The sequence below is a fragment of the Pecten maximus genome, chromosome 2 (genome assembly GCF_902652985.1).
Source record: "Pecten maximus chromosome 2, xPecMax1.1, whole genome shotgun sequence".
Taxonomy (NCBI): Eukaryota; Metazoa; Mollusca; class Bivalvia; order Pectinida; family Pectinidae; genus Pecten; species Pecten maximus.
Window position 1 is genome coordinate 27,492,909 of NC_047016.1, and position 72,089 is coordinate 27,564,997.

The 72,089-nt window shown below is 34.3% G+C and overlaps 4 protein-coding genes and 1 long non-coding RNA gene across 9 annotated transcripts in view; 2 read left to right on the top strand and 3 right to left on the bottom strand.

The window, feature by feature from the left end:
• The window catches only part of LOC117321678 (acyl-CoA-binding domain-containing protein 5-like), an 18,690-nt gene extending 10,835 nt beyond the window's left edge, over nucleotides 1-7,855 (bottom strand). The window contains exons 1-4 of one of the 3 annotated variants that reach the window (XM_033876185.1): nucleotides 7,782-7,855; nucleotides 4,872-4,992; nucleotides 3,943-4,015; nucleotides 1,781-1,837 (exon numbers count right to left, since the gene is read on the bottom strand). In XM_033876185.1, coding sequence (XP_033732076.1) covers nucleotides 1,781-1,837; nucleotides 3,943-4,015; nucleotides 4,872-4,992; nucleotides 7,782-7,848 — 318 coding nt within the window. In that variant the 5' untranslated portion in view covers nucleotides 7,849-7,855. Of the gene's footprint in view, nucleotides 1-1,780; nucleotides 1,838-3,942; nucleotides 4,016-4,871; nucleotides 4,993-5,486; nucleotides 5,610-7,781 lie in introns of those variants that run through there. The other 2 variants (XM_033876187.1, XM_033876186.1) reach the window with 2 other exon arrangements.
• Nucleotides 7,856-12,367: 4,512 nt separating this feature from the next.
• On the top strand, nucleotides 12,368-34,955 carry LOC117321679 (cyclin-dependent kinase 6-like). The gene is given in 9 exon segments (XM_033876188.1): nucleotides 12,368-12,612; nucleotides 17,277-17,624; nucleotides 22,517-22,652; nucleotides 23,247-23,414; nucleotides 24,190-24,299; nucleotides 25,036-25,086; nucleotides 25,416-25,536; nucleotides 25,538-25,552; nucleotides 26,586-34,955. Coding segments are annotated over 8 exon segments (1,005 nt in total). The 5' UTR covers nucleotides 12,368-12,612; nucleotides 17,277-17,388; the 3' UTR covers nucleotides 26,754-34,955.
• A 1,861-nt stretch (nucleotides 34,956-36,816) lies between these two features.
• On the top strand, nucleotides 36,817-54,402 carry LOC117321680. 3 transcript variants are annotated; one of them, XM_033876191.1, is made up of 11 exons: nucleotides 36,817-37,064; nucleotides 45,473-45,556; nucleotides 46,947-47,156; nucleotides 47,569-47,666; nucleotides 48,133-48,265; nucleotides 49,004-49,162; nucleotides 50,567-50,749; nucleotides 51,097-51,219; nucleotides 51,461-51,727; nucleotides 52,215-52,284; nucleotides 52,707-54,402. In XM_033876191.1, the coding sequence occupies exons 2-11, from the start codon at nucleotides 45,499-45,501 to the stop codon at nucleotides 53,404-53,406; spliced, it is 2,001 nt and encodes a 666-aa protein (XP_033732082.1). In that variant the 5' UTR covers nucleotides 36,817-37,064; nucleotides 45,473-45,498; the 3' UTR covers nucleotides 53,407-54,402. The 3 variants fall into 3 exon arrangements, with proteins under 3 accessions (XP_033732082.1, XP_033732081.1, XP_033732080.1); XM_033876190.1 differs by having other exon boundaries at nucleotides 36,817-37,060; XM_033876189.1 differs by having other exon boundaries at nucleotides 36,817-37,056.
• Nucleotides 54,403-55,123: 721 nt separating this feature from the next.
• LOC117321682 lies at nucleotides 55,124-57,778 on the bottom strand. The gene is made up of 4 exons (XM_033876192.1): nucleotides 57,585-57,778; nucleotides 56,724-56,774; nucleotides 56,489-56,569; nucleotides 55,124-56,268 (listed from the first exon to the last, which is right to left on the bottom strand). Exons 1-4 carry the CDS (start codon nucleotides 57,648-57,650, stop codon nucleotides 56,107-56,109), a joined length of 360 nt encoding a protein of 119 aa, XP_033732083.1. The 5' UTR covers nucleotides 57,651-57,778; the 3' UTR covers nucleotides 55,124-56,106.
• Nucleotides 57,779-64,864: 7,086 nt separating this feature from the next.
• Nucleotides 64,865-66,552, bottom strand: LOC117344059. The gene is made up of 3 exons (XR_004536115.1): nucleotides 66,435-66,552; nucleotides 65,852-65,926; nucleotides 64,865-64,964 (listed from the first exon to the last, which is right to left on the bottom strand). It is a non-coding gene; the product is annotated as an uncharacterized LOC117344059 (long non-coding RNA).
• Nucleotides 66,553-72,089: the final 5,537 nt, after the last annotated feature.

The following is a 72,089-nucleotide window of genomic DNA, read 5'->3' on the forward strand; positions in this document are numbered from 1 at the left end:
AAACATGACATATGTGAAACTTTACCACCATGGATTAAACATGACATATGTGAAACTTTATCACCATGGATTAAACATGACATATGTGAAACTTTACCACCATGGATTAAACATGACATATGTGAAACTTTACCACCATGGATTAAACATGATATATGTGAAACTTTACCACCATGGATTAAACATGACATATGTGAAACTTTATCACCATGGATTAAACATGACATATGTGAAACTTTACCACCATGGATTAAACATGACATATGTGAAACTTTATCACCATGGATTAAACATGACATATGTGTAATTTTACCACCATGGACTAAACATGACATATGTGTAATTTTACCATCATGGACTAAACATGACATGTGTAATTTTACCATCATGGGCTAAACATGACATATGTGTAACTTTACCACCATGGGCTAAACATGACATATGTGTTGTTTTACCACCATTGGCTAAACATGACATATGTAACTTTACCACCAAGGGCTAAACATGACATGTGTAATTTTACCATCATGGGCTAAACATGACATATGTGTAAGTCTGCCATCATGGATTAAACATGATATATGTGAAACTTTACCACCATGGATTAAACATGACATATGTGTAATTTTACCACCATGGACTAAACATGACATATGTGTAATTTTACCACCATGGACTAAACATGACATATGTGTAATTTTACCATCATGGACTAAACATGACATGTGTAATTTTACCATCATGGGCTAAACATGAAATATGTGTAACTTTATCACCATGGGCTAAACATGACATATGAGTTGTTTTACCACCATTGGCTAAACATGACATATGTCATGTGTAACTTTACCACCAAGGGCTAAACATGACATATGTGTTGTTTTACCACCATTGGCTAAACATGACATATGTAACTTTACCACCAAGGGCTAAACATGACATGTGTAATTTTACCATCATGGGCTAAACATGACATATGTGTAAGTCTGCCATCATGGACTAAACATGACATGTGTGAAACTTTATAACCATGGATTAAACATGACATATGTAAAACTTTACCACCATGGATTAAACATGACATATGTGTAATTTTACCACCATGGGCTAAACATGACATATGTGTAACTTTACCACCATGGGCTAAACATGACATACCAATTTATCACTACAGCATTTCTTTTGGTTAAAATCATAAGATTGTAATAGCAGTTAGGGAATGGGTTCTATTTAAAGTGAAATGAGCAATTTGACATTTTTTCCTGTGCTCCAGAGATTTTCATTCCATGTTTTTTAGTAATATTTTGTTATTATGTTACCCTGGTATTCCCTGACCTAAAAATTCTACTTCTTAAGTTAGATTAAACTCTGCTCAGCACACATGATTTGGGAGGAGCTGTTGTTAAAAGGAAAATTGAGACGGCAGACAAAGGCTGAAGCATCAGCATTTAACCCACCACTGTCCAGGGCACAAAATTATACCAGGAAAGCCATAGGTAACGTTTAGATTTTTAGTAAAATTATCAACTTGTTTTCTACAAATGAAAATATTGAGGATATGCAGAAGATTATAGTAAGACCTTGATAAGTGCATTCTTTCATTTGTAATATACAGGTACCCCTGGTACTACATTATTAGCAATACAAAACCTCTAGGCTCTGTATTGTGCTGAAAGACTGCTGGGGAAGTAGTGGCAGCATGACAAGGTTTTATAGAATATGCAGAGGAAAAGCTGTGTAAATGTATTCTACTGTCAGAAAATAAGGAAGATGTCCCTACCCCTTTATCGCCATTCTCATTCATTTGACGCAATTTTTCTGTGCATATTTTGATACTCTGAAAGGTAACGTTAAAGATTTTATTAGGTGAGATGTAACACTTAAAATATCGGTGTTAAATATCTAGCAAGTGATATATGTGCATACATCTGTTCATGTATATATGTTTAATCTGTTTGATAAAAATATTTTTTCCACATAATTTCATAATTCTCATGTTTGTGTTTGAAAAAAACAGTTTTGATAACAATACATTTATATTTAGAATCTTCCAAACAGCATTTATTTGAGTAAAAATGTTTTCGTTGGGGTTTAACCAAAATACATTTAAGGCTGGTTGCATTGTGGAATGAAGCATATTTCTAGTTTTCGTCGAAATAGTAATATTTCTGTCAGTAATGTACATAAGAGATGCAGAGAGCAAGCGTTAACACAAGGGGGAGATAACACCAAAGCAAGTGATATTAACAAAACCTACATTACATTGATAATGTAACAGAAAACAGTTTTAAGAAAATGTGATTATTAAAAAAAAGTTAGAATTACATACATGACATTAACTGGACTTTATTGCACTATAGAACATGCATCCATTTAAAAAAAAAAATTTACAACCCTCGTAACTACAGACTCATATGATCAGCAAAGTGACCGATTCAAAATATCATAAACTGACCAATTACAAGCCTGGTAAACAAAGCACATGTTACTGTGAAAAAATTATTATAAGCCTGGTAAACAAAGCACATGTTACTGTGAAAAAATTATTATAAGTGTCATGGATACTTACACTCAAACAAACACAATATATAAAGCTTGCACATAGCAAATAAACTGTGTCAGGTAAAATCAAAATCAGTAATATGCTTAAAATATAAAAACTTGCAAGAAATCTACACTGTATTGTAATAAAGAATTAAAAATCTATGGGAAAAGAAAATCAAAAAGTAATCTATATAAGGTTATCCATCATCTGGGGTTACAGTGTTCTTGGGGGAATCTGCAGTATAAAAGCTGATTGATTTCACGACAATGAAAAAGCCAAGTAAACAACAGCAGATGATCAGCAAATACACTGGACACGTTTGTCCAGTTCAATGCATGTGATTAGCATTCACAAATGAAATGAACACATTTCTATCATCTGGATCTCTTACATTTGTTAAGTAATAGAGTTTTCTTGTTATTTATTTATTCATTTATCCATCTATTTATTTACTTATTTATTTAACAATAATTCCAAAGAAGAGGATTTGTCATCTGTTGTATCAAAAATACATGTACTGTATCAATGACTTTCAGACTTCGGAAGCATGCATTTTCTCATTAACTACTGTATGAAGAGAGTAAAAAAGGGAAGTCTTGGGGATTTGAATTGTGCTAACACAATTTCCAATTTAGAGTAAAGTGACCAAAAACTTAAGACTTGAATACAATCAAGAGCAAAAACTTCCAAATAAGGAGTTTTATGAGTTGAGTTGCATTACTTTCATAAAAAGGACACACAAATATCGGAGTCGTAGTAATGTAGTAATGTACACAATCGGGTCAAGTACAGGGGGAAAATCGTCTAATAATAGAAGTTGTCAGTAGTACACAAGGTTTAACATATTAATTTATTTTTATATGTTTTTTTTTGCGTTTTTTTCCATTGAAAGGTGTTCATTAGTAAACAAACTACAACTACATAGATTAAGTGATTCACCCAACTGTCTACTACATTTGTTAAAACCATAAGGATGTATGGTTTTTTTTACATACTGTGCAAGTAACAAGAGAGTTACCTCCCTTCGATTGTGTATCATTTGTTTACATTTTTGTACATTCCTGTTTACTGTTCTCAAATTCCTTGTGCCAAAAATGACAATCGAAAGTAGGTACTGTCATACTTCTCATAAATGCAAGCCGTTATAATCCATGATTTCACATTTGGGTGAATTGATTATTTTTTTACACATGTTTTCCAAAAGAAGGGAATTATTATTTGTTTTGTTTTCTGCGGTTTTTTTTTCTATACAAGATGAAATAAATTCCAACAATGTAATATATATTAATGTTAGGAATATAGCAGCAAGATAGCATATTCCCTTAAGTCAATGCCGTCAGCACACGTAAAAAGCCAGTCTGCACATTATGATAACAAAGACAAGAGCAATAACATACCTTCTTGAGCTCCTCTACATAGCTGGTCATGGCCTGTTCACGATCCATGTCACCTAGCTTGGTCCAAGAATCCCTGGAAAAATTAACAAAGAAATCGAAATCAAGATCGTATATCGATACTTTACCAACTTTTTTCCAAGTTAGCTTGAATCTTTTTTTTAATGTATATATTGTAATATAGTATTACAGGTAGTGCAGCAACAGTAATTTGTGGGAAATATATCACGGTGCATTGGCATGGTTAGGTTCACTGTATTTTTTCTCACATCATGGTATATGCCCATGGCTTTTCCGGATAAGGCTATTTCTGGTTTCTGCACCGTAGTAATTAGTATTGTCCAAAAAAAGCATGGCGGCGGAAGCGATTTCTTAAGGTGACTGTTTAGAATTGAAAGAGCTGCCTGCTTCATTTCAGTCACATATTCAGAAACATTTGAATTCATTTAAAATCATTTAAGAATCAAAATTGTCTGAGGAAAATATGAGTTTATTTATGTCGAGGTAAAGTCTTTCCGAAGCATATCGCTGCAGCACTAAATGATCTGAAATGAAAACTAATTAAGATCCTATATCTATACTGGTGTGTATACATCAAAGATTGTTTTGAGGGTCCTATTTTCCCACTTTATAAGAAGTACAAATAACTGTTAAGTAACAAAATAGAACGATACCTAGAATATAAAATCAACATCGAAAAGTTAGGATTTTTCACAATTTCCAAAAATACAACATTTTTGCTTCAAAGATGAAACCATTTCAAGTTGAACCATTAAAAACTCCATATAATTAAGTCTGATGTGTGAAAATGAAACCCTTTTGACAAAGAAAGAGAAATGTACCTTTAAAAAATAAGTAATTATAAATCCGGGATTTAATATCTTAGTCATTTAATTGTGAAAAAAAAACCGATTGAAATAAATAGTTTGAACCATTTTTTCTTGGCGACGACATCCCATGCCCAAGGTTTAGGTTTTGTGCATGGCCCTTCTGTTGCTTGTTTGTAGTATCCGTAGAAATTCAGCATCATCTCATAGGAAGGCTGGAAAGGTCCTGGAAATAATGATGTTTCAGTTAAAGACTATTTCAACAATGTTAGAGGATTACACAGCGAGAAATTTATGATGGGCACCATGTAACCTCTAATTTACCAAGGTTGATATGATGGGCACCATGTAACCTCTAATTTGCAAGGTTGATATGATGGGCACCATGTAACCTCTAATTTGCCAAGGTTGATATGATGGGCACCATGTAACCTCTAATTTACCAAGGTTGATATGATGGGCACCATGTAACCTCTAATTTGCCAAGGTTGATATGATGGGCACCATGTAACCTCTAATTTACCCAGGTTGATGTTAACACTGTTCCCAAATTGTCAAATTTTTTAAGCTAGGATTATATTTTGATTATATTAAACAGCTAAACTACATAAGATCACTTACGATGTCACATGTATGTTATTACCTGGTAAATCTTTCTCATGAATCCATCATCAAATCCACAAAAATAGCAATAAAAGAGACACAATCAAGATTATTTACATTTCCAGACTTCATTCCAGTAACAAATGGCAGTCCGGTAGCCCGAGTTTTCCCTGGCTCTGTCACCATGTCTGGTGTAGCCCGAGTTTTCCCTGGCCCTGTCACCATGTCTGGTGTAGCCCGAGTTTTCCCTGGCCCTGTCACCATGTCTGGTGTAGCCCGAGTTTTCCCTGGCCCTGTCACCATGTCTGGTGTAGCCCGAGTTTTCCCTGGCCCTGTCACCATGTCTGGTGTAGCCCGAGTTTTCCCTGGCCCTGTCACCATGTCTGGTGTAGCCCGAGTTTTCCCTGGCCCTGTCACCATGTCTGGTGTAGCCCGAGTTTTCCTTGGTCCTGTCACCATGTCTGGTGTAGCCCGAGTTTTCCCTGGCCCTGTCACCATGTCTGGTGTAGCCCGAGTTTTCCATGGCCCTGTCACCATGTCTGGTGTAGCCCGAGTTTTCCCTGGCCCTGTCACCATGTCTGGTGTAGCCCGAGTTTTCCCTGGCCCTGTCACCATGTCTGGTGTAGCCCGAGTTTTCCCTGGCCCTGTCAACATGTCTGGTGTAGCCCGAGTTTTCTCTGGCCCTGTCACCATGTCTGGTGTAGCCCGAGTTTTCCCTGGCCCTGACACCATGTCTGGTGTAGGGCCAGAGCGCACTACTATATGAAAACGTGGAATTATCCGACACCGACACCGTTTGGTGTCGCTAAGAATTTGGTACATATACAATAAAATCGGGTGTGACATAACACCTACCTTACATATATGGATAAATGAGATATGTATCTACCCCAGAACACCCATTTGGTCCCATCTAGGTGTTTAATTCCGTCGGTATAGACCCCCGCTTTACGCTAGTCAAAATTTCGTACTGTTGACCCGCCATTTTGTATATACGTGACAGTACGACTAACCACCCGAATCGGAACGCAATGGACCGAAAAGACCACATATGATTTATTGTGTTTTTTCTTCTTGCATAGTTTAAATTAAGAAAACTAAGCTTATTATTTCCCAAAACCTGTTATATTAAATTCAAAAAATCATTATTTATAAATTATAAGGGGTAAAATATTTAAAAATAAATTGTATTTTTTTCCTTTTCGCCCCATCACGAGTTGATTAGGGTAATTAGGCCGTCCGCAACCTACATAGTTTGCAATATGGCGACGAGTTAAGTATGAAATTTTGACTAGGGTAAAGCAAGGGTCTATACGGACAGAATAAAACACCTAGATGGGACTAAATGGGTGTTCTGGGGTAGATACATATCTCATTTATCCATATATGTAAGGTAGGTGTTATGTCATATCCGATTTTATTGTATTTGCACCAAATTCTTAGCGACACCAAACGGTGTCAGATAATTCCACGTTTTCATATAGTAGTGTGCTCTGGCCCTACACCAGACATGGTGACAGGGCCAGAGGAAACTCGGGCTAGCAGTCCGGTAAATACTTAAATGGAATAAAAAGCAAAAACAAACGAAAAGCTATTTGCTTCATACTTTGTATTTATTCTGCTTTGTACACACATTCCGTATTTTTATCAACCAATGCAGCCATGTTCGAAATAGATTATTTGAAGTAGTGGAATGATGTACATGTAGCAAAGTATTCTGTGGCAAATATTTATTAATTAGGCGTAAATTATACTTCTATAACATAAGAGGTTGCTGGTCGGCTCTTTTTCTATCGGATATGATTTTGCCGACTGCACACGGCGCCTGTCAAAAGTATCTCACCGTGTAAAACCTCTAACATTGTTGGAGTAGCGTAAATTAGTGATCCAATTCAGGGCTTTTTCTGGGGGCTTTAATGGGCCCCATTCCCAATTGAAATTATTTCATATTTAAGCCAAATTCCCAAAATTTGCAGTTTACTACTATGGAATGACATTAACATGCAGAAAATTAAAGAAGTGCCATGCTTTACGTTCAATCGGGTATAGGTAGCTAGTCTTATATATATATATACAGAAAATAAAACTGGATCCCCACCAAATTCCTCCTGATTCGGTTCGTGATGACTGCTTTGGCATCTGATAGCATCACATCCTCACAACATTAACCTACACTACAGCTATGGGATTATGGCTGGTAGATTGGACTACTACCGCATTTGTATATTCCTACCAGATAGGACAATATTAATTTGAAGATACCGGATTGAACTTTGTAGTTTGTCAACAACAGAGTCTGAAAAAACCTAATTGAATAATTTGAGCTAAAAGTACGGATGCACTCGTTGAAAAAAATAGCGAAAGTCGCGTCTTGAATTTGTTCGTATATATTTGCATAAGGAACATACGAACCATTTTTTGGCAAACCATGGATAACTTTCACCGCAGCATCGAAACGCTCCTTTGGCGACGTCGCCATTTTGGACTGTCACGTGATGTTAGTAAGTTCTAAATTATTAACCGGACATTTAATCCGGAATTATCAGTACTCAGAAGGCCGTGGAGGACACCCTTTTAGAATTCGGGCCTCTATATCAATGTTTCCCTTTCAATATATATATATATATATATATATATATATACACCAGAGACAATATCTTGACGCGTACCTTATAATAATAAAATTTCAAAATAGATAAATAAGAAATCAAGTCGTTTGGTGGTTTTACCCATTCGATTCCGATATCTTTACAGAGATGTCTCCATTTATCATTGACATATATATTATAGTATGTCCCTGCTTTTATTATATATATAACTTAGCAACACAAATGACGAAGAAAGAAAACTTTTTGACTCGGGCCCTGACCGGGCCTCGAACTCACGATCTACGGCACCCAATCGCCTAGCCAGAAATACCCGCAGCTTATACCGCTGCGCCACATCGGCGTTCTTAAAAAGAACGTTTCAATACACATATCTATATTCTACATACATATTATATATTTTTGATGATTAAATTGATGGAGGCATCTGAATTAAAAATTGAGATATCTGTATTTCAATAGCTGTTTGTATGACGTCATTCGGGAACCTTAAATTGTTGATATACATGTACGCTATGTCAACGCACCGTCGCCACATAGCCTATAAAACGGATTATAGGTTTGAACAAATCATTTTGAAATCTCTTCTAGTAAAGTGACAAAATTTTATTTTTACAATTTTGATAAACACTCCATTTACGTATAAACCAGATTGCTTTAAGTTCATATTAATGACTAAATAGTACACACAATCTAACGCAATGGATTTTGATGTGTATTCTCGTACTCTTTCTCGCGAGCCTGTGTCTATGTAAATATTCTATATGTTTATTATGCCTATCAATGTTTTCATGTAATGTACAAACAATAACTTGTGACTAACCCTTTGTCTCTATTTTGGCAATAGAATATGTTTAAAGTTAGTAGGTAATGTGAGGACGAGTGTTGAATGGTTTTTCAAAATATTTCAGAAACGTTCGTACCTGTATATCATGTATAATTTTTAATGACATATCCTCATAGCCACGGAGAAAAACAAACTTTTGTTTTGTGTTGTTTTTTTCTTTAATGCATTCATTTATTCATTTATTCATTTATTTATTCAATTATTCATTTATTTTTCGACTGAATTTTCCGTTTCCTTTTCTTATAAAATGATATACAGCCAATTCTGTTAGACGTTCAGGAACATTAGATAGTAACAGATCAATTTCATTAATTGCAGAGACAGGGACATACATAGAATGGACAAGTTTGTCAGAGGCAACTAATTTGTGCAACCCATAGCATTTTCTCATGCTCTCTATATCAGAACATGGAAGCCATCAAATCTTATCTGATGCGCACATTGCGACATTTGGAACCTTGGCGGTTTTTTCTCTTCTATAGGACAGATGGAACTGTCTTCTATAGGCTATACCGCCTTCTATAGGCTAAACGGAACTGTCTTCTATAGGACAGACGGAACTGTCTTCTATAGGACAGACGGAACTGTCTTCTATAGGACAGACGGAACTGTCTTCTATAGGCTATACCGCCTTCTATAGGACAGACGGAACTGTCTTCTATAGGCTATACCGCCTTCTATAGGCTAAACGGAACTGTCTTCTATAGGACAGACGGAACTGTCTTCTATAGGCTATACCGCCTTCTATAGGACAGACGGAACTGTCTTCTATAGGCTATACCGCCTTCTATAGGCTAAACGGAACTGTCTTCTATAGGACAGACGGAACTGTCTTCTATAGGACAGACGGAACTGTCTTCTATAGGCTATACCGCCTTCTATAGGACAGACGGAACTGTCTTCTATAGGCTATACCGCCTTCTATAGGACAGACGGAACTGTCTTCTATAGGCTATACCGCCTTCTATAGGACAGACGGAACTGTCTTCTATAGGCTATACCGCCTTCTATGGGCTAAACGGAACTGTCTTCTATAGGACAGACGGAACTGTCTTCTATAGGACAGACAGAACTGTCTTCTATAGGCTATACCGCCTTCTATAGGCTATACCGCCTTCTATAGCCTATACCGCCTTCTATAGGCTATACGGAACTGCCTTCTATAGGACAGACGGAACTGTCTTCTATAGGACAGACAGAACTGTCTTCTATAGGCTATACCGCCTTCTATAGGCTATACCGCCTTCTATAGGCTACACGGAACTGTCTTCTATAGGACAGACGGAACTGTCTTCTATAGGACAGACGGAACTGTCTTCTATAGGACAGATGGAGCCGTCTTATACGGTCAGATGGAACCGTCTTCTATAGGATAGACGGAACTGTCTTCTATAGGACAGACGGAACTGTCTTCTATAGACTATACGAATTGTCTTCTATCGGGCAGACGGATCTGTCTTCTATAGGACAGACGGAACTGTCTTCTATACTATAAGCTATACGGAACTGTCTTCTATAGGACAGACGGAACTGTCTTCTATAGACTATACGAATTGTCTTCTATAGGACAGACGGATCTGTCTTCTATAGGACAGACGGAACTGTCTTCTATACTATAAGCTATACGGAACTGTCTTCTATAGGACAGACGGAACTGTCTTCTATAGGACAGACGGAACTGCCTTATATAGACTATACGGAATTGTCTTCTACATGATAGACTGTTCCATTACAGAGGATACCCCGAACGTCTACAGAACACTGAATATAGTCGGTGAGACGAAACCTAGCAATGGGCGGATCGTATGAGGTAACAAACTAATTAACTGGCTGACTGACTTACTTATTATCCTACATTATATCAATAATGATATACACACAGGGACAAATAAGTGGTTAATAGAATCAAACACACAGTAGGGAAATTATACAAGGAATTGATGATCATGTACCAATAACAAAAGTAATGATGTATCTGGTGTAAAAAAAACATATACATGACAACAAACCATGTTTCGTTTATACATCGAAAAAAAGGTGTTAGAATAGCTGTTGGAGAAATTTAAGAAACGCTCATGCTAAATAGAAATTCTCTTCAAACAATACGTCTTTCTTTTATTAGATTTTACGCATTTGGGAATATTCTGATATTACCTAAAAATACTAAAAATGCGTCCTGCTAGACGATATGCGAATAGTTACAAGTGAAGATTTATTGTATAAAGATGTGAGATAGGAAAACATTATCTAAATGTAAAAATAATGAAATTTTACATTTTCAAAATTCATAATAAGGAAACGAATAAAAACGAGGAAATATTTTTTTACAGTCGAAAATATTACATCAAACGATTGTTCAAAATATGAAAATCATCGCGTGTATTCGTACAATTATGTTTGTACTTTATACTATAAGGTACAGGCTAAACATCTAATGCCTAATATCAATTATATTCTCAACTTGTTCATGTTTAATCGTTTAACTTTATCATTATTCATTCCATTGTGAAATTAGACATTTTAAGATCCGAAGATTCATTTGTCTTTGCTTCCGATGTAATAGGGAAAGGAATTAGTAAAGCATCTAATTAAAGCTTGTTTCCCCTTCCACGTTGTATTAAGGTTCTGACAAAATCTTCCAATGTCATATTTTCTGGACGTTGAGCTAGTACATGGCATTGCTATGTCAATTGATGTCTCGCTAAAACTAACAGATGAATTAACTGTAAGATTAATCAAATATGTGTGAAGAAATAACACGCATTATATTGATGAATGTTAGGCATATGGTATCTTATATAATGTAAATTCGCTCTGTAGAGCGAGAGCTAAAATGGCGAATCGAGCGTCACAATTCGATCCCTGGTGAAAAACACAGCTACTCGCTTTCCTGTTACAATATTATACCGACTTTTGATATCACCTGAAGTACCCTGGTAACCACTATGGAAGACTAAATAGAATGGATAACGATAAGGGGAAAAGTATTTGACAAAATAACTGATAACTTTCTATTTTGTTTGGTTAGATTTTACAAATAAAAATATTAATACATAGATTACCATAACTAATACATTTTAGACAAAAAAAAACCTGTTGAATTAATCCTTTTCCTTTGATCAAGAATCAAGAGTTTTCACGTCATTCATTCTTCTGGGAGGTTAGGTACATTGTAGCTTATAACAATATGTTAAAATTAAAGAAAGGTTACTTGAAAACATATACTTAAATTTATATTGAAACGGATATATATATATATATGATACATGTATGCTCAGAAAATGGTGTTGACAATGAAATTCGAGTACACCTTGCGTGACCTTTGACCTTTGACATTTACTCTGGTATGCATACAATTAAAGTTGGTTGTCGAAAGAGCCAATCAGCGACGGTGCCCATGACAGGAAGCGAGCCACGAGAATTTACACCGGCACACCACCAAAGGGGACTCGGAAAGAAAAATAAGAAAAAATGGTAAACCTTTTAAAATGTTTTCAGTTTCTATTCAAATCAATACTTGAAAGTTTCATTGATCGAATGATACCAGTATGATCGAGATCGGTTCTGTTGTTATATTACAATTTGGCTGTTGGATCTCGACATTCCGATCTCGTGTCAACAAAGACTCGTAGCGCGTAACACCATTCATTCATTCATGGAGAAACTTTGCATACAACTGTTCATTCCAGGGAGCAGCTGTTTGTCAGTGGTTGTTATTTAAAACCGATCATATTTCATGCAGGTATAAGACGTTTTATCACCAGAAGACAATGGATTGTTCTTTAGACAGGTTGGTTTTAAGATCGCACCTGCCAATGATCATATTTTCGCGTTAATCTGTGTGACCTAATTTCGTACTTGACCACTTGATTGGGTTGTACCACGGTCAGTATGGCTGGCTATGTGTATACACTGATGGCTGGAACGATTCGACCTCGTGCTTAGTGTGATAACGGGAATATCGTATAACAGATTTGTAATGGAATTGGAGTGAGAGAACCCGTACATAGACAGCAGTTTGGTGGTCATTCTGGTACGGAAGTGACCACACACAGTCTACGTTATTTGGTTTACAGCTAGTCTAGATATGATATTTATGAAAGGACGATCATGTTTACGCGAAGTACAGACATATGTCTTTATTTCATTCTGAAGAAAACCACGTGTTCTTTGAATGGTGATTTAATTAACTCTTTGTTGGTGAGCATATTTCATATGATATCAAATGACTTATGATTAGACCACCATGCGTAGTTTGTGGCACTGCATGTTTTTCAATTACACAAATCAATACTAAGACAAAGAAGACCTCTTAAATATGATTCTATGCATTCTTAAAAAAATATATATCTGGAGTAGCATTATTGTTTTAGAATAACATATTACAATTGTTCTTCATACATATATAAAGATTGTCTACTTTTGGTAAAATTGTATTTTATTGAACTTGTACACCAAGAAAATAGCCATGTAATCACAGTTTTTTTGCTGAGGATTTCAGAATACTTTCCCTTTCTTCATTACCTGATTGCGATTTGATGTTAGCTGCAAAATTTTAATATGGACTTGTCTGAAGTATATATATATTGAAGCACATTGTGGGGAATGGGATATATTTCAAGCTGAAAAAGTGCAATAACCTAACTAACAATTAAAGTTTATCATCACCATCATCAGCAAAATGTGTAACTTGGAAACCTAATGCTAACTAGGACAAAAGTGTGAAGGAAACCTGCTGGGGCTGATCTTGTAGGGGGCATGCAGGAAACGTCTGCTGTAGTATACTAGTATTATAATGACCATACAGGAAACAACTCCGACAAATTTAGAGGGGGCGTTTGGTTTGGTTTATTTTGTTTAACGTCCGGCTATCAACAGCTAAGGTCTTAAAGGACGGCCTCCCTTGCGTGTGACATGCATGCGTGTGGTGAGTGCGTATGTGTGTTTTGGGAGGCTGCAGTATGTTCGTATTAAGTCTCCTTGTGATAGGCCGATTTATAATGCTACCTCACTGAAGCATACTGCCGAAGACACCCAGCAGGACACCCCACCCGATCACGTTATACTGACGACGGGCGAACCAGTCGTCCCACTCCTAATATGCTGAGCGCTAAGCAGGAGTAGCGACTACCATTGTTAATGACTCTGGTATGTCTCGGCCAGGGGACAGAACCCAAAGCCTTCCTCACAGGGGCGAACGCTCAACTGAAGAACAAAAGTGAGGCATTATCAAGGGATAAAGTCCTACCAAGTCTTTGTTCAAATGGATGACCTTGACCTTCATTCAAGATCACATAGGTCAAATAGGCTGAAATCTTCAAACAACTTCTCCTCAATAACCAGGAGGCCCAGGGACTTGATAATAGGTCTGTAGCATGCTGGGGCAAAGGGCTACCAAGGTTGTTCAAATGGATGACCTTGACCTACTTTCAATGTCATGGGGGTCAAATAGGCTAAAATCTTCAAACAACTTCCCCCCAATAATCTAGAGGCCCAAGGATTTGATATTAGGCCTGTAGCCTGCTGGGGTGAAGGGCTAATAAGTTTGTACAAATGAATGACCTTGACCTGTATTCAAGGTAACAAGGGTCAAATAGGCTAAATTTTTTAAACAACTTCTCAATAACCAAGAGGCCCAGGGACTTCATATTAGGCCTGTAGCATGCTGGGGTGAAGGGCTTCCAAGTTTTTTTTTAGAATGAATAGCCTTCACCTACATTCAAGGTCACAGGGATGGAATAGGCTGAAATGTTTAAATGACTTCTTCTAAATAACTAAGAGAGTCAGGTAGTTGACATTGGGTTTGTAGCATGCTGGGGTGAAGGGCTACCAAGTTTATTCAAATGGATGACCTTGACTTACTTTCAAGGTCACAGGGGTCAAATAGGCTGAAATCTTCAAACAAGTTCTTCTCAATAACCAATAGGCCCACAGACTTGATATCAGACCTGTTAACGCCCACGGGCCTCTTGTCATATATATACATTTAGTTGCAACTCTGCTGTCCTTTCAAATTTCTGAAATTGGTCACCAGAGGAAATAGAAAGATCCAGCAAGTTACCTGTGTGTCCATGCAGTATTTAAGTTTGTAAACTCTATTTATTTTACAACAATTGGGAAACAAGTTATATCAACTTATATTAATCACGCTTGAGTACCCAGGGGGAAAACCCAGGTGGTCTGGCAGGTGACCCAATACCTTTTCAGGTCTGATCAGGGAAATGAATCCTGGTCGCCTACCTAGGTGAAAGGCATGTGCCACCAGACCATCATGTCAAGGGAGACAATATGGACTCTTAATCTTTCTGATAGCTGGAAACCTTTTACTTCAAATCAAAGTTTGGTTTTCCTGTCAACATCCTGGAGGGTAAACAACAGATGAACACATGGAGTGACGGTATACGGACAAGTGACATTTCCGTTGAGACATTTCTTTGTGAGAAACATGTAGAGCCTAAATGCCACCATGTGCTCTAGCTTGACAAAATGACATTTAGATTTTTGTGGCCATTCATGGTAATTCAGATCAGGTACTCTCTCTTGTAAATATTTGTGTATTTCTGTTACCTGTATATTGTACCCTGTATGTACTGGTAATTCATGGATGTACATGTTATTGGTGTCTGTTTTTAACATGGATTGCCTGAGATCATAGTGTCTTCCATGTCCTCTGGTAGTAATTCAGGGCATCCAGTTGACCCTTGACTTTTAGTAATTTCAGAAGTCAAATCACTGTTTTTTTTCAGAAATCTGAAGGGTCAGAAAATCATATATGCCAAATAGATATGTTGCTTCAATCCCAAGAGTCAAATCTGATTTGGGGGAGTTAAAAACATACTCTACGGGTCGGGAACGCCAGTGGTATTTCATTGTCGTTGGCCATGGCCTTTTTATGGAGGTTCAGGTGTCTGTTAAAGGGTGCACATCATTGATACCATCGATCTGTATTGCAAGGTTATGTCACTTATGTGTACAAAGGTGAAACTGGTTATCATTATAAAATGCTGTCACAACAGTCTTCTACTTCTGACAATGTTTTGAAATAGTATTTTAACTTTTGTTCCAGTGTATGAGTATATAATTCAGGAATCAGAATTCACGAATTATGCAAAAATGATGTAAATAGACTTAACAGATTGGTTGTATTCTGTTGTTGATATTAGGTATAATAAAAACAGAATGTAGGTATACACATACATTTTTTTCATCCAACAACACCATAATGTAGGTAATTTTTAATTGAGAATAAAATGTTTTTAGTTGAAGCTTTAAAATAGTAAGTTGATACCATTGGAATGTCCACTGAGTGGGCGCGTGTGGTTACAATCCAGTCGATGTAGAGAGTCACAGCTTATATTATTCTGAATTACCCCACCCCCTCAGATTCTGATCTTTAACTGTACATATCAAACTCCGGCATAACTAGTACTCTGCACTAAAAAACAAACTGATTTGGCACACCTGTAAACTAGTGTGTAAATTAGCGACGTAAGGCTGTCAGTGGAACTCTGAAAGTTGTAAAACCACAAAGGTAACTGTCCGAAAGGTTAAGTTCATACTAGGCTCAGTTTTTGTTTATGTATTGCACTGTAATTAAGACTTTAATTCTGCTTGTTTATCAATGTCGTACACCACATATATCTGGTACACATACACCAACTGCACACAGTGTGCCCTGAAATCTATTGTGTATGATATGTGATCACTAGATCACTACACTGAGCTGTCAAGTGTGAAGACTGAAACTGATTTGGGATTTCATAGGCCATCACAGGAATATTTCATTGTAATACAGTATGGTAACTCACTATTAGTTCTATTACAGGGGAGTCATGTCACTGTTACCTGCATATATTTCAACTTACATATGATTTATATTCCTTAACCAAAGATTCTGCATTTTATAATGAACATATTTCAAAATGTATTCTGAGCAATGCTTATGTATATATATACCATCACTGCGCCATTGAAACGTTCTTTATAAGAACGCCGATGTGGCGCAGGAGTATAAGCTGCGGATATTTCTGGCTAGGCGATTGTATTGGGTGCCGTAGATCGTGAGTTCAAGGCCCGGTCAGGGCACGAGTCATAAAGTTGTCTTCCTTCGTCATTTGTGTTTCTAAGTTATATATATATATATATATACCATAGAATGAAAGCTTTATTTATTAATTTATACACAGTAATGTGAAACAAGTTATATAAACTTATATTAACCATGCTTGTTGGCTCAGATGGAAGCACGAGGGTTCTAACCATTTTTCAACAGTGACTGCATAGAAGCCTGATTGTGAGGTTCTCAATATTAAAGATCCCTCCCTATAAAGACTTTGGATCACATTTTGTCTTGTTGGAAGGTTGTTTTAGACAGGTAACTTGTACTCTATCATATATAAACATTTTGTTGCAGTGTTTGATACTATGCTTTAACTACATGTATATATTTTTCAGATCCATCTAAGCTGTCAAATGATGCTGTGACCCCTACACATCCCACAACATGGGATTCAGATAGAGTTATCTCCTCTTGTTACCATGGTAATTTGGCAAGAAGGAGGCAACAATGTCGGGAAGAGGTGCTCAGAATGGTTCCGATCAGAACTACGAGGAGATATCTATGATAGGCAATGGAGCATATGGAACAGTTTACAAGGCTCGCGACTTAAAAAATGACGGGCAAATTGTGGCCATGAAACGTATTCGCATCCAGAACACGGAAGAAGGGATGCCTATGAGTGCAATACGGGAGATAGCTCTTCTTAAACAACTGGAAAACTATGAGCATCCCAATATTGTCAGGTATGTATATCTTGGAACAGTAATTATATAAGTAATGGGTATGAATAATGTCATACATCCCACGTCATGGACATGTCATCATAATGATATTGACAGGGTATTCATGCTTATTTATAAGATCATGAAATTATGTTTTCACTTATATGCCACCAAAAATAAGGTCGGATGGAAAATCATTTTATTTTTAAACCACATTTACTAACCGATTCTATAGGGAAGAAATCCAGATGTTGATGGTCCTTGTTTTTCAAAACGGCCAAAATGTAGCGAAAACATTGGTACATTTTCTGTATAAGGTTGAAAAGATCATGATACAGTTTAAAGAGAATATATATGTAGATTTCATATTCATTGAACGGTAATATTAAAAATGGATTAAGCTATAGCCAAACACAAGCCTGTATCGTAAAAATTCTGTAGATATATATATTTAAGGGCGTTAAAACAATTTTTTTTTTTTTGATGTTGATAAAAATGCTACACAGGACAGCTTGATGGAGTCACGTGAATGTGACTGACAAGGCCATATAGCCTTATGTTTACGAGCAGTAACATTTACATTATGGTTGATGATATTTTCAAGCATTAATTTCTACAGTTATAGTCACTAAAATAATTCTGTCAGACAATTAACAAAAGATGATATTAGAATTAGTAAAGTTTTTGGGGTTAAACACTACCAATAGGTGGGTACTGTATGAACGCTTGACATCCACTGCTGATCGGATGGTGTTAATACACCCACACAACATAGTTTACTTAACCACAACACAATATAGACACATCACATTACAATATAGACACATCACATTACAATATAGCCACACCACATTACATTATAGCCACACCACATGCCTCTTATGTCCTTACATCTGTACACAGAATTTTATAAAACCTCAAAGTGTTCCCTTCTCAAGGATGTTATTATTGTGGCGGTTTGTTGAATCATTTTGTTTCAATGGACCAGTTGTCTTAAACCACAAAGTAAGGATATTTTGGAGTCTGTTTTGGTGAAGCTTAATCTAAAATGGTTCAGTTGTTTTGGTGAAGCTCAATCTAAAATGGTTCGTTGCAAGTCAGTAGTATAGAATGATAATAAGTCAGTCTGCTGTGTTATTTGGGAATTATAATTTCAATTAGATGGTGGAACTTTTGCCTGGTTAGGAAATAAACAGCATGTTAGATAAAAGAAAGATATGTACATTACTTTATTGAGAGGATTCTTTTAGAATGCATTACATTTTTTTTTTGTATATTAAAAAAAAGACTATATTATTTATTTCAAAATTTGGAAGAATTATATAGATATAGTCAAAGAATTGTGTTGAATAGGTGTGCATATAGATTTGACTAATATGAAACTGATCATGTTTTTGCCATTGGACCTCTTATGCATTAAGGTAACCTGCAGCAAGATAGGAAAACAAAATCAATACATTGTCAATGAATTACTGTGTTGGGCCCATGCAGACTATCTCGGAATTAAGCGGGCATCATTTTGTTAAAACATCCTTGGCTTTAATTGCAGCTATTGCACCTGCAGTTAAATAATTTCTTAGAGACTGCATGTATATAGATATACATGTAGCACTTATAGACAAAACGGAATCATAGTGACATTTCAGTTGTTAATACATGGTAATGTGCCAGGAAAATGCAATGACTGAAGCACCTTGTGTCCAAAGTTCTGCTTTACTATAAACAGACAGATCATGTGATCGTCACATGGACAGATGTTCCTATGAGTGCTGTTCATGTTTGCTTGCACAATATATATTGACATTTTTAGGAGGATTGTTGGGTTGAGAAGGGATTGTGCATGGAATGAAGATTCCTCTTGTCATTTAATGAGGGACATCCACCAACCATTAAAAAAAATATTTGAGACCAAATTCTTTTGGCAACCTGGCAATAATATTCACATAATAAACAACCCTCAGACCAGAAAGAACATAAATGTGACAAGTTCGACAGTCTGCTATAAGAGGAAGGTCAAACCTTTAAGAGAAATATTTACACATGTCTATAACACATATAGGGTGCTGCGTTGCAGACTTCCACATTATCAACAAGGATACCAGTTAAACAAGATAATCAATATAAATTTTAATGGAAACAGGATTTGCAGTCAAATTGCATTTGCAACATATATATATATGCAAAATCAATATGAATTAAATGTACAATGTGATTACAATTGAAAATTAGAAAGAACAATGCATTCAATTTTTCCAGTGACCCATTCCACAAACAAATACCTGTACTATTGTAAATTATAGAACATGTATTGTAATGAGCCATTTTAAGTATTTACAATGATCATACACCTGAAACATGATCAAGTTTTAACAAAACCAGTATCAAGTGCCATTGAAGGACATGTACAATCCTTGATGGAAATAAAGATATTTCAAGTGTTTTAAAGGTTGTTGAACGTTTTATCCAGTTCCAGACATTGTGGTGTAGACAAAATCTTTTAGGAGTGTTTAAAAATTCAAAACCACCTGTGACTTTTTAATAGCTTTTGTAAACATTAACACCAGATTGAAGGCTATAAAGACCTTGTGTATAATTGTTATGAATTTACATAACAATGTACAAAGTATATATTAGCATATAGTCAATGGTAGTTGGTGTTCTGTACGTGTGTATCGTTGTAATTATAAGACTGGTCTAATCGTTAATCCTTCATCTGGTCTATTAGGTCCTTATATACAATGCTAATAACAGGACTTAATATGATTTCTCTTCATTCACAAGTTTAAAATTTTAATTGGTAGGCTAAAGGCTGTGGCAGGCTTATAGTATACTATGATTGCAATACACATTCAAAAGGTCACATGATAATCCGTTAGCAACCGGTTTGTTGACATGTTGCTAAGTTGACATGTTGGTAGATTCTGTAGTACTATATTGATTACAACTGATCAACACAGGTGGGGTCCTAAGACAGGGTATTCCAATATATCTAACTCCATTGACTATAGAATTAATGGTTTGTATGATCAGTTAAGTAAAAAATAAGTTTTGTAATATATTTTAAAATTTCACCAGTAAGAAATAAAAAAGGGAAAAAAATATGAAAAAATATATGGTTTCAGTTGACCTTTTTGTGACTTATATTTTTAAATAACCCCAGTAAATGATTGTAATCTATTGGTATACAATCAATTGATTGATTTCACTTGATATACAAGGCCAAAAGGTCAATGTCTGCGTCACTGTCATTGTCAAACTTTGCTTGTTGGCTTGGCAGAAGAATGTGAGATATGTGATATTTGTACAGTGTCTCGTACATTCTGATAATGTATTCTGAATATATATCTACCTGTGTATATGTATACAAGAAAATGGTATGAATAAAATTCCAATTTACATGTACCAAAGGACTTTGTTAGATATATATATCTACACATTTAAATGTCTACCAAGACGGCTATTTATATCATACATGGTGCACTGTTACTGGGTGGATTTAAATGCCTCAAGTTTATCAATATAAAATTGAATGAGATGTTTGAACATTCTATATATATATAAACTATACTAAACTGGTATGTTTGATTTATAGTATAACAAAATGTACCACGACACAACATACTATATATATAACGACATACAGAAATTGTTTTTTTTTTATTAATACATCATCAGTTCTATCAAATTTTGAGCAAGTAGCCCGGGTGCCACCACATGTACACCAAGAATATTTATCTCTAACAAAAAGTCTTGGTGCTATTGAAACTTTCAGGCTATATGTATATACTGTACACTGTATCAGTAAATAATGTCAACAGAATTAGAGTGAAGAATTTTATTTTATTGTTTGTATATGTACCATAGCCAAATCTATATAATTATAGCAAAATACTAGTGTATGTATATTATATATAAAAGAAAAAAATAATTTTCAAAACCAATTTGTTGATATCCCGAGTGCTTTTACAGATGTTCAAATGCAGCTCATCAGTGTAATATTAACAAAGAAATCTTGGTGTTTATGTGGTAGTATTTATTTTCCACTCATATTTTCACTATTTATGCTCAGGTATCACGTATATGAACAGATAGTCAAAGAAAACATACTAGCAGATATTTGCGAGTAGACAAAGTTTAAACTAGCATTTCCTGCTGACTGGCATTTTGTTACTTATATGTATACCCAAGGTATACGCCAGTGACCTGATGTATACAGTATACATTTTACTTATCCTTTAATCAATCCAATATAGGATATACAGAACACAAACACATGAATGTATTTCACAGCGACAGAGGTACCGCACGATTTAATCCGATCAAATAACATTTGTCAAACATTAGGACAATTTTATTAATACAATCAGTGACATTAAGCTATCAAAAAGCCACTAGATTCCAACAAACTAAATGTACTCTAATGATCATTTGATGAGATATACGCTTAAACCATCGACAGCAAATTAAACCAATCATTATCAAAAATGAAAATAAATGTGTACCACGTGCACGCTACCTGTGTCGCCTGAATGACGAGTCTAAGTACTAAACCACATTCTTTAGTCAACATATGCAAAACATGTGAGAATAATTAATGTGCCACTTAATATTGTAATTGCATGCTCACAGACAGTTTAATATAGACAGATTTCCCATATCATTTCCAACACCAGCCATATGTCCATCAAAAAAATGTCCATTAGGCCTAGGGGCCAGAGACAACTTGGGTTAAATCTGTCCTGCAAGCGCATACATTTATCAATATATTCAACTTTTATGGTTCTAAAATCTTTTGTTCACGCTATTTTGCATATGATTTGCCTATAGGTAAAACAGTCATCATTAATGCATCATTTTGGATTATGTGACAGATTACAGCCATCATTAATGCATCATTTTGGATTTTGTGACAGATTACTTGATGTTCGCCATTCCCAGGCAACAGCAAATGAAATCCGACTCATGCTGGTGTTTGAATACATTGACCAGGATCTATCATCATACTTAGAGGGTTGCCCATCTCCTGGACTTGGACCAGACAGGATCAAGGTTAGAAAGCTCTTGTTATGACATCATTTCATGTTCCCTGGCACGATAAAGTATGATTGGAAGTATTCCCTTAAATGCTCTGTTTCTAGGACGTTACATGTTGTAATCATAAAATGAGTGGTATTTCAAATTGTATGCCCTTGCTTAAATTGATGAATAAAAGCAAGATGTGCTGTAGTCGTTATTGATAACCATTAAAGCAGTACATACAAATATTACATTAGTGAAAAAGATATTGTTTAATTTCAATGTTTCACTTCAAGTGACTTGTATTGTTGAATTTGTCATTGCTTTATATAAATCATCAATATTACAAAACAAATCTCTTGACTTTTCATATGAATCCAGCAGAAATGCCATCCTGAAAGGGGAGATAATTCATGTACAGATCTAGAGTCGATTGGAATGATGTGGCACATACAAACCAGTCAGATCTGTTGCTAATAATATATCATCAATGGTGTCAGTGATTGAAAGTACATGTGTGACATTTAAGATTGTTGGCAGAGGTTTACGTGTACTGTTAAGGAAGTTTAGGTGTATTGAATTATTTGATTATTGTTTTATTGATGAGATAATTGTTGTATTAAACAGGACCTGATGTACCAGCTACTGAATGGTGTAGACTTTCTACATGCCCACAGAATTGTACACCGTGACCTAAAACCGCAGAACATCCTGGTCACTGGGCAGGGTCAGCTCAAACTGGCAGATTTTGGACTCGCCAGGGTGTATGGCTTCCAGATGGCTCTAACTTCAGTGGTAATTTCTCAGTAAAATATGTGCCTTATTATTGATGTTATGCTAAGTCTACTGTCCAGACGTGTAAAGGAACGATAAGGTTCTCTAACATTCAACATGCGTCTTTATTTTATGTTACATGCAGATCCAGTTCTCTAGCTACATGTATAGGCATGCACATTATACTAATTAATAAAGGGAGGTTACTCCTAGATTAAGATAAAAGGTAGTATGCAATCATTATATGCATTGACTTATATACGTGTAGTATATTGATGTACATATCATTACAAATGGGGGTTGGGGGAGCATATAGTGTTGCCCATGTCTGTTCACCCAATCGTGTCGCTACCTATCCCTTATTTGAGTAAATGGAAAAAGGATTTAAGTTACTTTTGTGTGTTTCATACATGCAAGATATTTTTGTCTTTTGTTCACAAACATTTTTCATAGGTGCTGTCCAGGTTTTTGATAGTGCTGACTATTTTCATATGTTATTTATTTAAATTCATGGTTTGTTGTGAGCTATGTGTCATAGAAAATTACGAATAAATGTACAGAATATTGCAAATATAGACAGTGTAGTAGGCAATCCACAAAAAGTTAGGGGGTAGTGGCTGTCCAGGTAGTACTTGGTCAACTTAACAGAGATTGAAATAGATTGTTGTTGTTGAGGACACTTGTTCCAAAATTGGCTTTAAATTAACAGAATATAAAAAAGTCTGCTTTGTTGCAACATCTTCATGTCTATTATTTGGAATTAGTCTAAAGATAAATTGATGTTTATTTGTTATAGGTGGTGACGCTATGGTACAGGGCACCTGAGGTTATACTCCAGGCAGCGTATGCCACTCCTGTTGATATCTGGAGCTGTGGCTGTATATTTGTGGAACTCTTCAATAGAAGGTAAAATATGTCAACATGATATTTGACAAAGCTCTTGCGCGCGAAGCGGTTTATGAAAAGAGTACACCCCAGTTTTTTGTGTTATTGCTCAATAACGTAAAAAAGATATTACAGTTAACCCTTATAATTTAATTAACAACGATAAGGAACATTTTCATTCAGTTTAACATGTTTATTTTGCTCCAGATATTTAAAAACACATCGATGAATACAAAATCCAGTGAACAACGATTACTCCGCTACTCCCGGTATAACTGAAAGTAGTTCCTTTTATTTTTTTTATGTTATGAGATGATAACATAATTTTTTGAGCCAATGAAAATGCTTGTTACAAGCACAATTAAACTATTAATATATCACTAATTTTGGTGCTGTTTCCAGATACATCTGTTAGATAGCGCTAAACAAATTGATTTCTTTTTATTGATTGACAATTAAAGTGTACCCCAAAATTGTGAATTATATGGTCCCCATGCTTCAGTTTGAATTCTTACCAACCATGAGTACATAAATAAGGGCCTAGCTACAAATTGGTCTGCTTTGTTCCGCCTTGCTGATCTACCAGAGTTAATTCCCTTGGTTTCACTCTCTCATCGTATACCTATAAGTCTGACAGATGATAGGGGCCTGGAATGTCTTGAGATACACATACTTTGAGAAACTTTTTAATTTGTGTGATCCTGTAATGATTTCTAATTGTACATGGATATTTAATTCATGCTGTATTTATTTTCAGACCTTTGTTTTGTGGAGATTCCGATATCAATCAACTGTCAAAAATATTTGAGTAAGTAAATTCTGTTTAGACTGTCCGACTTAACAAACAACGTTCAGGGTATTGGTATAGAAGAATGCTGTATTATGCATACAGTCATTTCTAAAGATGTCTTAGCCAGAAGTAAATCGGGTCAGAATATGGGAAAGAACGCAAATCTCATATGATACATTTTTTTATACTTTTTGTAACAGTGTCGAAATTCTGTAAATTGCCCTGTCATAATCAAATTTATAAAAGTCTTTTTAGCTATAATCTTAATTTAGTAATAAACAGTTCATACTTATAACTAAAATTCATATTTCAAACAGAAGATAATGTTGTTTGCTATTCCTGTTTAGGGTGCTTGGTCTGCCCTCGAAGGAGGATTGGCCAGAAAGTGTGACGTTGCCATGGAACTCCTTCAAACCGCTAGCACCTAAATCTCTGGAACAGCTTATCCCAGAGATTGATCCAGATGGAAAAGGACCTTCTGGAGGTGAGTTGCATCATGACATTGTGGAATTAGGGTTTTTGAAACAACATTTTTGTGAATAGTTCTATATGCTTAATAGTTTTTACATGATAATTTCTCTTTCTTCAACCCTCTCACCAATAAAACCAATATCTTCTTATATCCTTCCACCATCACCAATAAAACCAATATCTTCTTACATCCTTCATCTTTCACCAATAAAACCAATATCATATACCCTTCATCCACTCACCAATAAAACCAATATCTTATTACATCCTTCATCCATCACCAATAAAACCAATATCTTATTACATCCTTCATCCATCACCAATAAAACCAATATCTTCTTACATCCTTCATCTTTCACCAATAAAACCAATATCATGTACCCTTCATCCACTCACCAATAAAACCAATTTCTTCTTATATCCTTCATCTTTCACCAATAAAACCAATATCATATACCCTTCATCCACTCACCAATAAAACCAATATCATATACCCTTCATCCACTCACCAATAAAACCAATATCATATACCCTTCATCCACTCACCAATAAAACCAATATATTATTATATCCTTCATCCCTCTCACCAATAAAACAAATATCTTCTGATATCTTTCATCTGCTCAACACTATAACAAATATCTATTTATACTTTCATCACCGTTCTAGCTTTAGCACTTACTCTTTCTGTGTATTATAAACATATTTGATAGCAGGGATGGCCTAGATAAAGGTATCCTATACTGACTGGTTCAGGACATACAGTATTCTGCTCTTAAATATATATATAATTATAGCATATAAGAAAAAGAAATCTGTCCTTGCGAAGGTGAATGTATAAAAAAAATAACAAAAAAAAAAGACTTTGCCGCAAGGCCTTTCTGCCATCTCAGGCTTCTTCAGACGGGGTGAAATGTGTATATAATTATATATATATATATGCCATTAAAGTGATGCGTGAAACATCAGTTTTAAAAAAAATAAATCATAAGGATTTATTCTTTATTATTAAATCTGAACATGTGACATCTTACTTTTCTTTGCAGAAATTAATTCAGTTTAATCCACATAGTCGATTAAGTGCCCGGACGGCGTTACAACACAGCTATTTTCGGGATGATCTGGATAGCCTACGGACTTCAAGTTCACTCTCTGTATCAGAGAGTGACTCCTGTGACAATGATGGAAGGTCAGACACTCCTGTCAGTAAGTAGTGGTCATAAATATGGAGTCATGTGATCACTAATACGGAGTCATGTGGTGATAAATATGGAGTCATGTGATCACTAATACAGAGTCATGATGTGATCACTAATGAGGAGTTAGGTGGTCATGAATATGAAGTCATGTGATCACTAATGAGGAATCATGTGGTTATGAATATGAAGTCATGTGATCACTAATATGGAGTCATGATGTGATCACTAATGAGGAATCATGTGATCATGAATAAGGAGTCAAGTGATCACAAATAGTCATGTGAACAGTGAACAATCATGTGATCATCAGAAACAAATCATGTGATCAAGACTTAAATGATTCTCATTATTAGTAAAATGAAATGGGATCAGTAAATGTTCAACTTCGACTATAGATTTCAAGTTCAACCCAGACTGGAATTGGAATAGAATTTTATGGATGTGATGAGATTCCGAAAGAAGAATAGATTTTACTTTAACGGAACTCATTCATAGATAATAAAGAAGTTTGAGATAGTGCCTGACATCGGTATAACTAATTGTGGTACAGTAATTGCTATGATATACCATTTCGTTGTAGAGAAGTATATAGGCTTAATGTCTGTTAACCTATTGATTTAGAAAAAAATGTATCCCCTCCAGAGTCATGACAACATGTGGTTGTCATACCCACCCACTATTTAACATCAGAGTTTGTGTTGGCCCGCTGACCTTATTGAAGGTATACAGGACTCATGAGGGGATTTGTATCCTTGGTGATGTCTTAATGATTAATTCAAGTTTGTCATCAGTAGGTTCAAATTATTTAACAGTGGTTTTTGGAATACTGCCCCAGTAGAGTTGCACATCCTCTAACACTACTGTTTTAGTACCTCCATACTTACGATGAAACATAATCAATAAGGGAAGGCAAAAAATTGTCAAACCATTTTTGCATAGATCTTCTCAAAGATTAGAAATTCAAATGTGTATGAAACATGTATTTTAAAAGATATATTCAAATTTATTTGGGAAAACACCTTCCTTTATGCAGTTTATGGGAAGGACAGAAACTAATGTCAAGATACAATTACTGCCTTACACCATCATACCGTCCAAAATCAATTATGCAACAAACATGTCAGTCTTGGCTTCCTGATGTACCTCATTCTTAATAAGAAAAAAGGAAACCATGTTTATCTGTAGGGCAGCGTTTCTGTCATCTTAATGATTATGTAGATCAAATTTTGTTGATTTAAAGTATGAAAAGAATATTTTTAACATTATTTTCAGTCATCATCTACGTTTTAATGGGGGATGAGCTGTTTCATCCTCTTGGTGCCATATGTTTGCCTATTTTAACTGCCGGGTGTATACAAGAGATCTCAGCTAAGTTTTGTATATTTGAATAGTTAACAGCAAAGGTAATTAGTAGTCACTGAATCACAATAGCTAAATCACAACTAATGATTTTTTTTACACCAATCATAATTGCAACATGGATATTTATTTTCATACTGGTTAATTAAAGTATTCAAAATACTATAACTGATAAGAAACTAACATTTAAATCAACACTTTATCTACCTTAAGCACATTTTTGTTTGTTGTTAATTTTTAGGTGTGGTTAATGTTTGCATAATATTAGTATTTTACAAAAAAATCTGTATCATTTCACGAATTTGTGCTCAAAAAGATGTCTCAAAATATTAATTTTGTATTCATGAGCGTAGTAAGAATATGTAGTTTTCATTGATTGAGATATCATTTTTCATCAATATCAATAATATAGATATCAAAATTATCATTTTACACCATCTATGAAATGTTACTCAAATTGAGGAACATGAACAAGGGGAGGTAATTCCTGTCAGCTATGGTTGTTTCTCAGCGTACACAAAAAGTATTAGAACAATTTTCTTTGATATACTTACTAAAATGTTAGAATATTATTTTTAACACAGAAAAACACACTTTTCCACAGAAGTTTTACACTATGAAAATAATCAAACCAAGATATAGTTTGTTTTAAAAGTGCTATTCTTAACATTAACATTTACCACACATTACATGTTGATAAAATGACAAGTTTTCATGATTTTCTTTCAAAATGGAGATATGGATATTTCTTGTCATATACATGTATAAATTATTGCTAAAATGAGCAGTAGATGTAAATTTCGGATGTTAAACTTGATTTTTAAATAAAAAAATAAACAGCAGATTTTTTCTACATTTCTATTCCACAGATTTTGTATCATGTGAGAAGAATTATGGGATAATTATAAACAGAAATATCACGGTGAAAAGATACATGTAGAAAGCCATAGACTATTCTGATGTCATTCTTATCATGTCAAAGTTCACATTAAAGTCAAGGGTCATTGAATTAACCAATGGAATTGCTTCAAACTCTTCTTCATGGTCATATGTGGGGATCATGTAAATGTTTTGGTACAAATTATCAAAATTGATTTGTACAATTAAAAAAAATTAATTAATCTTGTCTGCTCTGTCAATTAATTGCCATGTATGTATATTTGTGAATAATGTTCCACTTTGTCATTCACTAATGCATGAGTTGAATGAAGGAACTTTTAGTATCCCTTTTGTTGTTTGTATCACGCTGTGAATAAGTTGAGTTTTTGTTTCTGATTTTCTCATTGTTGTTTTTAATGTTTTTTTTCTTTGTACATAATATAGACTGTTACTTCCTTTCTAATTTACACTAGGTACCATGTAACAATGACTGGGTGACCACACTTTCACGATCAAATAACTCTAGTGTGTTTTCTAAGTATTGGAGCTGTCGACTAACTGTCACAGAAAGAGCCGAGAGCAACTTGGCATAGAAATGCCATGAATTGAAACAATGCTTTTTTTTAATAACATTATATGCATTCATTATGACAATATTCTGAGAAGTTTTGTACAAGAAAAAATATTCCCCAATTCAAACAGAATTTATTATCAATTTGTAAAAGCTAAAAAAAGGTTGTCAATTAAGTTTTACAGATTTACAATTTGACATTAAAAAATAAGTTGTGATTTGTTAAAATGGATACAGTGAATTGTTAAAATTCACTTTAAGTTGAATTATACAATTTTCATGTCTTTGGTTTCCCTTTTTTTTAGGATTTTGATGGCATTTTTAGGATTTTTGTGACATTTTTAAGACCTACATGATTTATTCAGAGGACATTGACATTGGGGCATTGATGACATTTTCAGGATTTAAGCTAGATGGTACAATTGGATAAAAACTTTTTCTGTTTGGAACTTCTTGGCTCTTTATTGATGTAGGTTTTAATAATTAGATGGTTAGCAGTAATCACTGTTGTGATGCTGTTTTAATGAGAATATGGAAATATTGTTTTACAGATTTGACTGTTATGTAAATGAATCTATATACTTTTATTTTCCTTTATATGTACACTATATATACAAGGAAGACTTTTATACCTGTTTTTATATTCATTTTGAACATGTTGCTGTATATGATTGCAAATTCCAATATTATTTGTGCCGTGTAAGTCTTTTTCTTGTAGATCTTATGTTGGTATAAACCCCAGGAGAAATAGCATCTCAAATGTCGGTTTGACATGTCGGAACCAATATTGATCTTTTAAGAAATATCAGATCTAGATAAATTTATTATTGTACAAATGTACCTTAAAGTCTATATCAGAAAATTGTTCTGATATTGGTACATCAACACGAACTTCTTTCCTGTATATGTTAATTAATTCAACTTTAAAATTTCAAATTTCATTGAATGGTTTGTATTTATTTTACAAAGCAAAATATTTTTCTTAATTTTTTATGAACATTTAGAACGTTTTCAGGAAATGTTGTGAACAAAATGTTTTGTTTACAAAGTAAATATAAGAATTAGATCACATGTTGTTTAAGACAAACAGTGATTTTATAGGATTGTTTTTCATAAAAAAAGGTCAGATTTAGGGATTTTCTTTCTGTATTCATGTGAAGATTCATATCATGCATAAACCATCTTGATCAGAATCATAACTGATACTTTTTGTATTACATTTGTAGTAAGGAAATACTTCACTTTAGGTCAGAATCATGTTAATAAAAGCTGTTAAGTTTACAGAAATGGCCATGTTGGCCTAAATGTATTTTTTTTTAACCATGAAATGCAAACATTCCGTCAAAAATACTTGGACCAACTTGTTACAACATTCTGTTAATAATTATTGTTGGATTTTACATATCTAAGTTAAGTAGCTGATTTATTAGGTCATGCATATGAGATTGGTGGATTTGAAATTCCTTTAAGTGTTTTTAAAACTTGAAACCTGACTAGGGAAAGATTGTATTAGATTGGAAAGATGTGTGAAAAGTTTTTTTTATGTTTGAGATATGTCTGCACAAATTGTTAGCTAATTAACAAATCAGAAAAAAACCTGTTTATAAAAAAAAGAATCTCTGTGATAAGATGTTAATGGTAGTTATATGACAATGCACTAGAAATTACCAGACAATGTTATTTTTTTAAATAAAGAAAAAGCAGCGCAATTATTCAATATCAAAACTGTTTGATAGACCACATAATATTGTTACTGAAGACGTCATTTTTGGAAGTTGTAAGAGAAGAAAGATGGCCTAGCCTGTTATAATACATATGTGTTTTATAGATAATTTGTCAATTGTAAACATGTTCAAACATTACAGGAGTAACATTGTTTTATGTTGCATTTTTATTGAAATCTTAAATATTATTACCACATGTACAGATTGATCATGAACATAGCAATAACTGTATATAAAACATATACCACCATGGTTCCATCTGTACTCAGTCTGACCGTCCCAGAAATGGTGTTGCTTATTATACAATTTGTGTTTTTCAGCTGGTTTGGTTAATTGTTAAAGTTTTGATAATTAATTACATGTTTTAGAACAGAGACAACTGCACCATTGAACAGTGCTACTTTGATCTGATATGCCAAACATTCCAACAATTTCACCGAGACATTCAAACCTACTTGTAAATGAATTCTGTGTATTTGTGTGTACATCATCTGATTAACGAGGAGAAGTCATGATCGTAACCCAAATGGTTAATGAAGGGGGTATTTCAGATTGTTTTGAAATTTAATGTAACATTTTGTACACAGTTTATCTTCTAGATGGAGGACGATAACTACACATACATGTATAAAATTGTCATTGACATTTATATTTGATATTGTCTTGGTGTTGCATACTGTAAAATTTTCAACTCCCCTTTAAGAGAGCTTTGTTTGTTAACAGAACACCATACCTTTTTCACAGATATCATTTTGGACATATTATCTGACGTAAAATCAAATTTATCCCAAGTTTCATGCTTTTTGCCTTATTGCCTTTGTGATATACATTGAAGTTTTAAATTTTGTGTATAAATGTACCTTACGTTGAACCTGTGATTGGCCAAGGTGATATTACTGTTAAACATGCTGTTGTATGATCATTAGGGGGGATTTTTACAGTGCGGCTCGTCACAGGTATGTAATGTAATTTGAACTGTTTGATAAATGTATGTTTAATTTGGTACAAGACACCATTGATATTTGCTTTGTTGTTGTAATCAAATGCTTTTTTTTGGAAAGTTTATTACATTCGGCATTCCAAACCAAACTCGAGTTCTCTCATCTGGTTAAATTAGACCAAGTCTTTAAAATATCAATATCTGCTTACCATTCCTGAAAAGTGCAAGTTATGGAACACAAAATATATTTTTACTAATCATGATTTGTGCCAGAGTTAAATATTTGTTGACAAATACATTAAGTAGGCACAAACATTTCTCTGATAACTTAACCAGTCAATTTATTGTTATTAGATAAAAAACATTGATCAAGGGAGATCACTCTAGCATAAATATCTAGTGTACTACAGTAAAGGTAAAAAAATATGTATTGAGAAATATATCTGTTACAATATCGGGGTATTATACTAACTGTCTCCATCTCTGGAATTATTTTTATACATTGATGATGAACTTTTTATATGGATTCCAAATTATAGATGTATGTTATAATGATTTATGAATTAAACCAGAGCTAAACAGATGTTTTACTAACTCATTTTCCCATTCTCCTGAAGCAATGCTTTAACACAATATTATAATGAATATGCTACATTTCACTGCCAGCAAATTGTATTTGTCTCAGAAATGTACCTCATCAGTTTTAGGTCCATATACTGAAATAAGTTATATTATCCAGCTCCAGCAAGCCTTTGGACATTGATTACTTTTGTAACAATGGAAAGCTTTTACAAATGTCCTCAAAATAATACAGTTCTTTTGTCATACAAGTATTTGATTACTGCTATGGACATAGTTATTATACACATTTCCAGTCACAAGTTCCACTAGTTGTCATGTCAACAGTATCCCATAATACCATGTAGTTACATCAGTCATTTTAGACACAATAATTTTTTTGTTTTTTTTAGATTCATTGAAAGAACTAAACCTGAAAATTGATTGTGATTGATTAGAAAAATGTCTGAATCAGTTATCTCTCCCATTTTTATACCAAACCATTCTAGATTTAGTACCAATACACTCTTTGTTTTGATGTCATATAGTAGGAAAAGAAGGGTTATTGATTCAGAGGAAGGTCTATTAAACCGGTAAACCCTTGGATTAAGGTATGATTTTGATGTTTGTGATATAGAGGAACATGGTGTATGGGATATATATGAGCCCCATGAGCTGCTATTGTCATTGTTTGGTATTATTTGGAATACCCTTGCCACAAATCAAATACACACACGTGATAATTAACTAAATCATGATACAGTTATGTGTTCTAAATTGTGTTAAAGTTCGTTGAAGATTTTTGCTCATTTTCTGCAGTCTTGTACAAACCATGTGTGAATTCCAGTTCATCTTTTCTGTGATATGAATTGTAGATGAACAATTAATGAACATTTTATTTTAATAGTAATCAATTTAATTATCATAACGTAATAGTATTGATTACGATCCTCAGAACAATGCTCCTACATGGGAATTGAACAATAAACTTTATGAAAAGAGGAACAGTTATAAGAACATAATTTTAATAGCATTTGATATACTAAAGTGATGTAGATATATCTTATTTGATATTAAATTTTCGTAGACATGTTATACTTTAGCCTTGGTTTTGACCTGTGTCAAAGTACATTTTACCTGCCGAAAATCGTATCTCTCTGCACGTGATGTAGCGTGTAACATCCGGATTATAATAGGACGTACCAAAATCGTTAGTGTTTCAAGCTTTTCGTCTTATGTCTATTATGTTAAAATATCACGTGTTTACGTATACCACGTGTTAACACGGCCTAATTAAAATCCCACCCCCGATTTCAGTACTCTTATATAACTGACTGGTTGAACACTTTCATGTAAATAATTTTGTAATTTAAGGAATGTGCATGCTTGATTTTATATTGAACTGATTTTTTTACATTCTATATTTCCGGATGTGGTGTTTTATAGTCAAGTCAGCTGATTATTTTGTGGGCTAAAATATCTGTTTTGTTTTTATGTCAAACCAGAGATTGTTTTTGGCCTGTTTAATTGTCATAGATTCTTTGATTTGACTGAAAGATTTTGTAAAAAGAAATAAGATTGATCGGATTTGCAGTCATAGTAAACGATATGATCTATATCAACTTTCATAATCCTGCATATAGTCACATCAATGTTGATTTTTATCAATGTTCAGCTATCAGACTTGACGCTATTGTCCCTGTATGTTAAACTGCCATTAATTGTGCCTTACCTGAAATAACCCCCACCCCTCCCCCCTTCCGATGTATGTAAACATTTTGAACGCCCAGACTCGAGAAACATCTCGGGTGGTCGATAGCGAAACTTCAGTGTATTTCATTGCCTACCAGTGTAGGAAATGATGTTGAATTCGTTAAAGAGGTTTGTTCTATATAGGGTACGTTAAGTATCACTATCAAGTTTTATATAGAATTGTTTTAACATTCTATAATACGAGTTGTTTACAATATGATATCAGTGTCAATCTGATGTCACATTGGCTATATGATCAAACGTGGTTTCAGTGTTGGGTTTTATGATATATATAGGTAATTAACTGTTGTACATTACACGGTGATCACGTCAACACATTCTGTTTGTGAGCAGTTTATTGTTCTTTATATATACGGGACCACTGTATACATAATGGTATCACTTCCTGCCAATAAACGCCTCCGAAATTTTAATAAGTTTTTGTGTTATTTGTTTCTTTAATACCGAAATGATCTGATTTGCTTTATTTTTTTATATCTTCTGTGTCATTATACTTAAATATTTAATAATACCTACCATTAATCTGTGTCATTATATTTAATAATACCTACCATTAATCTGTGTCATTATATTTAATAATACCTACCAGGAATCTGTGTCATTATATTTAATAATACCTACTAGGAATCTGTGTCATTATATTTAATAATACCTACTAGGAATCTGTGTCATTATATTTAATAATACCTACCAGGAATCTGTGTCATTATATTTAATAATACCTACTAGGAATCTGTGTCATTACTGACGAAAAGATTCATTTGTGTTGATTTATGACATGGAAGTAAGAAAAGGAGAAACGAGAAAACAACAGAAGTATACAGTGTATTGCTGTGACGACAACCCGGGTTGTGAACGGCACTTAATCGAGTTCTGTAATTAACGTCCAAATGTGTGTTTCAGGACATCATCGATACCAGTTAATCAGTATGTCTCGAATATACCTAAGTATCATTAACTGAGAATTTACCGCAGGGAAACACAATTTCAATAATGCGAAAATTTAAAGAATTTCCATTGTTAAGAAACGTTGATGAAATCGGGTCCAGCTACTGGTATTAAATAAGTCAATGGATCATGAAATGTAAGCCAATTTCAGCACGGTAACATGCGTTCAGTAGGGCATCCCTTATTGCATCATAAATCATGTTTATTCATTTGAATAGGTCACCAACAACTTCAGAAATGTCATATATGAAAGTAGAAGGAATGTACACCCCCGCCCCAAAAAACAACCCAGTAATAACCTTATAATATTTTGATACCAGTCCCTTTGTGATTACCCAGACTTACTAACAAGTCCTAGAAGGGCGAAACAGTTGAATGATGTCCCTAACATCACAAACGAGTCCTAGAAGGACGAAACAGCTGTATAATGTGTAAGAGGAAGTTTACTTTACTATTCTGCATTTTTTATATCTAAATACTAAGATGAGTTTTCTTATTGTCTATCTCTCGTATTTATGTCATTGTACAATCATTTTCACCACCATTGGCCATGGTCTGTTGTATGGATATAGCCACGGACCGTGCTAAGTTAATTACTATGTAGCCACATATAACAGGGGTTTCAAGGAGGCTTTTTAGCTCGCCGGGACGAAGCCCAAGGAACGGAGCTATTGCGATACCCCCGGCGTCGACGTCGTCCTTAGACAGCTAGGTTAAAATTTCACAAAAGCTGACATGCGTGCTCTTTGTTGCAAGACCTTGACAATTGAAATGGTACTACATTTGTGGACCTGCTTACCTTGACCGTGGCCTTTGACCTATACTTTTAAAAATCCAATTCCAAATTTGAGTCCACTCGGCGAGATTTGTTGTCTTCCGACATCTCTTGTACATAAACAATATCTAGTACGACTTCAGACACAACACGAAGGAAGTTCATATGATCAGAATTTTGAGGTCATAGTCAGTTTATGTTTTCAATTCAATGTAATTATGTCAACAGAACGTCTTTGGTAATAAGCTCTTAATATTTTCAAACAATTGACTTACTCTTGATAAGATAATTTTACCTGTTACATGTTCCAAACAAAAATGCTAGTTAGACAAAAATAAATACATCGGAGATTGGTAAATCCTCTCGGTCTGCTCCTAACATGCATACAGCTCATTGTATGTACAAAGCCAGTTTAAAATGCACCCTGCTATATAGTGAATTCCGCTCTTTGTGTGTTACATATCCTTTATTATCTGTTTTTGTTAATTTTCTCGTCGAACAGGTATATTAAGTTTCCTGCTACATGAATATTGTATGGACAGACGGTGCACAGTTGGTGTATGGTGGAGAGAGAGCGCGTACCTGTCTGTAGGATCCCTCAATTACTACGTATACCCAGGTGTACTCTACAGCATCCAGGCGTGTCCTTACCTGGGTACAATCTGTGTGTATTTACTTCATCAAGACGGGAGGCAGTGACTGATGAGAGTGTCAACTGAGATACAAGTCATGCAGATCTATTTTTGATTGAGGAAGTAGTATACAATGTCTGAAGTGTAGGAACCTGAAAGGTAGGTAGGTAGGTTTGATACTTACCTTTGTTTAACGATGCTAATCTCATATTATTTCATGCAGTTATGAACGTGATACAACTGTAGTATAAATGACGAGAGTGACATTAATTTAGGTTCTAATATGTTTGTAGTTGCTAAATATGGAAGCTCAATCATGGTCTGTTTTCATTCAGGAAGTGAAATTGTCACTAAATACTACTTTTACTGGGCTTCCACGTCTACATAACCATAATAAAACATACGATTATGTACAAAGTAAATGATGTTCTGATAGATATTTCCTGTCTGAATATATATTATTTGCTGTTTTACAGGTTTATGGAATTGTTCATATTAAAACTCACTTGATTTTCAGAAGCATTGCCATTCAGGATGTAGAGCTGTAGTGTTAACGAATGCATTGCGATCTGTTGATCAAATTTTAGCATATCGCTGATTAAGAAATGCGTAGCAATGTAGTGTTGAGCGTGTGTTTTGCTTTATTTACCCAGTGTAATTATTTACTTGTGGTGTTTATAAACTATACACACTACTGATATATCCTTTTGTATTGTAGAATGGCAATATATACAATATATAATAACAATGTCATTGGTATAACACAATGTACTGAACTTTAGTATACAAACTAGTGTGTCATACCCGGTGTAAGTTATTCCCTTCTATATATAAATACATTCTGAGTCAGTTTGTCTGAGTCATGGCTATGGAAACCTTCGTTTTGAGAATAGAGAAATTATACATTATCGCTTCAATTATCTCAGGATTTATTGACCCTCTTTAAAAAAAATCCCAAGAGAACTGAGAAACGTTTCGATATTTATACATTCCTTATTTCATTCTTTAAATACCTATCCGCATTATTAAGTGCGGGTCAGATCGATCGTAAGTAATACAAATGAAATGAACATTTTCGATAATATCTTCTGCTATATAAGGTATTGTAAGCCAGCTGTGTAATCTATTCTGTAATCTGGTGGTAAAATGTATAGTCATCAGTATATTTAACGTCATTATTCGAAAAAGCGACCTACAGTTGTAATAAGCCTCTCAAAATACGTACATTTGGGTGTAATTTTCTAGTAATCGTTTCGATGAACCGTCTACATTTATTTATACTATCACACGATAAAATACATACATTGACTTCAGGAAAATACGATACCACTGATCAATTTCTTTAACAACAATATTTGAGACTTAGTACAATGAATAAATTGGACCTTCATGATGTTGTGATCCTATATCATTTTGTTTTATTTTGATTGGTCAAAATATCTACAAATGGGTTATCTTTCAGATTTTCTTGATCTTGACCTCTAGACTACGTCGACAGTAAACTGCGACGTTTATGTTTTTCTTAACTACATTTTTTTATAATTCATAAAATATCTTCAATTATCAGAACCAGCCACTCAAGACAGTGACAGAATGTTAATATCGATGATGAATATCCAGTCACAATCGTGTGTATTTTCACTGACTTAAACTAAATCCTGATATGTTCTTCTTTTTACCTTTTTCATGAAAACAAGACATACTTGATATCATATGCAAATCTTTATTACAAACAAATTGTAAATGTATTATGTAATACTCTCATGGTTACACGAACTAAACTTGTATGGCGACACCGCTATACTAAAAATAGTACAACGAGAACTGACAAATTGAAAGTGGAGATGGCTTAGTGTACATAAAAAATTGTATTCAAATTGTCATTAAAAGTTACATAAGGAGTATATAGGTTTACAATAAAACACAATATATCGTATCAACATCTAATTTTGTTGACCCGAATGTTAACGGAGTTAGTTACATGTGTACTCTGTCATGTGATATACAGATGTGAGTTTCCTGTCGTAAGTGTACTCTATGTGATATACAGATGTGAGTTTACTGTCGTAAGTGTACTCTGTCTATATGATATACAGATGTGAGTTTCCTATCGTAAGTGTACTCTGTCTATATGATATACAGATGTGAGTTTCCTGTCGTAAGTGTACTCTGTCTATGTGATATACAGATGTGAGTTTCCTGTCGTAAGTGTACTCTGTCTATGTGATATACAGATGTGAGTTTCCTGTCGTAAGTGTACTCTATATGATATACAGATGTGAGTTTACTGTCGTAAGTGTACTCTGTCTATATGATATACAGATGTGAGTTTACTGTCGTAAGTGTACTCTGTCTATATGATATACAGATGTGAGTTTCCTGTTGTAAGTGTACTCTGTCTATATGATATACAGATGTGAGTTTCCTGTCGTAAGTGTTTTCTGTCTATATGATATACAGATGTGAGTTTCCTGTCGTAAGTGTACTCTGTCTATGTGATTTACAGATGTGAGTTTCCTGTCGTAAGTGTACTCTGTCTATGTGATATACAGATGTGAGTTTCCTGTCGTAAGTGTACTCTGTCTATGTGATATACAGATGTGAGTTTACTGTTGTAAGTATACTCTGTCTATATGATATACAGATGTGAGTTTCCTGTCGTAAGTGTACTCTGTCTATGTGATATACAGATGTGAGTTTCCTGTCGTAAGTGTACTCTGTCTATATGATATACAGATGTGAGTTTCCTGTCGTAAGTGTACTCTGTCTATGTGATATACAGATGTGAGTTTCCTGTCGTAAGTGTACTCTGTCTATATGATATACAGATGTGAGTTTCCTGTTGTAAGTGTACTCTGTCTATATGATATACAGATGTGAGTTTCCTGTCGTAAGTGTACTCTGTCTATGTGATATACAGATGTGAGTTTCCTGTCGTAAGTGTACTCTGTCTATATGATATACAGATGTGAGTTTCCTGTTGTAAGTGTACTCTGTCTATATGATATACAGATGTGAGTTTCCTGTTGTAAGTGTACTCTGTCTATGTGATATACAGATGTGAGTTTCCTGTCGTAAGTGTACTCTGTCTATATGATATACAGATGTGAGTTTACTGTCGTAAGTGTACTCTGTCTATATGATATACAGATGTGAGTTTCCTGTTGTAAGTGTACTCTGTCTATGTGATATACAGATGTGAGTTTCCTGTCGTAAGTGTACTCTGTCTATGTGATATACAGATGTGAGTTTACTGTCGTAAGTGTACTCTGTCTATATGATATACAGATGTGAGTTTCCTGTCGTAAGTGTACTCTGTCTATATGATATACAGATGTGAGTTTCCTGTCGTAAGTGTACTCTGTCTATGTGATATACAGATGTGAGTTTCCTATCGTAAGTGTACTCTGTCTATGTGATATACAGATGTGAGTTTCCTGTCGTAAGTGTACTCTGTCTATGTGATATACAGATGTGAGTTTCCTGTCGTAAGTGTACTCTGTCTATGTGATATACAGATGTTAGTTTCCTGTCGTAAGTGTACTCTGTCTATATCATATACAGATGTGAGTTTCCTGTTGTAATTATTCTCTGTCTATATGATATACAGATGTGAGTTTCCTGTCGTAAGTATACTCTGTCTATGTGATATACAGATGTGAGTTTACTGTCGTAAGTGTACTCTGTCTATATGATATACAGATGTGAGTTTACTGTCGTAAGTGTACTCTGTCTATATGATATACAGATGTGAGTTTACTGTCGTAAGTGTACTCTGTCTATGTAATATACAGATGTGAGTTTCCTGTCGTAAGTATACTCTGTCTATATGATATACAGATGTGAGTTTACTGTCGTAAGTGTACTCTGTCTATGTGATATACAGATGTGAGTTTCCTGTCGTAAGTGTACTCTGTCTATGATATACAGATGTGAGTTTCCTGTCGTAAGTGTACTCTGTCTATGTGATATACAGATGTTAGTTTCCTGTCGTAAGTGTACTCTGTCTATGTGATATACAGATATGAGTTTCCTGTCGTAAGTATACTCTGTCTATGTGATATACAGATGTGAGTTTCCTGTTGTAAGTATACTCTGTCTATATGATATACAGATGTGAGTTTCCTGTCGTAAGTGTACTCTGTCTATGTGATATACAGATGTGAGTTTCCTGTCGTAAGTGTACTCTGTCTATGTGATATACAGATGTGAGTTTCCTGTCGTAAGTGTACTCTGTCTATGATATACAGATGTGAGTTTCCTGTCGTAAGTGTACTCTGTCTATGTGATATACAGATGTGAGTTTCCTGTCGTAAGTGTACTCTGTCTATGATATACAGATGTGAGTTTACTGTCGTAAGTGTACTCTGTCTATATGATATACAGATGTGAGTTTCCTGTCGTAAGTGTACTCTGTCTATATGATATACAGATGTGAGTTTCCTGTCGTAAGTGTACTCTGTCTATATGATATACAGATGTGAGTTTACTGTCGTAAGTGTACTCTGTCTATGTGATATACAGATGTGAGTTTCCTGTCGTAAGTGTACTCTGTCTATGATATACAGATGTGAGTTTCCTGTCGTAAGTGTACTCTGTCTATGTGATATACAGATGTGAGTTTCCTGTCGTAAGTGTACTCTGTCTATGTGATATACAGATATGAGTTTCCTGTCGTAAGTGTACTCTGTCTATGTGATATACAGATGTGAGTTTCCTGTCGTAAGTGTACACTGTCTATGATATACAGATGTGAGTTTCCTGTCGTAAGTGTACTCTGTCTATGTGATATACAGATGTGAGTTTCCTGTCGTAAGTGTACTCTGTCTATGATATACAGATGTGAGTTTACTGTCGTAAGTGTACTCTGTCTATATGATATACAGATGTGAGTTTCCTGTCGTAAGTGTACTCTGTCTATATGATATACAGATGTGAGTTTCCTGTCGTAAGTATACTCTGTCTATGTGATATACAGATGTGAGTTTCCTGTCGTAAGTATACTCTGTCTATATGATATACAGATGTGAGTTTCCTGTTGTAAGTGTACTCTGTCTATGTAATATACAGATGTGAGTTTACTGTTGTAAGTATACTCTGTCTATATGATATACAGATGTGAGTTTCCTGTCGTAAGTATACTCTGTCTATGTGATATACAGATGTGAGTTTACTGTCGTAAGTGTACTCTGTCTATATGATATACAGATGTGAGTTTACTGTCGTAAGTGTACTCTGTCTATATGATATACAGATGTGAGTTTACTGTCGTAAGTGTACTCTGTCTATGTAATATACAGATGTGAGTTTCCTGTCGTAAGTATACTCTGTCTATATGATATACAGATGTGAGTTTACTGTCGTAAGTGTACTCTGTCTATGTGATATACAGATGTGAGTTTCCTGTCGTAAGTGTACTCTGTCTATGATATACAGATGTGAGTTTCCTGTCGTAAGTGTACTCTGTCTATGTGATATACAGATGTTAGTTTCCTGTCGTAAGTGTACTCTGTCTATGTGATATACAGATATGAGTTTCCTGTCGTAAGTGTACTCTGTCTATGTGATATACAGATGTGAGTTTCCTGTCGTAAGTGTACTCTGTCTATGATATACAGATGTGAGTTTCCTGTCGTAAGTGTACTCTGTCTATGTGATATACAGATGTGAGTTTCCTGTCGTAAGTGTACTCTGTCTATGATATACAGATGTGAGTTTACTGTCGTAAGTGTACTCTGTCTATATGATATACAGATGTGAGTTTCCTGTCGTAAGTGTACTCTGTCTATATGATATACAGATGTGAGTTTCCTGTCGTAAGTGTACTCTGTCTATATGATATACAGATGTGAGTTTCCTGTCGTAAGTATACTCTGTCTATATGATATACAGATGTGAGTTTCCTGTCGTAAGTGTACTCTGTCTATGTGATATACAGATGTGAGTTTCCTGTCGTAAGTGTACTCTGTCTATATGATATACAGATGTGAGTTTCCTGTCGTAAGTGTACTCTGTCTATGTGATATACAGATGTGAGTTTCCTGTCGTAAGTGTACTCTGTCTATATGATATACAGATGTGAGTTTCCTGTCGTAAGTGTACTCTGTCTATGTGATATACAGATGTTAGTTTCCTGTCGTAAGTGTACTCTGTCTATATGATATACAGATGTGAGTTTCCTGTTGTAAGTGTACTCTGTCTATATGATATACAGATGTGAGTTTCCTGTCGTAAGCGACTCTGTCTATGTGATATACAGATGTGAGTTTCCTGTCGTAAGTATACTCTGTCTATATGATATACAGATGTGAGTTTCCTGTCGTAAGTGTACTCTGTCTATGTGATATACAGATGTGAGTTTCCTGTTGTAAGTGTACTCTGTCTATGTGATATACAGATGTGAGTTTCCTGTCGTAAGTGTACTCTGTCTATGTGATATACAGATGTGAGTTTCCTGTTGTAAGTGTACTCTGTCTATATGATATACAGATGTGAGTTTCCTGTTGTAAGTGTACTCTGTCTATGTGATATACAGATGTGAGTTTCCTGTCGTAAGTATACTCTGTCTATATGATATACAGATGTGAGTTTCCTGTCGTAAGTGTACTCTGTCTATATGATATACAGATGTGAGTTTCCTGTTGTAAGTGTACTCTGTCTATGTGATATACAGATGTGAGTTTCCTGTCGTAAGTGTACTCTATGTGATATACAGATGTGAGTTTCCTGTCGTAAGTGTACTCTGTCTATGTGATATACATATGTGAGTTTCCTGTTGTAAGTGTACTCTGTCTATGTGATATACAGATGTGAGTTTCCTGTCGTAAGTGTACTCTATGTGATATACAGATGTGAGTTTCCTGTTGTAAGTGTACTCTGTCTATATGATATACAGATGTGAATTTCCTGTCGTAAGTGTACTCTGTCTATATGATATACAGATGTGAGTTTACTGTCGTAAGTGTACTCTATCTATGTGATATACAGATGTGAGTTTCCTGTTGTAAGTGTACTCTGTCTATATGATATACAGATGTGAGTTTCCTATCGTAAGTGTACTGTGTCTATGTCATACACATTCTACACGTGTTCAGTGACAGTGAATGCTAATATAATCTATTCATCACTGTGATCATGCCAGGGTGTCGGACTGTTTATCAATTTTCGACATGTGTCAATGGTTATATAAAGAATATTTAGGTAATTTGCATAGATATATTGGTTGATTTATTTTTATAATGAAATGAAAACAATTTTCTGACGTCAAGACAATTTTGTTTAACCTATTTTCCCACAAAACATTAGAATTTACACACGATATAGACAATACTAAATATAGTAAATATAGAGACTCGATTATAGTATTGTTAATAGACACGATGTTAGGAACGTCAATATAGACACGATCGTAGGATCGTTAATAAAGTCACGGTCAAAGTATTTTTTAACATATACACGATCTTAGGATTGTCAATGCTGATACGATCATATTATTGACAATGTAGACACGATTTCAGGATTGTTAATATAGACACGGTTGTTTGGTTGTCTTTAAAGAAATTTTTCTTTGTTGATTTCAATACACCACATTAGTATTGTAGTATAGACACCACATTGGTTTTGTATTATAGACACCATATTAGTATTGTAGTATAGACATCATATTGGTATTGTCAATATAGTCACGATCATCGTATTGTCAATATTACACAATCTTAGTATTGTCAATATAAACACGATTATAGTATTGTCAATATAAACACGATCTTACGACTGTCAGTATCGTCATGATCTTGGGATTGTCAATGCTGACACGATCATATTATCGTCAATATAGACACGATCTTAGGATTGTTAATATAGTCACGGTCAAAGTATTTTTTTAATATAGACACGATGTTAGGATTGTCAATATAGACACATTATAGATTTGTCAATTTAGACATGACCTTTTTGCTGTCAATATGGACACGATTTCAGGATTGTCAATATAGATACGGTCGTTTGGTTGTCTATATATAAATTGCATTATTTTTTTCTTCGTTTATTTCAATATCAAGATTTAGGTTACAGTTATATATGTTAGAGGAAAGCGTAGTTTATCATAACATACGGATACAGATCAAAATCAACATTATGTGTTTACCATTGTGTTTACCATTGGATCACAGTCATTTAACTGTGTTTTTTCTCGGTTTATATAGTTCTTACTAGATCGACACTTTGTTATCATAGTAAACGTTCTACTGTGTTACAATACATTTATTTACCTATTGAGAAACCTTTTGACTTGACGCACTTTATCCTGCTAACCAGGAAGTAAAATGTCTCAGACAGGTTTTCCACAAGGTTTAGGAGTGACATCCATCTGACTAACAAAAGCTACCGAAGCAGAACGATCACAAAAAAGTGGGATTTTATGTAGGCGTTGTAAATGTTATACTGTATATAAATAACGCATTATTTGACTTTATTATTTTCGTAGGAATAACATCCTGTACCACAAACAACCGGTTTGGATATTAGCTGTCTGTATATACATATCGATACTGATAATCGTTTTGTTTATTTTCAGACAATTAACAGCTTTAATCTATCGAGATGAAATCACAGATGCCCATGCTATTACTAGTAGCTATCTCTTACTCCTGTATTCAAGGTTTGTAAATCGTTATATCCAGAATATAAATTACAAGCAGACAACATAATGGCCAATGATACCGGTCGTTCTGACGTCATGTATTACTATTGTCGGATCCATACTAGATTCCAGCGTAAGCAAGCGTCAATTCAAGGTAGTTCAGGCCGTAAATACCGACAGATTGACAAAGGGCTGAGTGAAAAATACTAACTAGTCAACCATTGAGAATGTTCTCCCATTATGAGTATATCAGTAACATATTTACCCAGCTCAAACACTCGGGACCGACAAATAAGGGAATCAATTCAAACAGTGCAATATATTTCTATTGCACCAATGTGCATAGCATTTCTTTTTCTTGAGTTCTGTTATACAGGATAATTTTGACACGATTGAAGTACTAATTCAGTATTTTACCAGTGTTTGACATGAGTGAAGTATAAATCCAGTATTAACCAGTGTTTGACATGAGTAAAGTACTATTCCAGTATTATACCAGTGTTTGACATAAGTGAAGTATAAATCCAGTATTTTACCAGTGTTTGACATGAGTGAAGTACTAATACAGTATTTTGTCAGTGTTTGACATGAGTGAAGTACTAATCCAGTATTTCACCGGTGGTTTACATGAGTAAAGTACTAATACAGTATTTTACCAGTGTTTGACGTGCTTGAAGTATTTTCCAAGAGTCTCCATGCAAATCTAATAGTTGCTTTATTTATTTGTATATTTTATTCTCGTTTTATCGATTTTGAGCTTGACGTATGATTTTGTTATAACGTCGGTATTCTCTGACCTCTGTTTTACATTAGTGAGGTCCTTATCATATACTATTCATCAACATTTCTTTTCGTCGTCCCTCATTGGTTATTGACCTGTTTTTCTATATTAGTGGAATTTACGTTTTACATCGTTTCTGCATTTGTTTTCATAATGACATATAATTTATAATATTTTCTTGCGTTAAAATGCTCTCAGCTAAAGGTCTTTGGAGAAATTGTTCTTCATGAGTAGTATAACTGCATGTAACAACTACATGATCATGATTTGTAAAATTTGTGGAAATAAATAAACAGATCTGAAGAAAGCAATGTTTGTATACCGTCAACTTACGCTATTCTAAATAAACTGATGACAGTGGTTTATCAAAGAGACATGTATACAAATATATTTCTTTATAATGATTGCTAAGACAGTCACTTGTATAAGCCCCTTGTTGCCTTTATGCTAGTTTCATAAAAAAAACTAATCGTGAATAATGACATGGAAACGAAATATAAACGTAATTCCAACTTACAAATGATAAAACGACGGAAAATATTAACAAAATGAAGATTTGAAAAGGTGAGCTTCTTACTGTTTCAGACAGCTATTATCTGTGTTTTAATGTGTATTATTGATTTTCAGGTGTTCGGTCAGATAGAGTATTGCGGTTACTGTCCTCCCCCACGTCTTGGAGTGACGCCAATAATTTGTGTAAATCAGATGGCGGTCAGCTAGCCAGGGTGACAAAAAATGACCTATCCACTATTAGAGACTGTCCCGGGCTTGTGGAGGAAACTGGTTCCTATTGGTCAGCTGGCTACAACTTCTTGACTCCTTGGTTCGAATTTCTTGGTAATACGAATAATACTCATTTTTAGTTTAGGTCAAAATTGTGGATTATAACCTGTCATAGATAAATGCTTCTGGTGAGACATTTGGCCACTTTGAAATATTGAGTTCTGCTGAATTCCGAGTACATAGTGTCACCGAAAGTTTCTTCAAAATGATAAAGACACAGCGCTCTAAAAGGGAGGCACGAAGCATGTATTATGTTTATCCATGTTTTTACAGTAATTTGTTTTGAAACAATACATACTTAACACATTCCTTTGAAAAATATCATAATTCATATGTGCTTGTATGCACCTTCTGTGGAATATACTTGTAAACGATTAAGGAAAAGATTGAATAAAACATAAATAAACAATTGAACATTTTCGTTAAGTTGCCATGCTTTCAATGATATTATTTTATTTCGTTTCAGGATGCTATCAAGTAACACCAACCAGCATATTTTCCACAGTCAATGACTACGACGAGTGCTACCAGCTTTGTAAACAATCAGAAAAATTTGGACTGCAGGTAAACATGTTATATTTTATATCTATAAATAACTTGGCTTTCATACAGACATCCAATTTTTTTAACGGTAGGTCACTAAAGTCTGTAACAAATACATCGCACAAAATGTACTTGATGGCGTGTAATGTTTACTTAAGTTTTTGTTTATATAGGCCCTACATATGCTTGAAATTGAAATTGAAAGTTAAAATTAACGCTTTCCGATTAACGATATATTAAATCACAATATCAATCATTTAATCTCTTCATTGGTTTAAAAAAAAAGGTCCTGTTTGAAATGTCTCTTTTGATACAGCGGCGTAATGTCTAAAATGGGTTCATGAATAAAAGTGGATTTTCACAGGGATTGTGCATATTTATAGTAACTTATAGCTCCATAACTTGAGAATATATTCAATTCAATCTTACCTTCGTATTAAAACTTTAAAAGCAGTATCTATACAAGCCGCTGATCATGTTTTTTCAGGAAGATCGAAAATGCGTTTGTGTAAACTCTACAGCAAGCCTCACATTTACTGCTGCGCAGAGTTGTCTCCCGTGTTCAGGTGGATCTAAGTATAGCTGTGGTGGTTCCAACCACATAGCTCTATATCGGCCATGTAAGTAATAAAATTTATACAAAAATAATGACATGTTTCTTCAAAATGACCGTTTGCCATTGATTCATCTTTAAAGCGATTTATACAAATCTGATCTCAGCCTGTTATATATTATCACTATTCGGCGATCTTCCATCAGACTGCTGACAGAGATATAAACAACACGTAGGGTGATGAGGACAATTAAAAGGTGTTATTGTCGACTCATTGGTCTCATATCGAAACATTCTATTTCCTGTCTGAGATTTGAAGTTAGACATGCTCGATAAGTGTTGATATGTCTAGTGGATCTGTTGTCACCACCCTAGTTCTTGTTTTGGGTTTGTGGCATACCCTGGATTTGACCTAGATTTTTATCACCTGATGGTGGTTTCGTCGATGAAGCAAGAACTCAGTCTTGTTTTTTTTCAAAGGTCTCCATGTAAAACTATATATTTGTCCTCATTTGATCGATTTGAGTTGTAATTACGGTTCCGGTATTATGTCGGTATTCTTTGTTGCTATTGAATCACTAATGTAACAATTACCAGATGACATCAAACACGTGTTCGCTGGCACCACATCAAACGTTTAGACGACACTGAGTCAACTCATTTAAATGAAAATAATTGTAATTACTGCCTGTGGCATATATGAACATTTACAGAAAATAATTAATAAGCCAATACATTAGATGTATAGGTACATAACACAGTTACATCTCTCGCAACCATTTTAAAATTCAGATTTTCATTTTAGATGAAAATGACCTTGACACCCGCTTCTGTGAATTGGAAAAAAACGAGACATGTGACTGTGGCGTGTTCCAATGTGAACCGTTTCCTGTTGGTCCGGAAAATTCAATTTGGACATATTTGTCAAGGAACTGCTCCAGCGAACTCCAGGCGTCTTGCAGTGGTAAAGTTTTTTATAAATAGTGTAATGTTAATCACGAGACACTAATGTTAGTTCTTAAATTACCTTTTAAATAAGCAGCTATAGAAAAGAAGAAAAAAAGTGTATATTTGTATTTCGATAGAAAAAAAAGCAGTAGCGCTAACAAACATCACGTTAGAATAACTATAGATTAGAATGAAATATCAATATTAGGATTTAGGAATAGCAAGTCAGAATTAGAAAATAGCAATTGGATTGAAATATAAGCGTTAGGAACGAAGAATAGCAAAGAAGAATAAGAAAATAAGCAGTTCGAATTTTGACCCTGTCGGCGTTCCATACAGACGATGCTCACCAAGACCTTATTCAACTTGCGCAACGACAGGGGCCTCCGGTTTAATCTCTCTTTCGTTCATATATGAATTATTGTCAATTCTACAACGTCTCTAACTGAATTTATATAAATACATTTGTGGAACACTGAACTCCTTCATTGTTAAAAAGGTAACGAAAAATTCCTCCTACTCCAGGAATAAGTTATAAAAACAAATATGAAATGTCAGGTGTAGTAAAACTGCGAACAAAAAAGTCGTTGCTTGATGCGATTCTACTCTCTGTTTTGAGATGTAGATACACGCATTGTTGAGCTTTTGGTTCCGGTTATTTAAGAAATAATTAACGATGATTCGTGTATTATTGCAGGATATACAACGAGGACTAGGATATTTTGCAATTAAATTAATAACGAAGGCCGCAGGCCTGAGTTATTAATTAAAATTGCAAAATATCCGAGTCCGAGTTGTATATCCTGCAACAATACACGAGTCAAAGTTGATTATTTCTATTCTACCATGTTCTGTTTAGTTCTGAGATCGACCTCTTTCTAATAGAAAAACAGCAAAGAAACCCCGGGAAAAACTTATTTCTTGAGTATTGTATTATTTGTTGATGAAATATACAGGCAATACAGTACTACGATCAAGAGCATCTATCATATGGCATTGATTTTGAAAATTAAAAAAAAAAGGATAAAAAAAAGAAAAGAAAAAGAAAAAAAAGGAGGGCCTCCGTAGGATTCGAACTCGCGTCGTGATAAAAATATATTGAAAGACTAACCCATCAGCCCACTCGGCTATAGTAACCTTTTATGAAACGGGTGAATATTAGATATTTAAAATTGTGACAGCCGTGACTCACGACCGTGTATTATTGGCACGAGCGTGGGTTATTGGAAAATAATACATGGTTTTAAACCAATCAAAACCGGCGTTACATAGCAAACATGGTAGAATTGATGATAATACTGATTTTGCAAATTAAAGAATAGCTTTCTTGTCCAGGATTACTCCAAGAAGCTCAGCGACTGATATTTCATTATTTTATATCTGCCATAGTAGACATACAATTGTTAATGTGTGAATGTAGATGGAACCTTTACGGAAGATAACTTGTCCTGGGGTGGAGGTAGACAAGCATGTACTACCAAAGGAAGTTATATGTCTGGGCCAAATATTCTGAACTGGTGCTCAGAATCAAACGTAACCCTGCGGAAACCATACTGGGGACACTTCCATCGAGACAGAACCACACTGTACGCCGACACGACAAGTAAGCGTTTCATTTTAATTCCTTAAACCACATCCTGCATATCACGTTCAAATTTGTTTAAATAGTGACATATTTTGGAATATACACATGCTTGACATTTTGTTGACATCAAATATTAACAATCATGAAATGTTAGTTATAAGATTATTTCACATCATATATATATTTGGATGGAATAGTATGAAGAGGAATATTGTCAAACTAATGCTGCTATGCTATGGGTTATTAGAGTACACGTGATAGTTAATAGTGTTTATGCTATCACCTATTCTAGTAGTCTATGTACTGTTTTCATAAGTCATTTCTGTTTTTGCTTCATCAATAGTGACGATATAAACTGTTTGCAGGTGTAAGCGGGTCTGATATATCCAGAATTAAAGAATGCCAGTATTTCTCAGTCATTGATGATGACGTCAAGTTGTTGTCAACCGCATCATGTTCGGAGTCTAAAGGATATATCTGCTCATTTGGTAATTTATCTCTTATTTTGTTAATATGATGTAAGGATGAAGCATTGACAAAAAATCACCATAATATCCAGAGACTTAAAACATGTAACGTATTTCTATAATGATTCAGATTTAAAGTAGTATGTTCTATTCAGTTGTATGATTGTATGAAATATATATTACATTACAGTTAATTAGGCAAACTCATACTATATCAAAATACCAAGCGTTTTCAGACTAACAAGACACTTTATGTTAACAGATGTCGATCAGGGTCACCTGAACGATTGTTTGGTCCGAACGACAACTACACCTACTACTACAACGACCACAACAACACAACCGCCTACAACAACTACAACAGAAATCCCTACCACAACTACCATGGAATCTACAACTACAACAAATATGCCAACAACTACGACGGCATCTCCACCAGCAACTACATCCAATACTGAAACTCCCGTTCCGATTGGTAATCCTGGAGCAATCAAGGAAGAAGACGGTCTAGCAGCTGAGGACCGAACGGGTAAACGTTTTGATTCAAATGGTTTTCCCTATATTTATGTTGAATATAAATTCAAAATATAAGCAAATTACATTATGTTTTCATTTTTCTTGATTTTTTTTCTTCAGACTTATGGTGAAAGTGATGTTGGTACGAGTATTTTGTTATTTATTTTAAAAGATCACATGAGGGTTAACGCTAACTTGCATATCATATATCTGAATTGTAACATCATAGGGGGAGTGAGTAGATCTAAATCCATTGAAAACAAAATAATGTGATATCTATTTATATTATAATATCATGTTATATTAAGTATAAAAAAAACTACTGGGTTTATTGTCATTTCCACGTTTCCTGACTGTTGTGTTTGACATTTCCCATTGCTTTAGCGTTACACATATCTCCATATGACATTTATCGTTAACGGACACTAATCTTCATAAAAAGCATATATGACACCATAATGTGTAATTCTATTTAACGTCCGATTCTGTTGTCACTTCAGGACTTATAGCAGGCGTTGTCATCGGTGTTGGAATCCTCATACTCATCCTAGTTGCTGTCTGCCAAAAGAGGTAACTGAATAAACAGATATCGTCACTTAACATAAACAGAGGCTGGGTTTGTATATTCTGGCGATCCGATTAGGTGCCGTAGATCGTGAGTTCGAAGTTCGTTCAGAGAACGAATCACTCAATCGACGCAAGGAAGGCCAAGCGTTGTAGGGATTATTAGAACTTATTTTATAACTTGAACTAGCGATCTTCGGCAACAATTTGCCTCCGCCATAGCTAGTACTAATTACACCACAAGCTGTTTAGATAAAACATGCATATGAAGCTGGTATACATTTTGTAATAAAAACAAACATATTTCACTAATTTAGATTTCCAATTTAGAATTTATCTGATAAATTGTAGTATTGTTTTGATATATTACAAAAGAAATATTGTATGTATGCACAATATATTTTACTTAAAATATATTCATTTCATAGAAAAACTGTAAAGGAACCAACGGACATCAACAGAGTCGAAAAAGGCAGAAATTATTTCCAAGCAGCTTCCATAAAACACGAGAATGGAAACATAGAAATTCAAAACACTATTGAAAGACAACCCTCTAACTACCAATACAAAACCACATCTTCTTTCGGCGCACCAGTGCCAGAGCCAATGGGCGACCCCGAACCAGCAGAATCAGATCCTCCTTTGACGGACTTTGCGAATCCCATCGATCACGTTAATGGAATGGATAATACGCTAAATCCGGAACTAAACTATATCAAAGACGAACAGCCACCAACTCCATGTACAAATCCACTATTATTCCCAAACAATCAAAATGGCTATATCACAGCCTCAGACGAGTTTCCTGCACCAGACCCCCCGACCCCACATTCTGTTCCTGTTCCTTTGGAACAGAATGACGAAACTGTTTCACAGCAAGATTTGTTCACCGATGATTCAGAATTCGATGATGGTGACGAGGATGGAGCATTTAACATGCCTCTTGGTAATCTTGATTTGGAATTAGAGAAGGAACCAGAGGAAGAGCCAGGCATCCATCCGGAAGTCGAACTGGTTGATACACGAGAACATATGAACACAAACGAGGATCAATCAGAACCACCACGACAACCATACGTAAGTTTTATACAAGTGGTTGCGAATAAAACAGAAGATACCGTACTGTAAAAGCCAAAGAAAAAAATATCGGCAAACAATTTTAGCTACTTTAACATTAAACTACGTCGTGATAACATGAACAGCAATTATATAATCATTATGTTTGGGTGGACGGAGACACGGATCAATGTGGACAAATGATGATTGTATCGTATGATAATCCAGGTTAATATGACCATTGTGAAAAAAACGATAAGATGTGATACAAATGTTTTGTATATAGCGATTTCTTGACGATTGCTAGGTTTAATTCATAAATGAATGTCTCACCTTTTCTAAACCAAGATCACCTATAGTAGTACACGGTGTACAGTAGAACGACACAAGGGACACACCCCTACTGCCATGTTCTCTAGTACGGGATTTTACTTACTGTATTTAGGGGGAGTAGCATCGTTGGCCCCATGGAGTCCTCTTTGGTTTAACCGTTTGACCCGTTGGAGCACTGGCTTGAAATCCGCTGGTTTGAAATGATAATTTGTACCAATCACATTACTTGATTTGGTTCATGAATAATTCATGAAAACGGGACTTTCTGTGCAATGCCCCCATGGAATCGATCAGAGTTATACGAAGACAGATCACTTGGGTAACATCGATTAATGACGAGATTCAATATTTTGATTGCAATATTTAACCGACACGTAGTGGATTACCGAGTAGATGATTGAAAGAGAAATAGTGCTAGAAAACAAAGGGACAGGCGACAATCCTACTTAAATGTTGGTTACTTGCTTCATAGTTTTATGTAATGATAATATTTATAGGAGCTGCCCCCTCAAAAAAAAAGCAACAAATGATAAATGAATAAATAAATAAATATATAAAATTTAAAAAAAAATTGTCATTGGAACCTATGCTACTAAGCAAAATTACTGTATTGTATATATATCATATAAATATATTCATAAATGTTCTTGTGTTCAAATCGTGTATACGTGTATACATTGACCTGCGTAATCAGCATGTTAATACGTATTGGTATAATAAAACAATACAACAAAACAGCCTCTTACTTTATTTTACTCCTGAAGACAATATCTTTATGGATTAGAATTATTATGTTCACTTGAGAATGCTCCTCAACAAGGCTTCCATTCATCAATACGAGACAATTCAAAGAATGGTAACGGTATCAGAATATCTATATGCGAACGTTAAATGAAAATTAAAAAAAAACTTTTTTGTAGTAGAAATAGTGTATTTATACCCATGTTGGTTCCTGGTTTTCCTGGCCAACTCTTTATGAGAATATAACCGTATACGGATCAATATGCAGTCGGTTGGTCACTGATACCTTATACAGTAGTAATTTAGAAGTCAGATAAATGTCCGGTGTTTGATGGACGTTTATCATTCTGTCGATATTTTATGGGGATCACCAAAATCATCAACGTATGTAATGCATCTTAACAGATGACTTTGAACTTTATTTCGATGGCAATAACAAAAATAGACTTGTTTATGTATATAAGTGATAATTCCATGGACGTTAGAACATTAAATGTTCTTTTGTAATCGTGAAATGGTGGTAGTTAGTCATTTAGTTTATTTAATTACCAAATCTAAAACCTGGAATGTAATACAGACACTTCCGTCATGTCGTCAACACACGTATAACCTTGTATGGAGACTGGACAAAACAAAAATCATTGAGGTATTAGTTGGATGAGATCAATGTAGTTAATTCATCTAATTACTTCATAACTTCAACTTCGATATTTAGACACGTTTATTTTAGATAGTGATTTGAAGATCACAAGTGAAGCATGTTGGTATATTTTGGTTCAGGATACCATATTTAGGTGGATTATCATGTTTATACAATACCATTACAATACATATGTAAGGAACAACAGACTATTGACAAACATTTTAATAGCACAAGGAGTATACGTTACTCGATAATGGTATGTGTGTTATAAAATTCCATCAAAATATTTAAGTAGCTTGTTTCATAAAACGTAACATTTAAGGCACTGAATATAAACTATTCGCAATATGTATTTTAACATTAACCATAAAATATTATATAAGTCAAGAATATTTCATACATTCATTATAAAAGAAGTATAGTTTATTGAATTATATGGTATTTAATTCGGTAATTCGATTTAGATAACTGACACAATGTAACTTTCATCAAAGTTATACTGTCGTCTTAGTGCAATAAAAACATTCATAATGTTACATATAATAACGTGAACACTGAAAAATGAGATGAAATCTTTTTCTTAAACAAACTATATTATATTCTGTTATTTCGGTTTAACATTGTCCCTTAAAAAGTCAGCAAATCTATTTTTCACTTGAGGGAACTCTAACTCGAATATGACTAACATTTGGAGTCGGAACTTCCCTATCTGATGCTATACCTCCTCCAAACGTTCATGTCATTCTGTCCTAGCACCTGTTTAAATCCTCGTAGGCTGCAACCAAGTACATTTAAAGACGATCTAATAAAATGAAAACACTAGCCTGACAAGAGCAGCATATCACCTTATAGATACTTTCTGTCACCCCAACTTTTCTTGGGCACCTGATCGGACTAAGCCTACTAGTCAGATCACGAGATTTGTAACTGACGTGACTCGTATTTCTTGCCTAAAACACGTCTCTCAAACACAGCAAGCATAATTGGAGGAATATTGAAATTTTGTGGTTGCTAAAATGAACACTACTGAAAATTTCCTTATAAGCCTGAGAAACCTAAAAAAATTCACTAACGACTATATCGGGTGAGGAGTGACCAAGGCTAGCTGGTGAGTCGCTCCGATTGTTTGTACGCCGCGTGGAGTGTTCAGTTGGACTTATAGATGATGGACCGTTTGCTTTGCTGGCGAGGGACATGCATAGCCATATCAACAGCGCCTGTAATATAGGATAACTATATATTACAATAGGTCAATAGAGAAAAATATGGAGATATAGTTATACAAACAAGGTTATTTGTAAGACGTTGAGAAGTGTACATTATTAGGTACTGCAGTTTTAAATTTCATGGGTTCTTAATACTTGTTAAATGCACATGATATTCGTTATGTGACTGCAATTTTGTAGGGTTATCAGTGGAACTGACTGATATACTTACTACTAGGACCGAGTGCCACACTGTTAGGCCTATGAACACCCCGGAAAGGTCATACAACTTAGACACTAGACCGGTACAGAACTGAAATTTTCATAGGAAATAAGATATTAGTCAAGGTAGGAGACAGATGAGTCATGAACGATCGTCCTTTCTGTATACATGTTATACGAATCACCACATACTAACTTTAAGTTAGTTGCATGGGCTGTAACATGATTAATAGCACCACACGTACCTTCTGGGACACAGCTGTATTTGTATTTGTACGAGCATTGCAATTGTATGCCTGGAATATATAAACAATCACAATCTTAGGGATAAGTCATCTTGTGTTCAACTATTTTATGCAATGTATCACCATAAACAAGTTTTGATTTCATCTACCCATGCAGTCATAGAAAATTGCATTATTCACTTTTAATGAGAACTTAGGAAAAGTATCACAGATGATCATAAACTAAAACGTACAAAAAGTGTAATAGGACTACAAGTGTAATAACACATTCATATATGCTTATTATGTGGATATTCTTTATTTTTATATATATTTTTTTGAAATCACTGCATGAACAGGGATTAAATAAAATCAAAACATATATATAAGAACAATTCACAACCTCAAGTAGAAATTGGAGAAGATAGCCAACTGTAGGATAAAATCGTATAGCTACTTATATTGGTATATGTAAAGATTTGGCCATGTACAGGAAACATCATTTGTCTTCATGAAATCTGACGTGATTATTATATTCAATATACATTTCATAATAAGTACATATATGGTGTTTTGTTTAACAAATATATGTATTAGATGTCATTATGGTAATCCCTACACCTATGAACACGTAATATAATTTGTTATAAGTTCTGTTTCCAATTCATTCTTTAACGAGATTTTAGTTTTCTATGAAAAATGATCTGCACGAATTTTTCTAATTTATGAAAGGATTTTACTTTACGTAAAAAGTCAACACCTGAGAGAACTATCTTGAGAGTTAAACTCGTGGTTTTTAGGTATATGCTATTTAATGTCTATTGTTAAGTGAGTATGTTACAGAATAAATTATTAGCTAAAGTAGATATCAGTTGTTCTTACAGTATCCAGCAGCACCCCGGCCAACCCCGTCATGGTTATATCAGCCAGCAGTACCAGTACAAGCATAGCAGACGCCTGGTTGTAACAAAGACATTTATCACTAGTTACGATACACCTATACTTTATGAATAGGTTTTTATTACAGTTCAATTTCAATAATCTTCAAATACTTATGGAAAACATGAAGTGTTAAGGTTTTACGTCTGAATACAGTTTTACAATCTGGTCTTTTAATGAGAGCACATACACAACAAGGTCAAAATATAATGTTTTTTTTTTTATAATTGATATGAAAGTCTCAATGAGATTCTTACTTACAACATATATGAACCCCTTGTGCTGTCTGATGGCCGCAACTATGGTAAGCACGTGAACGATGACGTATACAATCTCTCCCACCAGTGTCGTGATAGTGAGTCCCCATAACAGATACCCATAGCTGTAGAATACGGTAAAGCGACCAACACTGTGTAAACTGTATAGTTCATCAAGGAACTCGCCTTTAATGTATCCAGGTGTAAAACCCTGGACCAAGACTACTACCCATATAGCAATCTCCCAAACCTGCGACGGGAAAACATGTTTATCAAACTCCACTTTTGAATATTAATCATCGCGAAATAACATAATTATGAGTCTTACTAGACTTGTACTGGAGTACAAACCCTATAATCATTATTCAAATTGGAAGAAAAGGAATAGTTCATGTAAATGTTAATATTGTACATCATCTGATTTGATAAGATATGACAAACGTAATCAACTTTGATGCTGAATATGAATATATATGTAACTTACAATAATCAAAATGGAAAGGATAGTAAATCCAATCAGTTTGTTGTTGCGTTTTCCCGAAATTGTGAAATATCTGAAACAAAAGCAGTCAAAAAACACTTTTGTATATATGTTTTGTGTTTATCAAAATTAAAAACAAATAAAATAAATTTATATTTTCACTTTCTATTCCCTAGGAAACTACTGTAAATTGTGTTTGTAGTTAAAGAAAACATCTTTAGACTCTTAATTAACCACCGAAACATACTGTCGCTTTTCATTTTGCTCTACGGAATTGCATTCCGACTTCCAACTCTCTATATATTTAGTCCTAAGAGAAACGTAGTTTAACTTTCATTTCTAACAACACACATTTCTTCTGCACAAAAATACTTGTACATCTCATGCAATTTTCATACAGTTCTATACCTGTGAGTAACGACTTTCTGCCATAATGTTGAAAACATCCTGGCAGCTTGGGGCTTTGCAAAACTAACATCGATGTGTTTATGCAAACGGTCCTTGATGAGAATCAGAATGAACTGAAAAGTAATCAATTTGTGATCGTAAAATATGTTTGGTAATATGTTGATGCTAATGAGAGCTTTTCTCATTTGTAGCCGATTACACATCCAGTTTGAAAGTAAAAATTATAAGAAGGTATTCCTGTTATCATATAAAGGTAATCCTATTATCAGCATTAGCTGTTCAAAAATTTTGATTTATGGTGATTACATTTTGTAGAAAAACTAGCATCTTCTATGTAATACGCCATGTGATTCACGTGGAATTAACATCATCGTGACGCCAAGGATCAATGACTTCATGAAATTGCATCGGTTGTAAAAACGAAAAGTCTCTAGTTAGAATTCGCCTGGCATATTGTGAAATTGATTTGTGTGTTTCGGATGACTTCAAAATTTTAAACTTGTGGTTAGTTAAATGTTTTGATATCTCACTCGCCTGAAGGCTCCGGACATCAAATTATCAAACTCTTAATTAGGCCTTTATTACAGTGGCACCCCTGTTCTATAATCTGTGTTATACACTAGCTTACTTGCATGAATATACTGACGCACAGGTAGGCGAAGTTCACTCGGTACATCACTGGATAAATGTTTTGATTGGATAACTGCAAGTACAAGTAACGAAAACAAAACAAACAAGGTTGTAGCAAAACCAAATTAGAAATGAATATATTTATATAATAATGTATACTTGTAATAAACTTTTGACAAACGAGCAATTACAAATTAGTTATTATTGTATTGTATTCCTATTTATTCTTATTCTTAATCCTAGATTATTAAAAAAAATGTTATACTTTAAAAATTATTGAATAAAAATATCATGAAACTAACTTTGTTTTACAAATTTGTTACCTGAAATATTTGCATTTGCATTGGAAGTGGATTTAATCATAATAATTTTGTCGCCACATAAAACCATTTTCGTAATCTGTTAATTGTAATGTCCTGTTAATGGATGACTGTACTTGCATGTATTATCTCGTGTGATATCTACTAATGCACACTATTGCCTATTGTATGTATTCTTAAACATATTATTTATATATGAACAGATATAATATATCATACAAAACAATACCATTAATATACCTATACAATGACATATTATCCACACTCATTTGACATCTCGGCTCCTAAATGAATCTTCACAATCATTGTTTTAAGCTATATGACTTTTAATTATGTTCTGCTTCACTATGATATTGTTTTGCCTAAAAAATCTTTACACACATTCATAGCGCGCAATGTGACGTTTGTCTTCAAAGCTCCGCTATTTTGATCTACCATAGATACAATATTATACCTAAATGCTCTGAAGCGAGCACCACGATTTGATAAAAACTATAGCACATACCACGCTGTATTTTCATGAGAAATCCATAAATATGAGCATTATATGATTATTTTGACAGTGTATTCCAATTTCTATTTATAACAACAACGACATTGACCGTAACATAAAGATTTTCCAACTCCCTAGAACAGAGTTGCATCTCAAAATGTATCACTTTTATGGATTCGCGGGTACCCTCCAGAGACGAAGCGGCTGGCGTGTGGTGTGTCATTAGTTCCAGGTCTACGGGGCTGCAACCCACAATATATATAATTTTCCGCCATTCCGTCATCACATATGGACAGACGTTTAATGAGAAATTGCAGGGAAAACATACTTTAAGTAACTTTCAACTCTTATAGGCGACGAAGATATGATTACGGATTGGATAGCTAATAAATATCACAAGTATGTTGAGTGAGTGTGGGCATTCAGACAGATAGGCGGATGCTATTAATACTTTAGGGCACACGCATTTTCATGCGAGACTACGACAAGGATGATTTATATAGTAGCTATATGGTAATATGTTTATCTCGAATAGTTAAATCGCTGAATATCGATTGCAACCCTGACAAATACCGTACCCGTATCAGTTCCAATTGTTGCGCACACATGCAAAATATAACAACATCGATGATCAGAAGGCCGGCTTCTGGAAGTAGACTCTATGAGACAAAAAGAACAAATTTAGATAATAAATATAAATGCAGACAGTACAGAATTATAATTGTTATGAATGATAAAGTATATAGAGTAATATTAAATACATCCTAACTCATCCTAATTAGATATTAAATGATTGAAAGTAGTAGCCTATTCAGACCAATGAGTATAGTTACAGTATAGTATATATAAAGAAAGATATACAGCGTAGCTAAAATAATTCAATAATGACATATAAGAAGGCGAATGTATTGGCAACAATCCAAATGACAAGAGTAAATTATAAGTAAATGTGTAATTGTTAACAAATCTTTGCCTCACGCTACCTGTGTTCGTCGTATCAAAGCTATAATTTAATTAAAATGTCACGATTGTTTGACAGATGTTTGGAAACTAATTCTCTTGAATTTTGATAACATTTCTATATTTGTGAAAATAAGTGCAGTAGAACATCATATGAGTTACTACTAACCCATCGCAGACCAGCGTTCCATTTTATTAGACACCAGCGGATTTTGATGAAGTTGATGATGATAGATATTGGTATTACCACCAGCACTGTTATACTCGCCCCCTGTGTCATATCCCCAAGGTCCTGAGGTCCTAAGGAAAGCTGATCAAGCTGGGAGTCGCCACGTATAACGTATATAAGTATCGCTATCCAAGCTGAAAGTTGTACAACCTACAGAGAAAATGGGATATTCATTGATGCGCCAACCAGATAGACATTCGGAATTACAAAATCCGGATAAGTGCTTTTTAAGTCTTGACACAAGAGACTTTTGTAAATAGAATGCAAAACAATGCCGACAAAACTATTAGATATACTACATGTAAACAGTCATTAGGAGACGAGTGGCTGTGTTAATAAAATCAAGGTATGCAAAAGATGAATGCATAAAAGACGAACTGGGAGTAAACATAGAATGGGTCCACTGCATAATACAGCTATTTCGTCCAACCAGGACTCATTAGTGATGTTAATGACATCATACAGCTATTTCGTCCTACCAGGACTCGTCAGTGATGTTAATGACATCATACAGCTATTTCGTCCCACCAGGACTCGTCAGTGATGTAAATGACATCATACAGCTTTTTCGTCCCGCCAGGACTCGTCAGTAATGTTAATGACATCATACAGCTATTTCCTCCCACCAGAACTCGTCAGTAATGTTAATGACATCATACAGATATTTCGTCCCACCAGGACTCGTCAGTAATGTTAATGACATCATACAGCTATTTCGTCCCACCAGGACTCGTCAGTGATGTTAAGAGCCTAGCGTATTGATACTGGGGGAATTTCGATGAAGGTCAAAAGAAATATCAAAATCTCGAAATATTTAATTTCAATATTTTAACATTAAACACGTCCTTATTCTGAATATTATTGAAATGAATCAAAATTTACTACATGTATACTGAGACTTTTTAGATCAGCTATTTAATGTAATGTGGTTTTATTCGCTAGGATTTATTCAACCTATGTATTTCTTTGTACTCATATCAGTCATACAAAAACCTGTTCAAAAATGAAGTCGCTTGAGATTTGACTGTATACATATACGCAATGCGTAGTTGTGTACAATAAGACGTGTCCAGAATAGATGATGTCTTAGACGACGCTCAGTACCTCTAAATCAATCGCCCGTGTTCGTTGATTATCTGACGGCGAACATTGTAATTGTTACCCGGAATTGACGGTGATAATGCGGCTTTATTAGTGGTATTCGGTGATATAACTCAGCTGTCCCATTCTATCGAAAAAATATAACTATAACAAATATGATCTTTAACCAGTGATGATTTCGAAATACACTGCAACATTCAAGCAAACAAATCTTCATCAGAACTTCGAATGAAATTTGTATGCCAAATATCGCCACTCGTTAGTTACCATCGGACTGTATCCGATGTGTATAAGCATTTTCTTTACATGATTGGGATATGTCATGATTCAATCGAAGAAATCAAGAGCTACGATACATTACTACCTGTAGCCCGTTTGAGACAAAAGAAAAGAAAGCGGTTAATGCTTGGCTTTAAACATTTTTTGTGTTATTACTGTTATGTTTTAATGTCCGGCGTTGACGTAATTATAGGCATTGTATGTGTTGTGTTCACTAAATCACTACCATTATCACTATACCTATATATGATTATATACTTACTGATAATATCATATTTCCAGAAACGTAGAATACTGTCAGCAGGGTGAAGTTTGGCATTTTATCATTGTTGATGAAACTGAAAAAAATCAATATTTCACTTGTGAACATGTATTGAAAATCCACGGGAGATTTTTAATTATATACATGAATAGTGACTGAAAGTCTTTTTAGACAGAAGTCGCTTAAGTATGATGACGTTGTTGATATGTCTTGAACATTTGATATATTTTATATTTTCATACATTTGCATAAAAAAAAAAAAAAAAAAAAAAAAACAAAAAAACATATAGATAGAAACACTAATGAGGTATCAACAAAATTTCAGGGCGGGGTGAGGGAACTAGAAATTATCAACGAAACAAAATACATAAAATCAACACCTATACTGTACCTCTATTGACATAGGCCATTTCTTGTACATATTGTAGATGCAGTCATGATGTTATATATCACCAATATCATAACCAGTTTTGTGCAAAAGAAGACAAATTCTTTTGGCAAAAAAAGGTCGATGACCTTTTTGAAATCATGAATATATTATACACTTACCGATTATTAAAGCATATATGGGAAAACATTCCTCTTCTTTGACCCGGTGATACTCGATTCTTATAAACTCTATCTAAGACAACGATCAGCACTACCTGTAATGGATTCAGGTGAACAGTAATAATAGTAAGTAGGCAATCCTATCTATCATACATGATTGTTTACCTGGAAAAGAGCATGAAAAAATCAGGGAGAAAAATATTTTATATTTACCCTTAACTTAACATTAGTTTTAACTTCAGTTTGGCGGTTTTTATTTGTCCCATGATATGATGACTCCGCCAATAATGCTACAAGACGAAATGTAATAAACCAGCCATCATGCTTACCTCTAGTAAGATCATAAAGACACCGAGTGTCACAGCGGTCGTATCGTAGGGGTGGATTGCGTCATCCAGAACGACATCGGCACACGACTGAATAGACAAGAAGCATGCATGTGTTACACGAAAATAAAAATGTTCCAATATCATAATACAAACTGAGCGTGTACTGGTGTGGAATAAAAGATAATTAACGGGACATGGGTGGGTATAGAATGACGCGTGCCTACAAAGTCAGCTAAATAACAAATGTACTGAGAACGGCTTTTTGGGAGTATACAGGATGTTTTGACGCCAGTATTCAAATACACAATTTCATATGTAGTTTGTCTTTGCAGAATTGATATGCTTTGAATTATGGCTGTCTTTAAAGGTCAACTCACAAGGGAAAAGTGAGAATTATTGGAGCATTTCGTTGTCACTGTACTTCGCAGAGGCCAGCGCATACTCGTGACTGTATCACAGGGTCTGCACGTCCAGGGAAAATCCGCTTGTATAAGATTAGCAGATAGATATTGGAACTTTTCATTTAAACAACATTTGCCCTGAAATGGAAATTTTGAATTAAATGATAACGATTAATGTGATAAGAAATTTATATGTTATGAAAAAAAAAAAGAAAAAAAACCCCAAAACAACAACATATAGTTCAGGAAAGTGTTGTAAAATCTTTGTTGGATTTGTGTCTGATTTTATCTTAGTTAATTGAGGATATCATTAACGTATGCTTAAAACTACTACTGATTGTCGTTTGTATATACTTTGCGTTAGGTATGTTATATAAGGAGTTCTCAGCATGTCTTTGTAGTATGCATATAACCAACACTTAAATTAGTAGCAAATTTGATAGATTGTATTAACAGTAACATTATTCATTAATAAATAGTGTCGTTGAAGAAATTGCATGCCTGATAGAACAAAGTATTAAATCCTAGGTTCTTTTCCTCCATGTATAACTTCGTATGAGGTATATCAGTTTTATAATTATTCCGCAATGCAGTTTTCATAGCGTCCGATAGATTGCTGTCGATCTGAAATGTAAGAAATATTAATTCATAACTGTCAGTCGAAAATTCGCTAAGCGTCATTAATATTGCGATGTAGTATGTTCACAGAGTATTGTCACTGTCCAAATAAGGTAAAATTCTTGTGTTTACTTACTTCCCTGCCCAAATAAGGTACAACTATTGTCTCTACTTATTACACTATTTAAATATGATATAACTCTTGTCTCCAAATACAATATGTCTTTTTACTAACTAAAAATTGATAAGACATGGGTTATAAAACATGGGTAAGGTAAGTACAGGGGAAGATCAGCATGGAGACCATTGGAAAGTACAAGAAGAATATGGCCAGGCTTTCCAGTAATATATTGCCGAATTTTCTGTTGGCGCCTTCCTCTTCTAGATCAAATCCGTGTTAAGTCACAATCCCAAAATAGTGGCGATAAAAGAACCACTATGCATATCAAGAAACATGAGAAAGTCATCCCCCATAAGTAAATATATATTTAAAGAAATGAAGATGTCGACCATCCATAAAACTTTCCCATTATCTTCACGAATCTGCATCTCTCGAAATCAGTAATGTTAGTTTTTTTGGAAACAGTGCCTTGAATATCAAGTCAACTCGGACATATACAAACCGTAGGTATAAGAGCAATGCAACTGTTAGAAATGGAAAATTTACAATTTATAAATTGAAATCAACACGCCTTTCATACAGCTAATTCTGATTAAATCTCAGTTATACCAGTGTCATTGTAAAATGGACTATTGCAGCATGCTTTACAGTAATTCGCTTTGAATACGATCGGATTCATTGTGACATTGCTCGTATTTTATTAAGCCTCTCTGTTCCCTAGTTACATTTAAAACACGAGTACTAATAAATTCATAACAACTACTGTACTTACTGATATCCGCATTGGTATCCAAACTAGAATACAGACACATTTAAACAGTAGGGATATTAACAGTAGGACAGTGCTCTGTAATGATAAAAATAAATAAATAACGAAATAAATAAAGAAATAGATAAAATAAAAACAAAACAACATAAAGGTCAAACTATTTCGTTTACAATGTATGCAGTTGCTAGCAATAATGTGAATCTATGTGTCATTTAAATAATCAGAATCTAAATAATGTATTTATTTTACATTTGCGAAATACATAATATTTTTATAACATACTCGTATTGGAGCGGATTGAAGGGCACGAATGATCCTAATGAGGGAGGAAACCGGATTTTTGAAAAGTATCGCTAATATTTGACCTTTTGCCTCGTGTTATGACCTCGACGTTTTGATATGACCATGATTTCCTATGGCACAAACCGAAAACAACCATGATATATCTATGGCGTTTGGCAAGAAAACATGAATCATTCATGGTTAATGAACGTACTATTACTCTATTCTTTATATTGTGGACTAAAAGTGTATTGTATGACTGGCTCTCTTAAGTTGATTGGGAACATAAAGTTACAATACGTACCACGTAATACATCTTCGTAATTCTGACTGCAGCAGACAGTGTACCTGTACCAAAGATGATGAACGACACTACTCCCCACGTGATGATGACGTCAGACATGATGGTTACTAAATACGTCACGTCCCATCCTGAGATATAGACATGCTTAAACAGAGGTTGGATGTCTTTATGTCCCAATAAAGCATTGAAACGTAGAGTTAATCCAGTAACTAGTAAACCCAATGCAAGCATCTGTGGAGGTAAAATATTCATATAAACGAGGATTTTTTTTATATTGTATGAGGATTTTAGTAGATATATATTCTCAACAAAAATAGCTCAAATATATCCACTTCATAGTAAATCATTAGGTTATTGGATGAATTAGGGATACTAGGCCAGTTATTACCACTGTAACTTCGCCACAGCTGTCAAACATCAGAGTGACTTTGACTATCATCGCCACTAACGTTATTGCGAGTGATGGTGTTCTCGTTGCAGTAAGTAGTCAAAATCAGTGTAGCCTGTGGATTATGTTTAAGATTGCTAAAAGTGTGGTACTTGTCTTAGGATAATCACCACAATCATAAGAAATACACTTATCTATCGATAAACCACAAGTAATTATAAGGAAAATATGTGTTTGATTTATATTGATAGACAACTGGAAACCAATATTATTATCATTTCAAGTGTTTGTCAGACTAGTTACCGGCAACAGTTTACATGTAAAAGACATACCACGCCGATTCCTGTAAACGCAATGGAACCAATCAGCAGCCAGCGATTATCCCTACAAATGATAAACATGTGGAATCCAATATGTTATGATTCAGTCTTGCCTATTATTCCTAAATGTAATATAATCACGTGTCTGAATTTTATGTTGAGGTTTAAACTAAGTGATGTTTTCCAATGAAAATGTTGAAATGTAATTATGTAAGTTATGCTATCTAGCGAAAACATGATACTCAAACATGTATCAGTTATTATCAATTATAAAGTAGATAAAGTGTGACATTACTACTATTAAATTCACCAGTGAAATTAATGATTTGGGTTTTATGTCCAGATATTGATGAATTGGATTGTTCTTAATTGGTCAACTAATTTTACTGACTTCTATCATATTTGCATCGATTATTCAAGTATTTAGATAATATTATAACAAACCACACCAATACATACCGGTAGTAATTTTTTATCGTTTCTGAGAATGATGGCTCATTCCCTTCTGCATCTTCTATACGAAGAACGTTCCTATGAATCATTACGGCGTTACACGTCTGTAAACAACGTATATTAGGTAGATGATTCTATCTGCTTCTTGGTTTTTTTTGTTGTTTTTTGTTGTTGTTTGTTGTTGTTTTTAAATTTTTTTTTTTTTTTTCTGTTTGAATCGGCTCTTGCCTCACACACCGCGAAGAAAGCGCAAAGAGAAAGGGAACACAAGAAAGAAATGGAGATCCCAAGTGATGATGTTCACTAAAACATTATCAGACTTTTAAGAATAGGTATGTATAAAGCACAAAAGACATTTTCGGCATAGGTTTACCTGACTGTTGTTGCCCGTAAATCAAGAAACGGTTACCCTTTAGCAAAACGTGGTCTGATTCTGATTGTACTTTTCAATTTCCTCGGTATATATCTATAGTTTTATTTATTTCGAATTATTCATATTAGCTTGGAAATGTCGACACATTCATATATAGATTGACATATTTTACAACGAATGTCACGTGATCATTTTGTATTGTTACCTTGACGATCATCAACGCGCCACACGTCACTCCAAAAAGTACGGAGTAAGTCTGTATTTCATCCTTCAATGGTTCATCGCACACCTACACAAATGACATGATACACACCTAAACACAGGAAACTATATTGAGTTACTTCCCTTAACACAAAGTACACACCTTATACTTGGACAATATCAAACCTCACACCTTAACACTGAAGACAATGACAAATAACATAGTACAAACATGGAGCAATGACAAATTGTTAAAATAAACACATCAAACAATTTCAAGTTACTAACCTCGAGAAAACAAATAATTTCAATCAAATACAGTACCTAAACAAAGCAAGCAATATAAATTTGTCTGGCTACCTAGAACCAGATTAAAGTGTTAGATCAATAGAAACAATATATAATATTAAACTACATACCTAACCATACCCTAACAGAGCAAAACATATCATCCTACATACCCTAACATAGCAAACAATACCATTCTACATACCCTAACATAGCAAACAATATCATCCTACATTTCCTAACATAGCAATCGATACCATTCTACATACCCTAACATAGCAAACAATATCATCATATGTACCTTAACATATACAATTTCAACTTACATCAGTTCATAATCGATGAATATTGAATTATGTACCTAGCCACAGAAACAGAATAATATGTTTAAATACCGTAGTGTTATAATCCAAACGAGATGTGCTTTTCAGATTGGTATTGGTGTTTACCAGTGTTGCTGAAATGCGACATTGATCAGGCCTTTCACCTGCCGAAGATGTAAACGGGATTCCAATGAAATCTTCGTTATTTTGTACCCCACAGCAAGAATACTGAAACAAAATTGTGAGCCAACATTTCTTTTTTTGTCTTGAATGTTAATTATAAAATGCAATCTTTAAACTGGAAAACGGAATAAAAAAGTATACGCGTACATTCAAATACATTTGTAAATCTGAAGGACAAGTTTGTGTACGAATAAACGCTTCGAATTATAGTTTATATTCTTTTAAACTTACATCAATCGATCTTTATTTTTATTATTGAATTGTAACATAATTTAATGCATACGTTACGTTACCGTTTTTAAAAGCTACGTTACCGTAAGGAATATTGCATTCCAAGCCCGACTGTACTTTAACGCTGTTGACTCTCCATATACTAGGAACTCCGCGGCTAGTTGGTCAGACATCTCGTGTTTTACCTACCGAACATGTTCAATTGAAATGCACTTACACCATAAATCAAAATTGTAAACTAATACCTGTCAAAAGTCAGAGGAGAGGATATCATCAATGAATGACTTTGAACGTTAAACATTGAGAATATGTATAATTAATCCAATCTAACGCAGAAATGATATGCCTCTCTGTTTAAGTGAAATCCGTTTGTTCCCAAGCTTAAATGGTTCCGTAATCATTAACTTACCACAGTCAGAAGATCAGTCCAAAATATCAATGCAATAAGAGCCAGCACAACCATGACTATCTGGAACGCCATATGCTGCAAACGATAAAGAACCCTCGTGACATTCATATCCATAATGAATACCATCTACGAATGACACATTAGTTTATGTATATGAATTCATTTTTATGGAAGTCAGTAAGAAGAATGAGTATGATGCATGCCAATTTAGATTTATAAAGAAACAACTTATTTTTATCAAATGAAGAAAAACAATTAATACATATGTATATATATATACATGTGAATGAAAATTATTGGCTGTATATAAACAAAACAAAATGGTATTTTCTATCCATTTTTAAAGTAATAAGTTTCAGAAACTGCAAAGGATGTATCACGAAAGTGTTTTGATATTATTACAAATTAGACATTTTCAGTAAAAATATCAAAATTAAACAGATGATATTTTTGACAGGAATTATTCCTAGAAAATAGATTTGTTAACGATTTGGCATCATATTTGATGGATCACTGAAAACTTATATTTCCCCACTGATGTGAGTTTAACTGGTCAGTATAGAAACGTGAAATACATATGTGTAGTTGTTCTGTTATAACATTTTTGCATACACAATACTAAAGATGGAAAACTCAACTAATCTATGGGAAGGAGGTATGATGTATATTTTTTGTTGATTTAAACATTTTCAAATGTCGAGGAAGTAGAAGACACTTACTCTTCCAGCCCTATGCGAGTATTAACTTTTTCAGTGGTTTCTATGAAAACCAACTATGTGTTCATATTCTGCGCTTCGGTGTTTATATACCTTTTTGGTAATATGCAACATTTAACGTATTTGCAAAGATGAGATACTATTCGTCAAGAAATATTGAACGAATGCCTATTTAAATCTGTAAAGAACTGAGTAAAAAGTGTGATACACATGTATAATTATCATAAGGAAAAAACTGCAGATCAATCCGTGGAAGAATATGTGTAATTCATTTACTATCATTTAAGCATTGATGTTTTTTCCTTTTGTTTTGTAGTTTCTTTCGTATCTAAGTAAAATGATTTACAAATTTCCTCTGATAATTAATTCTGAAACAGACGGAAGTTTCCAAAATCGCACACATTACATTTACTAAAATTTCAGCCTTAAAACATTGTAAATCATTTATATTTCGTGTAGAATTTATGTTTGCATTAATACGCGGAGAGCGCAATCGCGAATTCAAATCTTTCTCGTTTATTTCTACGAAAATGACACCTTGGGATGGCGACAAAGCTATCAGTTAAAGATAGAGGATTCTTGCAGTGTCCATAGCTTTAATAGCTCATCTTTTGCGATTTACAAGTCATTTCTAGATCAGCGTTCGCGAAATCATGTACTCGCGAATTTGTCTGAAGATGCAAGTTCCCGAAACAAAGTATTCACGAAATCGAAGTGATTTACATAGAGGTTATACAACGAGTGGTTGTTGGATATGGAATTTATTTCACACGAGTAAGTTATTTTTTTAAAGTTACAAAAGACACGAGCTTTAGCGAGTGTTTTTTGCAACTTTAAAAAAATAACTTACGAGTGTGAAATAAATTCCATATCCAACAATTTCGAGTCGTGTGACCTGTTTCTACTACAATAATATCGGCTTGAATCAAAGGGAAACGTGGCCAAGTATAATTTCGCGTATGCAAATAAAGTGTTCCGGTGACGTCCGGGACCCGGTGATGTGACGTCATTAGATTATTGATGACGTCAATAACAATTGCAGCTTGGGTCAAAGTTCACCGTGTTAGCCAATCAAAATGCGTACGTGGTATAAACAGTTTGTTAATCAACAGCTGTAATGATTAACTGATGGTCTGAGAGTTGAATAACACAGGGTAATATTTCAATTTCTACTCAAGTTGGACTCAATGAAACTACCAAACTTAATCTGTTTCATTTGCTCATGAATTTGACCAGATTAACACTGATCAGTGCGTATGAATACATGGTTAAAATCCTTCCGCGGAACAATTTCACTTTTTCTACATTGTTGTTATAAACATGGAATAATTATTAAAATTATCAAATTTATAATGTATTCTTGTATTTTATGAAAGACCAGATATGCTAAATACTTTTATTTTGACAAAATAATGCTGTTTTTAATCCTAAAATTTGGGAATATTTTACTCGACCGACTTGACATGCACAATCCGGAACTCCTCGGGCTTTTCCCCATTTGGACTTGCACATGCTTCGAGACATTAATATCTATACCGACTTTTTTATTCGAAAAAAAAACCAATTAAGATATAAGGATTGAATCTTGATTTGGTCGATTTCATGGGGTCATGAATTGAGTTGCTCTTGAGACAAATTCAACATGAACTGCTTCGCAGTTAATTAAATTTGTCTCAAGAGCAACTCGATTCATGACCCCATGAAATCGACCAAATCAAGATTCAATCCTTAATTGTGGTAGAAAGTAGGTTAACGTCATTTCATATCAAT

What these genes read in the sequence shown, in the direction of transcription:
- LOC117321680 (XM_033876191.1), top strand. Translation starts at nt 45,499, where the DNA reads ATGAAATCACAGATGCCCATGCTATTACTAGTAGCTATCTCTTACTCC. An exon ending in CATAGCTCTATATCGGCCAT is followed by an intron (nt 48,266 to 49,003) that starts GTAAGTAATAAA and finishes TTTTCATTTTAG; the next exon opens with ATGAAAATGACCTTGACACC. An exon ending in ACTCCAGGCGTCTTGCAGTG is followed by an intron (nt 49,163 to 50,566) that starts GTAAAGTTTTTT and finishes GTGTGAATGTAG; the next exon opens with ATGGAACCTTTACGGAAGAT.
- LOC117321682 (XM_033876192.1), bottom strand. Translation starts at nt 57,650, where the DNA reads ATGCTTGTACTGGTACTGCTGGCTGATATAACCATGACGGGGTTGGCC. An exon ending in CCGGGGTGCTGCTGGATACT is followed by an intron (nt 56,775 to 57,584) that starts GTAAGAACAACT and finishes TATATATTCCAG; the next exon opens with GCATACAATTGCAATGCTCG. An exon ending in ATACAGCTGTGTCCCAGAAG is followed by an intron (nt 56,570 to 56,723) that starts GTACGTGTGGTG and finishes TGAAAATTTCAG; the next exon opens with TTCTGTACCGGTCTAGTGTC.